Source organism: Trachemys scripta, chromosome 5, assembly GCF_013100865.1.
Source record: "Trachemys scripta elegans isolate TJP31775 chromosome 5, CAS_Tse_1.0, whole genome shotgun sequence".
NCBI lineage: Eukaryota > Metazoa > Chordata > Testudines > Emydidae > Trachemys > Trachemys scripta.
In genome coordinates, this window is record NC_048302.1 from 71,418,571 (window position 1) to 71,490,659 (window position 72,089).

Below are 72,089 nucleotides of genomic sequence, written 5' to 3' on the forward strand. Positions count from 1 at the left end.
TAATTAAATTAAGTCTTAGAGGCATGTATAATATCTAACCCATGGTGAATAGTATCTTACTATTGAATTAATCTGATGAAACAGGATTTTTCATAACATATATTTAATGCTACATGTTTACAGTATGGGAAAACAGTGTATAGAATTTGATCAAGACATTCTAATTAAAGTATACTTGCATGTATTTCAATTATTACAGATCTATTAGACATCAGTGTATTTTATTAACTATGTAATTATCTTCTGTGAAAGACAAGAACTGTTTCACTAACTGTTCTTCTAGCTGTGTGACCACTAAAGTAAAAAACAAAAGGTATGGACTAGTTTGTGTTTAAATTAGGATCTATAGCAGTGATACTCAGATCTCAGTGGTTCAGGAGCCAAATTAGCAATCAGTATTACCTAAAAGAGCCACAGTAGTGTGAAAAGCAACAGAGGGTCCTGTGGCACCTTTGAGACTAACAGAAGTATTGGGAGCATAAGCTTTCGTGGGTAAGAACCTCACTTCTTCAGATGCAAGTAATGGAAATCTCTAGAGGCAGGTATATATCAGTGTGGAGATAACGAGGTTAGTTCAATCAGGGAGGGTGAGGTGCTCTGCTAGCAGTTGAGGTGTGAACACCAAGGGAGGAGAAACTGTTTCTGTAGTTGGATAGCCATTCACAGTCTTTGTTTAATCCTGATCTGATGGTGTCAAATTTGCAAATGAACTGGAGCTCAGCAGTTTCTCTTTGGAGTCTGGTCCTGAAGTTTTTTTGCTGTAAGATGGCAACCTTTACATCTGCTATTGTGTGGCCAGGGAGGTTGAAGTGTTCTCCTACAGGTTTTTGTATATTGCCATTCCTGATATCTGACTTGTGTCCATTTATCCTCTTGCGTAGTGACTGTCCAGTTTGGCCAATGTACATAGTAGAGGGGCATTGCTGGCATATGATGGCATATATAACATTAGTGGACGTGCAGGTGAATGAGCCGGTGATGTTGTAGCTGATCTGGTTAGGTCCAGTGATGGTGTTGCTGGTGTAGATATGTGGGCAGAGTTGGCATCGAGGTTTGTTGCATGGGTTGGTTCCTGAGTTAGAGTTGTTATGGTGCGATGCGTGGTTGCTGGTGAGAATATGCTTAAGGTTGGCAGGTTGTCTGTGGGCGAGGACTGGCCTGCCTCCCAAGGTCTGTGAAAGTGAGGGATCATTGTCCAGGATGGGTTGTAGATCACTGATGATGCGTTGGAGAGGTTTAAGCTGAGGACTGTAGGTGATGGCCAGTGGAGTTCTGTTGGTTTCTCTTCTGGGCCTGTCTTGTAGCAGGAGGCTTCTGGGTACACGTCTGGCTCTGTTGATTTGTTTCTTTATTTCCTTGTGTGGGTATCGTAGTTTTGAGAATGCTTGGTGAAGATCTTGTAGGTGTTGGTCTCTGTCTGAGGGGTTGGAGCAGATGCAATTGTACCTCAGTGCTTGGCTGTAGACGATGGATCGTGTGGTGTGACCGGGGTGGAAGCTGGAGGCATGAAGGTAGGCGTAGCGGTCGGTGGGTTTTCGGTATAGGGTGGTGTTAATGTGGCCATCGCTTATTCGTACGGTGGTGTCCAGGAAGTGGACCTCCCGTGTAGATTGGTCCAGGCTGAGGTTGATGGTGGGGTGGAAGCTGTTGAAGGCATGGTGGAATTCTTCCAGGGCCTCCTTCCCATGGGTCCAGATGATGAAGATGTCATCACACAGTAGTGTGACTCCATTGTTATCCTGATTGCTTAATAACTTAGGCTGGCTAATAATTACATCACACAGTGTTTTAATATCATGTGCTGCAAAGAGCCACAGGAGCTACATTAAAAAGCTACTTGTGGCTTGTGAGTCTCAGTCTGAGTATCACTGCTCGATAGTGTGTTTTTTCAGCAAAACACCATGTTTCATACAATTATTTCGGTCACAGGTCCAGGTGTATCTCTACCCTGTTTGGCTGCAGCAGGATTTATAGAAAAGGATGAAAAGTTTATCAATGCAGCATGAAAATTGTGTATACTATATAATTCATGGAAACAGATCACTTTGCTAAAATTCATAGTAAGTGAATCAATGATCTGAAAGAGACCATATTTTCTTGAAAACAGGAGTGTGAAATCCAAGGAGAGTTTGAAGTGTGTCTGCACAACCTGTTTAAAATATTTTGTGAACATAAAATGTGAGTTTAAGTTTTCTGAAACTTTTTTCTCCATAAATGAAACCCATATTTTTAAGGAAGATGTGATTTTAAAACATTTTTCCAACAAAAAAGTTTGTGCTGTGAAAACTGATGAACAGTTACTTGGAATGGCCCAATTCATCTCTCACCTGAGTGCTCTAACTGCTGGACTATGTGATACTCAGATGTGAACCTCTCAATCTCTCCTGTTATAGGTGATCCACTGTGAATAAATACTTAGAGTCATTGGGCGAGAGAGAGAATGATTTGATAACCTGCTGATTATGGCATCTACTTGGGAGGTGGGAGACCCAGGGTCTAGTCCTCCTGCTCCAATGGCTGTTTAAGTGTTTATCCAAAGTAGAACAGCTTCAGCAAGAGAGAGAGGGAAATTTACATCAGAATATCCCAGAGCCCAGTTTTAAAACACTCTTCTTTTGGGAAAGTTTTAATTAGAATGTTCAATTCCTTTCTCCACATCAGGCAGAGGTGAGTGCTCTAACTACTGGGCTAAAAGTTATAAGGTGGGCACCTGCACTGCAGTAACTCCTGAAGTTTGAATGGGGCCTAATCTGGTAGATGTGCTCTGAGCACACCTATCAGATCAGGTCACACAGACAAGATAGGCAGAAAAAAAATTCTGCTTTCACCCCATTTGTGGATTGCACTGGGGTTTAGGCCGGAGATAGGTGTCCCAATGCCTAGAGTGAGATAGCAGTGCACACATCTTGAGGTAGAAACTTAGGTGTCTAGGAAACTATTACAATGGAAATTTAGACGCTGAGCACATTTAAGTACCTACAAGGTTAGTGGTAGCTGAGTAGGAGTTCAGAGGATCGCAATGGTATCAAAACCTGGGAGCTAGGGTCCTAAATCTGGGGATTAGGCATCCAAGTCCCTGTGTTTCCATTGCCATTCCACTATTGTTGCAAGCACTAATTACTATTAATGCTTAGGACTTCAGACCAAATTACTGAAAGGGCAGCCGCTTTTTGGGGTGCAAATTGCAGCCACAAAAGTTTGTTTCCACAATGCAATGAAAGCCACACAGGTGCAAGAAATCAGATTTGCTCCTATTATCCATTGTGCAGATGCAAGTATTGTGACTGAAAAATGTGCTCCAATATCTTTTCATATGGCAACACCTCAGTGATTACCAGGACTATCTAGAGAAGGTCATTGAGTTGGAATGCACTATACTTAATCTTGTCCATAGTTTCCTTGCGTATATTTTTGTCATTTTAATTCCATGTGGCAAAAATTGAAATATTCCAACTATCTCAGAACTAGATTAATGTTTTTGAATACAGACCTGAGGATTTCACAGTGCATTGGGTACAATGTGATGTTTTATACTGTACCATTGACTTCCTGTGAAGCCATTGTTTAGCACATAATATTAATTAAAAATAATTGTGAGTCACAATTAAGAGCCTTGTGAAATTAAAGATTTCTTGGTTAGAAGCGTTATGTGAAAAGTGTCAGCACTGCACTTGCAAGTTTTGTGCATTCAAAACTTTGCTTTTTAGCAACCATTTAAGGCACTAGTTACATTTCACCTGAAGCACCAAAACCTTTTTCATGTGAAATTTCTTCTTTAGTAAACTTTGAGCCCAAGTGGAAGAGAAGCTTGGAGAGACAGAGGGAGAAAAACTAAGAAAAATCCCCTGGAAGAGAGAAAAGGGGAAATTTCTTCCCATGTTGTTCCATGAGGGACAGTTCAAACTGTGGGGTCCTTATTCAAACTGAAATGAATCTTAAAGCCATTTGGAGTTTGGCCACCATTTATTCAGATACACTCACAGATGATTCTGAGAGGTTTACAGCCTGACTAGAGAGCCTTGTGAGTAGTGACATGGAAGCAAAACTGCTGAATTGGAGAAAGGTACATACTTAGGGGAAGGATAGTTCAGATGTTAGGGCACTTGCCTGAAATTTAGGCAACCTAAATTCAATTTGTAGTTCCACCACAGACTTCCTGTGTGACCTTGGGAATATCATCTAGGGCCAGATTTTTACAGGCAGTTAGGCACCTGTTACCTTTTCCAATCTGGCCCTTAGTCACAGTTGCCAACTTTCACGTGGTAAATAAGCACCCTGACTTTCACAATAAGCCAAAAAGCAAGCGAATCCCATTTAAAAACAAGCCAATCCCTAAGAACCCCAACACTCTATGTGACTAGATCCCCCCGGCATGCAGTCTGGGATTGTGCACCCTTGACTCTCTCCTTCCCTTACCCCTGTTTGCCACTTGTCCCTTGCCCCTGCTTGCCCCCCCCCCCCCCCCCCCCTCTCCGGGGGCCGATTTAAAAAAAAAAAAAAAAAAAAGGCAGCAACAAGCTATAACAAGCAACAAGCCAAAAACTAGCCAACAAGCAACTCACAAGCCAATTAAGTCAAAAACAAGCCCAATTTCTGCGTTTTTTTTCCATGGGTTTGGATGTCTGCCTGCCCTTTGGCATATCTGTCTATGTCTCACTTCCCCATCTGTAAACAGAAATAATTTTGGAGGACTTTCCTAACTCACAAGTAAATACATTAAATATTGTGAGATGTTCAAATGCTACAGTGATGGGGGGCATATAGGTACCTACGATAGATAAGGGTGGTTTCAGTGTTTGCAGAAGATGTAGAAGCAACACCAGATTTGGGGCAGATGCAGAAATTGTATCGCATCAGCCCCAGAATCTTCTCTCTCTAGGCAAGAAAACATGTAGATCTGGGCCTGCCCACACCTTTATGCCTGCTATTGCAAGTCTATAATCTTTAACCTCATATAATTCAGCCCCTCCCCAGAGACTAATGGCCCTACAGCTGTTTGTATTTTTGATGGTACTATTTTAGGTAGACTCTGACTCATCTGTCATCATAATATCACTCATTAACTATATGTTGACCTAGGTAATCAGCCTGCTTTTCTTTTGGCTTTGTAACTTTTGCTGGAACATAACTTACTTGTTATGACTTTTAAAATCCATGGCTAAAATATTGCAAGTAATTTTCTGCTCATCTCTAGTTGGGATTTATGCAATACCAAATAGATTTTTGCATTTTTATGGCTACTGACATTGTATAAATAGGATAAAAATACACGCCTCACCTGTCTGGTAAACTTCAGGCTAAAGTCTGTCCTCAGATGCAGACGTGTGTGGCTCCCACTGAAGTTAATGGGAGTGGTGTGTTTGCATCAGAGGGCATAACTGGTCCCTAATTGCTTATTATTGGTCATTTGATATCAAGTCATATGCAGACAGTAGGAGAATAGATACATTATATCAATTAGATGAACTAGATGATAATGTATTCTGCAGTTAACACTGACAGTTAAAAATGGATTTAACAGTGCAGTCTGCAAAAGCAATTGTTAGTCAAAAATGTAATAATTGCATGTAATTTCTTGATGATAAATTATTCAATTTCAGTGACTTCCATCCTATGTTTTTATGGGCTATGAACCAGTAATCAGGTAGCCAAAGCTTAAAAAAGCTCCTATAAAAGCTCTAAATAGCCTTAACATTTCAGATGAACACAAATTATTTGTTGCTTTGTTTTCATATATCTTCTTTTTGCTAGACTTTCTTTTTTTGGTTCTGGAATTAATGATACAAGTATTAGTATCAACACATAGCTAGTTAAAACTCTAACACACACCTTATCTATAAGAGAGCACCATGTTATAATTAACTGGAAAAGTTTTATGAGATGACTTCTGTAAAAGCTCATAGATCATTGGAGGAAAATGTCAGATAAAGGCACACTACTAAAATAAACAGAAAATGTTCTGTGCTAAATGTAGTGTAGCTAAAAGAAAATCAAAACAAAAGGACTCCATGAAATACTGCAAATGATCAATATAAACATAAGAAACACCAGGGTCAGCTCAGAAATCAGTATGTCATGAATGGTCTTAAGCTGGTAATTAAGCATGTAGAGACTTTAAAAGATAATATGAATGTGTACAAAATTTTCAAAGGTAATGCAGTAAAGGCAGATTATATAATCTCTCTAACAGAAAAGAAAGATTTCAGGGCTAAGAATAGAAAAATTCACGGCAGCATCCATGAAGGAAAATAACACCTGCATTATTCATTATCATTTAAGTTATCCAAAGGAAAAGTACAACAGGACCTAAAGCATTGAAGTAATCATGAGAAGTAATTTCTTAGCATGGGGAGGTCTGGATATCGGAATTCCAGTCAACCCTGTGAATAAAATGGGGGATTTTTCCAGCTTTTCAGAGGATAGCTTGAAGGGCAGACCTACTTTGAGTTTTTAGCTCTTACAATATCTCCACAATAGAATAGAGAAGTCTGCTTTTTCCTGTAGACTACTTTTTTGGGGGCCTGATTTACTGGGGAATATGACCAATCTGCAGTTTTTTTGTAGTGCCAGGCTCTGACCTCACTAGGGGATATCATCAGAAAGTGATCTGTGACTTTTGAGCAATACCCCTGGCATTAAAATATATAAAAGTTACCTTCTGTTCCTCTGGTATCTTCATCCACATTGCTCATACTCTCTCACACGATGTCATTCTCGACATCACTATTTTTATTATTTTGCTTTTTATTTTAATGTCCATTTTTCTCAGATTTCTGATTTTGTCCAGGGAATGGAAATATTCTCTGAACCCAGTGGTCTCACCTTCACCTCCTCCCTAGCTCATCACCAAAGTCCCACCCCTTTATGCTGGGATAGGCATGGTGGGAATGAAGTCTGCCTTGCATGCCTGTTCTGCAGCTGTTTCCTCCCTCTGCATCAGAGACATGACTCTAAGGCTAGGTCTACACTGGGGGAGGGAGGAATCGATTTAAGATACGCAAATTCAGCTACGCGAATAGTGTAGCTGAATTCGACGTATCTGAGCCGACTTACCCCGCTGTGAGGACGGTGGCAAATCGACCGCCACTGCTCCCCCGTTGATGGCACTTACTCCTACCTGGGCTGGTGGAGTACGCGCGTCGATTCGGGGATCGATTGTCGCGTCCCGACGAGACGCAATAATTCGATCCCCGAGAGATCTATTTCTACCCGCCGATCCAGGCGGGTAGTGAAGACAAGCCCTGAGTGACATGCATGTTGCATCCTCTCTTCCTCTTGATGAATTTCTGGGATTGCTTTCTTTTAAAGTGGCTGGTTGTTCAATGCCTTGTGCAGTGCCAGGTGGCAAGGAGCCTGTAAGTGTGCCTGTAAATTCCCTGATCTTTGGTCTGCCAAGCAGTGGTTTGGTCATGAGCGGTATCTTAGAGCAGACTTAGTGCCATACTGGCAGTCATAATTTACCAGATCATGCGAGAACTCTAGCCATGTTCCTCATGTTGGGGACTGCAAACTGGGGTGAGGCCGTCTATAAAAGGTAACTTTGTGCCAATGGAGGAGTCCCCTTTTGAACTATGTTTCTTAAAATAATGTATTTTTTTTTAGAACAAAATCCTAAGAGTGTTTCATTAAACTGTTTATAGACAGTTAGGCCTTGATCATGCAAACCTTTATGCATGTGAATAGTTCCACTGAGGTTAAGGGGATTGTTCAGTTGGGCAGTCAGTTAAGGCCATACAGCCTACAGAAAATTTACCATTTCCTATTAAATTCTGTCAGACTTTCCCATAAGGGAAATTCAACCATTCCAGTAGGGCCTTGCTCCCTTGAAGACAATTGGTGATGTGGCATTGATATCACTGGGAGGAGAACTGAGCTTTAAATGTGGGTCTAATCTGGAAAGGAATCTACAAATGGCCCAAAATGTAAACATTACAGGATCTGATATATATTTGCAAAATGTGCTTAGCAGAAGTCTTAAAATTGAATGTATCATCTTTGTGATAAAGAGAAGTCTAGCTTGCACAAATCAGAGTATAGCAAGGGTACTAAGTGGCCATTTTAATGTTTCTAAAGAGAAGCAGATGGTTAGCTTAGCCCATTTATTTGATTTTGAGCGTATAGAACATAAAATAATAGGGAATTGCAACTAAGGTTCAAGCTGAGTTTTTAAAGTGTTACCCAAATCTAATGACTCCTTTGTAAAAATTACTCCCAGATGCTGACCTGCATGAAAAACTATGGGATATTATAATCCGATATTTAACCAGCACCTCTAACAGGTAAGATACTTCAGAACTATAATTGAGGAATTTCTGTTGTATTTTTCTAACAAAATACTGGGAGGGGAGGGGTGGAAAGAGACAAAATAAATGCCAAAATCTTGCCCAGTCTACTCCTTTGAGTAATCCCCCAGAAGTCAATAAGAGTATTCACATATTGGGTATGTAGTCAAATGTAAACACATTTGTTTGTATCTATTAAATGCTAATCTTAATGCCACATTTTCAATTTATAACAAAAAGAAATGGCAGTAATTGAACCCTGAATGTTGCAGTTTTCTTTTGCTTCACTTTCCAGTTAATTTTGTTTGATAAACTGTGGCAGCATCACAGTTTCAAAGCACAAATCTCCTTGTGCTGAATTAATTTTGCCTGAGTTCTATTGAGTCTGAAAAAGATTATCTGCATGTAATGAAAAAAAAAATCAGAATGATTTCTTCAAAGGTCAGGAATTAGTTGTTAACACCTCACCTTTGCAGAAATATGACATGCAATTTATTTTGTACACAATGACTAATAACTGATATTGGAGAGCATGCTTGCAGTAAGACGTTTTTTTCCAGAGGCCAACAATACTAAGGATGCTAGGGGAAAAAAGCTCATTACTTTCCAGAGCGCTTATTTCTCATTTTTCACTTCTGTTTGTAATCGCTGTCATCTTTGTTTCTTATGCTTTGGCTAAAAAAGGTGATTCTCATATTTATTAGAATTGGGTTTCAACAAACATTATGCAATATGGTAGACCCAGGAATGATTTATTGATAATTTGTCACTTATATTTATGGAAGTGTAGACCCCGGAGCCCTAGAGCTGGTAAATCACGTTATACAGCTACAATTTTTTTAAATTCTTTGCTGCCAAAAGGGCACCATGTATACTGACTGCATCCCCAACCCCCCCCCCCACCCCAAGGGTCTGATAATGATGCACTTGCTAATACAAAAGGATGCGGGGGGAGTTTGGGGAGAAGACAACTAATTATAAGTTTATTTTTGTTTGAATAGGTTTGCAGTTTAAGCTAGAGTTGCATAAACAATAGATTGATAAAATATAATTAGAAGCAAGATTACAGCTTAACGAGGGGAAAGATTGGGAAAGAATGTAAATGGAGCAGTAGGCTGTGCAGAATTTTAAGTTGTTTATTTTTGTACAGCTGTACAACACTTTCACATAGTTCCCAGATGGAAGCAGCTGTTTGAACTTCTTTTTTTCTTTTATAGCAAAGGCCTTAGTTCATTTTTATTCACTTGTTCCAGATTAGTTATGTTCGATATGACACTTCACTAAGTCACAACCAGCAACCACATCCGAGGTTGTCAAGATGGGCACCCTGTGTTCATTTGCCACTTTACCACTCACTTATCTCATCTGGCAACCTCTCAAACAACAAGCTGTTCCACTCTTTGTAATATGTTTATCTCCCATAGTGATGTCAGCAGAACTCGGCAAATCTAATATTCATGCTCAAACAGATTTGTTGGTGCTCTTTGTTTATGAGAAAGGGCTGTATATCACCCTTGCAGCTGCTTCCTCTTGACCAAGCTTTGTTTTTGTATGGTGCTCTTCAGATAGCACTTGGGAGATGTACAAAGCATATGCCCATCTCACTTTACCCTATTTTTGTTTTTCATAAAAAACAACTCATATCTATTTTTCCACAGGCATGTTACGTAACCTACATTTCCCCCCAGTTTGTCAAGAGCTCCTATGCAAGAGAGAACATAAAAGTCAAAGAGAAGACTTTCTTCTTTAAAAAACAATCACTGGGAAAGAAAAAAATATGTAGACTTGCAAGAATAAATGATATAGATTTAGAAGAACATTTATCTTGCAGAATGTATGTAGTTCAGCACTATGGGCCAGGATCTCCATTGCCCTGAACCTTATGTAGGTATTTATATCAGTGCAAAGTGTGTGTAAATCATTCTCCTGCCCATTTGGATAGACACTCTGCACTGGTGTAAATGATGGTATAAGGTGCAAGGCACAATAGAATCTGGCCCTGTATTTGCAATATTTACACATTTCTAGCTTCCCATTTTAGGACACATGGGAGTTTTTCAGCTGTTTACAAAGGAGCTCTTTAAGCAGGTTTGTACCAATTGTATTTTCATGGTTATTTGTGATAAATCTCTTAGCTAAGCTGAGGGCACAGAGTTCCATTTATTTATGACAAATCCTTAGCAATATTTGTGAACACCGGCTTTAAGGCCATTAAGAGATATACTGATTTTTTTTCTATATTGATTATATTTTTGCTATTGCTATAAATTTTTTGCTGTTCACTCACACATTCAAATATGAAGGGACTTTAAGAGCCCAAGTCTGCAATTTGTTTTCCCTATGTGGTCCTAACTAGGCAGCAAGTATGGCACTCATTACCTTATCATCTTGTCTTCCTACGAACTTTTCAAACAGTCTTGTCCCAAACCTCTTTGATAAGAGCATCTTTAAAACTATTGGTTGTAATCCTGGCCCCATTAAAGTCAGTGGTACTTTTGCCACTGACTTCAGTGAGGCCTCTGCTTCACTCATGGTTTCCAAAATTCCCTCCAAAGTCATACACTTTTTTTAAAAAAATTAGAGTTTATGAAATCCCTTGAAACAGAATTTTTCTGTGTATTCCTAGAAAAGATATAGCATAAGAAACAGCAGTAAAAAAAAAATCTCAAACTTCCCTATCAATGGGCCACCCACACTCCTGGATTTGGAACCACCTCTAGGCTATGAGAGAGGCTGTTCAGTCTCCATTCCTATACAGTCGTTGGCTATTCTGCTGACAGGGATGCCAATTAGTGCCAATTATGGTGGGGAGTTTTATGATCCGGACACCTGTCTGGTTGGAGTTGGACTGAGACCACCAAGTCATTTCTCATCTATCTCACGTAGGAATCTGATGGCTAACTACAAGAAGTGCAACTCACATAGCATAAAAGCGGAGGATTTAATTTGTTATATGTGGGGTCTTATTGACAGCTCACATATGGCTGGATGGCTGCTGCGTATTTGTGAAAGTTTCATGTATTTTAATATGATCAATTGTTCATTCACAAATCTGAAGCAGAAGTGCAGGCCATTAAGCAAACAAAAGAAGGGAAGCTGTGTGGTACTGTGGAGAGGCATGAAAAGTAACCTTGACAAGGTTTTAGACCAAAATAAACTAATAAATACCCCAACAACTAGGAATCCTGCCTCATATTTATAGACACATTTTGGTCTGATTTTCTTTAAACTTACCATTGTTAAAACATTTCAAAGTACTATTACCAAGAAAGATTAAAGAAAATGTGTCTTTTTTCTAGTTTGATTACTTTGTGATAGTATTTTGTGTAGAGATATTTTCTCTGTTTCCCTTTTAATCAGTCAGTCCTTTTTCATCCTTTTGGGTGGGTGGGCGGGTGGGTGTGGTTTGTCATACAGCAGAGAGGAGACAAAAACATTTAGGGTGGATTTCTTCAGAAATGCTCAGCACTAGCCTAAATCTGACCCCATTGAGTTCAATGCTTCTGAAAATCCCACCCTTAAAATTGTGTAGGAGAATGTGACTGTAAAAACTATTAAAACTGGCAGGAGAATTCAGATATAGTTGAAGCACCTGAAATTACTTTTAAATCTTTTTTTTTTTAAATTTATAAAGTTACTGGCATCCCTTTTACACACCAACATGGATGCAGCAAAAACCCTAGGCCCCAGACAGACTCACATATTTTCCACCTGACAAAATAATATAATAATCCATTCTAAAAAAAGTGTCAACATTGGGATTATATGTTTTTTAAAATACATAAAAGCAAATTATCGGTATATTCTATATAAAGTCGGAGGACTAATTGTTCATGCCTACCTCCCAGCCAGGTCTCCTGACCCTCCTTTATGTCAGACCGAAAAGTACCATATATACAAAGATTGGATCTGATGTCATAATTTGGAACCAATCCTTCCTTGCACAAGATAACACTGAAATTTACTGTGTCCTCTTTGCTGTTGTTTTGTCATTCCTCAAAGAACATCTCTACTTCTTTTTCTGCCCTATCTGCCTGTGTTTTTCCACTTGTCTCTTTTTCCCACTCTATATCCCTTTCAGTCCCTCATGTTCGGTCATGGTGTTCCCTATTCTATTCTCTTTATTAGTGGTATAATTGCTCAGAGTGGTATGATTGCTCAGAGCTCCAGTATGAAACTGGAGAAAAGCCTGTTGAGAGTCTTTGGGTTAAGTTTAGAGGCAAGAGCAACAAGGGTGATGTCGTGGTGGTCATGTGCTATAGACCACCAGACCAGGAGGATGAGGTAGACGAGGCTTTCTTTGGACAACTAACTGAAATTTCCAGATCACAGGCCTTGGTTCTAATGGGGGATTTCTGTCACCCTGACATCTGCTGGGAGAGCAATACAGCAATGCACAGACAATCCAGGAAGTTTTTTGGAGAGTGTTGGGGACAACTTCCTGGTACAAGTGCTGGAGGAACCAACTAGGGCCCATGCTCCTCTTGACCTGCTGCTTACAAACAGGAAGAATTGGTAGGGGAAGTAGAAGTGGGTGGCAACCTAGGCAGCAGTGATCGTGAGATAGTTGAGTTCAGTTTGTCCTTCTGACAAAAGGAAGAAAGGAGAGTAGCAAAATACGGACCCTGGACTTCAGAAAAGTAGGCTTACACTCCCTTAGGGAACTGATAGGCAGGATCCCCTGGGAGGCTAATATGAGAGGCCAGGTAGTCCAGAAGAGCTGGCTGTATTTTTAAGAAGACTTATTGAGGGTACAGGAACAAACCATCCAGATGTGCAGAAAGAATAGCAAATATGGCAGACGACAAGCTTGGCTTAACAGTGAAATCTTCGGGGAGATTAAACTCAAAAAGAAAGCTTACAAGATATGGAAATTTGGAGAGATGACTAGGGAGGAGTATAAAAATATTGCTAGAGCTTGCAGGGATGTAATCTGGAAGGCCAAGGCACAATTGGAATTGCAGCTAGCCAGGGATGTGAAGGGTAACAAGAAGGGTTTCTACAGGTATGTTAGCAACAAGAAGAAGGTCAGGGAAAGTGTGGGACAAGAAGGGTTTCTACAGGTATGTTAGCAACAAGAAGAAGGTCAGGGAAAGTGTGGGACCCTTACTGAATGGGGGAGACAACAGTGACAGATGAGGTGGAAAAAGCTGAAGTACTCAATGCTTTTTTTCCATCAGTCTTCACAGACAAAGTCAGACCCCAGACTGCTGCACTGGGCAACACAGTATGGGGAGGAGGTGAGTAGCCCTCAGTGGTGAAAGAAGAGCTTAAGGACTACTTAGAAAAGCTGGACATGCACAAGTCCCTGGGTCCAGATCTAATGCATCCAAGGGTGCTGAGGGAGTTGGCTGATGTGATTGCAGATCCATTGGCTATTATCTTTTAAAATTTGTGGTGATTGGGGGGAGGTCCCGGACGATTGGAAAAAGGCAAATATAGTGCCCATATTTAAAAAAGGGAAGAAAGAGAACCCGGGGAACTACAGACCAGTCAGCCTCACTTCAGTCCCTGGCAAAATCATGGAGCAGGTCCTCAAGGAATCCATTTTGAAGCTCTTGGAGGAGAGGAAGGCGATCAGAAACAGTCAACATGGATTCACCAAGGGCAAGTCATGCCTGACCAACCTGATTGCCTTCTATGATGAGATAACTGGCTTTGTGGATATGGGGAAAGCAGTGGATGTGATATATCTTAACTTTAGCAAAGCTTTTGATATGGTCTACCACAGTATTCTTACCATCAAGTTAAAGAAATATGGATTGGATGAAGGGACTGTAAGTTGGATAGAAAGCTGGCTAGATTATCGGGCTCAACGGGTAGTGATCAACGGCTCGATGTCTAGTTGGCAGCTGGTATCAAGTGGAGCGTCCCAGGGATTGGGTCTAGGGCTGGTTTTGTTCAACATCTTTATTAATCATCTGGATGATGGGATTAATTGCACCCTCAGCAGTTTCGCAGATGACACTAAACTGGGGGAAGAGGTAGATATGCTGGAGGGTAGGGATAGGGTCCAGAGTGACCTAGACAAATTGGAGGATTGGGCCAAAAGAAATCTGATGAGGTTCAACAAGGACAAATGCAGAGTCCTGCACTTAGGAAGGAAGAATCCCATGCATCACTACAGGCTTGGGACTGACTGGCTAAGCAGCAGTTCTGCAGAAAAGGACCTGGGGATTATAGTGGATGAGAAGCTGGATATGAGTCAGCAGTGTGCCCTTGTTGCCAAGAAGGCCAACGGTATATTGGGCTGTATTAGTAGGAGCACTGCCAGCAGATTGAGGGAAGTGATTATTCCCCTGTATTTGGCACTGGTGAGGCCACACCTGGAGTATTGCATCCAGTTTTGGTCCCCCCGCTACAGAAGGGATGTGGACAAATTGGAGAGAGTCCAGCAGAGGGCAACGAAAATGATTAGGGGGCTGAGGCACATGACTTACGAGGAGAGGCGGAGGGAACTGGCTTGTTTAGTCTGAAGAAGAGAAGAGTGAGGGCGGGGGGATTTGATAGCAGCCTTCAACTACCTGAAGAGGGTTCCAAAGAGGATGGAGCTCGGCTGTTCTCAGTGGTGGCAGATGACAGAACAAGAAGCAATAGTCTCAAGCTGCAGTGGGGGAGGGTTAGGTTGGATATTAGGATACACTATTTCACTAAGAGGGTGATGAAGCACTAGAATGGGTTACCTACAGAGGTGATGGACTCTCCATCCTTAGAAGTTTTTAAGACCCGGCTTGACAAAGCGCTGGCAGGGAGGATTTAGTTGGTGTTGGTCCTGCTTTGAGCAGGGGATTGGACTAGAGGACCCCCTGAGGTCTTTTCCAATCCTAATAGCCTATGATTCTATTAAAGATCTCCTGTTTTATTTAGCATTTCTTTCTTGCCATTTATCCAGGGTACTTTCACTTCTCTTGCTCTTTCCCTCTGTTTCTTTCCCATTTTCCCTCAATCCCATCTTTTGCACTCCTGCTCCAATAATCTATCCTGTGCCTGTCCCACTACCCAAACTTCCCAAATCTAATCTCTGCCAACATTCATCCTGTTTACCCCATTCTTTCCCATGAATTCTCAGACTCTAAATAAATACAATTCCCCAGTGTCCTCTTTTCAGCCCCCAATCCAGTGGTGCGCAACCTTATTTCACAAGAGGGCCACATAAATCTAACCACAACCTTGTGTGGGGCAAACAGATTCTACATATTTTTACAAGATTTAAAGTCACCTGTATTGATTTATATTTTAAGTTCAGCTTGTTTTGAATGTATTTAGATAGGCTGTTTCTATGTACAGTATTGTCTATTTACACACTTGTGTAAACTAAAATGATGTAAACATGATGACATAACTAATGAAACAGCTGTTAGTATATTGTGTTGAAGCAGGCCGTGGGCCTTATGAAATGCTTTGGTGGGTAGTTTATGGCCTGTGGGCCTTAGGTTGGGCATCCACTCCAACAATCCATCCTGTGATGCTGACCCCATTCCCCAGCAAAGCACAGTCCTCTTCAGGCCACAAGTTGACTGTTGAAAGTTAAAACTGGTAAGGAACTATCTGAAAATATTGCTTCCAGTTAAGGCAGCAGCTAATGCACATTTTCATAGCAAGGGATGGTATTAGATGGAGACATGGATAGAGCATCAGACCAGCATGAGTCATGGGTTGTCAGTAAAGATGATCCATATTGAACGTGTGGAGCCACTGTAGCTCTGTAATCTTGGACAAGTGACTCAATTTCTCCTTGTCTTTGTTTCCCCATGTGTAAAATTTCTGGTAACTTGCATGGTGTGCTGGGCTGAGAAAATGCAGTATTTGCCCCTTTAAAATGAATGAAAGACATTATATAAATCAAATGTTTTATTACAAATAGATGGTACCCAGGTGCATCTGGGAAGGCCCCCTTCCTTTTTTTCCTCTGATATTGTCACATAAAACTGAGTTGCCAGATCATCTAGGATTCTAGTTAAAGTATTATATGAAACTTGTAATTGCTAGATTGATTTCCTCTCTTACTCATGCATGAAGAGTTGTGAGATGAAACACAGGAAATATTAAGTCTTTAGGAATTACTTTTGCTCTCAGTTACACTCTTGAAACATGGGGCTAGTTGTAGGAAGGAGGGAAAAATTTGCCCCATAACATTTCAGATTCAAGTAGAGAAAATTTGATCTCTCTCAATGGTTCTCAACCAGCGGTACACATACCCCTGGGGATAACAGAGGTCTTCCAGGGAGTACATCAACTCATCTAGATATTTGCCTATTTTTACAACAGGCTACATACAAAGCACTAGAAGAGTCAGTACAAACTAAAATTTCATACAGACAATGACTTATTCATACTGTTCTATATACTATACACATATACTATAAGTACAATATTTATATTCCAGTTGATTTATTTTATAATTATATGGTAAAAAGGAGAAAGCAAGCAATTTTTCAGTAATAGTGCACTGTGACACTTTGTATTTTTATGTCTGATTTTGTAAGCAAATAGTTTTTAAGTGAGGTGAAACTTGCGGGTACAGAAGACAAATCAGATTCCTGAAAGGGGTACAGTAGTCTGAAAAGTTGAGAGCTACTGATCTATCTAACCATGTTGCATACTCTGGTGAGGGAGTGTTGAAAGACTATAGTTTTGCTTTGTTACACTAGTGTAATACTATTGAAGTCATAGGTTCATAGATTTTAAGGCTAGAAAGGACCATTATAATAATCTAGTCTACCTTCCTGCATAACAGAGGCCCAAAAAATTAGCCCAACATTTTCTGCATTGACTCTAATTTCTGTTTGACCTACAGGATATCTTTCAGAAAGATATCCAGTCTTGAGTTAAAGATGGCCAATGATAGAGAATCCAGCATGTCCTGATGTAGTCAATAGAGTTACTCTTGATTTGACCATAAGGCAAGCTTCTAGTTTAGGTAGGTTTAATCATATGACGAGAGAGTGTGAGAAATATGTAGGTTTACAGTAAACCAGAGAGGTTTCTAAAACACTTGTTATTGCCTTTCTAAACATTTCACTAGAACCTTAGGCTTTGTGAACTTGAGCCAATACTGACAGATGATGAACATCAGCTGTAAGGCAGGGATCAGCCGGATATGCCTTTGATAAGGGAATAATAAAGGAGAAAATGGGGAAAGGATCCAGTAAAATACCTTGGAAAATAGCCTCCTTCTAAACCAGAAGTCAAGTAGGTCTTAATTCTTTTAATGTGTGAAAAACTTACATGTTAGGTTTATTTATATAAAAATATTTATATATGAAAGAATTTCAGTCTTGCACCAGCATGAGTAGAGTAGTTCACCTGTTAGTCATTTTAAATGCTTCCACACTAATAACAAACAAACAAACCTCCACCATGCAACCATATAAAAAGTCATAATGGTTTCAAAACTCACCAGAAATGAAGATTTTCTTTATGTTTTCTTCTAAAAAGCCTGAATATCTGCCACTTGGCCTCAAGGCCATTTAGAACCCTGGAGTAAGCTGATATTTACCACCTCATAAAAATGCTTGTGTACACCTGAGTAGAGGGAAAAAAGTGACATTTTCTGGGAGTTTATAGGGTGGATCAGATTACCTTTCTTAAAAGTAAGAGAAAGATCTTCATTTCTGCATCTTGGGTTGGGGGAAAAGAGTGCCTGAAACGTCTTTTTTTTTTTTTTTTAAATCGGGGAGGATGGCTGCAGAAAACAGCTTTTAAAAATAGCTTTGAACAATATAAAACAACCTTACTCACTTGTAAAATCCGCTCTTGGAAAAAAAAAGTATGTGCTTTGACTTTTATTTTCAATCAAAGGCTCTCCCGTGCATTCTTGAGAGAAGTAATAGCCACTCTATACTTCCCTTTATGCCAGTTTGGGGTTCTTTCAACTGCCATGTACTAAGAAATGTCTCAAAGATCTCTGAACACTTTGTGTAGCATGCATGCTCTCAATGTCAGATCAGGAATCTATGCGTTGTATACCGTCTCTGCTCTACTGTTTGTTTTCCTCAAATGAATTATGATTTTAAATGTAAACACAAAATTAGCACCAAATATTTAAAATATTTTATAGTTGCAGAGTTTTTCCACAGTGTCGGTTTGTTTTCCATTCCCTCCATGACATCTCACAACTCTAAGTGCTCAATGACAGCCTGTAGAGGTTTTGCCATAATCCACCTTTATCCATTAACAGACACTCAATCACTAAAGTGCTTACTAGACTAAACATATTTATCCAACCAAATCACACTTTACAATGCAAAACTGCCAATCAGACCCCAGCTATTAACGAGGAACTGCTTTAAGGGGATTTTGGTGTTTGTGCTGTGAAGAGCATGCTTACCTCCAACAAACCACTAAACCAAATTAACATAGCTGTATCCTCATAAAAGAAACCAGATATCCTGTTGTGAAAATAGAAAGCTTGGTAGGACAGGCCTCCTTTGATGGCTAACAGCGTGGCAGACGAAGGCTTCAGACTACAAATCTGGTTACCACAGGCTCATTACAAAACTCTAGCATTAAGCTTTTGCTAACTTTAAAAGCAAAATAAAAATGTATCATTTGGGTAACTCAGTAAGTCGTCAACTTACTAAGTTACTATAATAATTGCAATAAGTGCTGTAATTGTTGGATAAGGCTCCTTAATTCTAATTGCTCCTTTGTCCAAGATCATGTTGTAAAAACTCTTGCATTAGCCAAAATAAAATCCAAGAGACACAAATGTGGTAGTAATAATAATTCTTTTTATTAGCCTGGCAAAGAGGAAGAGAACAAAGCTTTAAAAAGACTTCAAAGTTCTGACCAGGGGAAAAAAAAAATCTAGAATCGGAGAAACACGCATACTCTCTGCCCTTTTATTAGTCTCATACAACCTAAGTGCCATCACCACAACTTAGAGCTTGACAGCATTTCTTTCCCAGGCAGCAGGAAAAGTTACACCATCCATGTTGCAGAGCTAATTTAAGTTCTCTGTCAAAAACTACATAAAACAGTCCTGTATATTCTCACTAAGAAGCCTTAATAGTTTTAGACTTATTGGTATTATGCCTCCTTTAAATACCAATATTTTAAAGCTGGGTTTGACATTTGCTGGGACTTGGTGTATTTCCTCCCCCCCCCCCAGCTTAACCACAGCAAAAAATAAAGTTTAACTATGAGTAAAGCGGCTGATGGAGTAAGTTGAAATTCATGTTATTTTAAAAAATAGATTTTATCCATTAAAAAAATCCTTTCCCTTTCCACTCTATTCCAAAATATTTCTGGCTTCGTGATTAAAATATGTATTTCAATCCTTTATTATTTATCAAAAATAATGAGCGCTTTTCTTTTTTTACTAGCTTTTATAAACACTTCTGGGGAAAATTTTATGAGCAGCTAGAACAAGTTTTACTTTTTGGAGCGCAAACTTCATGTTGGAATCATTTACAAAATGAGTAAGCCACAACATGCACAGATTTTCCAAAGATCCGTAGAGCATGCTTTGTAAGTTAGAGTTGAAACATATAAAGTACAAATTAAGTTGTCATGTAGCAGAAAATAACATAGTTTAGTGTGCTAGAGTTAGACAGCATACTCCAGAATAGTGACATTGGATGCATACTACTATTTCTTTAGTCTACATGTATTTTAAACAGTTAAATTTAGCTTAATATGTTAAATCTAAAATTAAATCGAAGTCCTAGTTGTATGTGGGTGAATATTAGCATATGTTTTTCAGCTGAGGAAAACTGATGCAATGTTAAAATATAATGCTATAGCATTTGCCAGAGTGTTATGTGTACATAAAGCAATGGTACAAATCTTTGAAAAATACAGGGTAAAATATTAAAAAGGGAACAAAAGAACAGATGTTTTATAAATCTAGACTCAGTGTTGTTGATATAACATATAATACATTCTGGCATACCTGTAAATACACACTTGTATTTTATATTATACATTTCGTATATATTTAGTGAAAATGTTCAATGAAAAATTCTAAATCACAGTGCTAATGTCCGTTATCCTAAAACACTGTTTTCCTAATTAAATTAACCAAGAAGGCTGCACCCATGTACACACAATGTTGCCTGTTTTGTACCACTGCTTTTGAACTCTTCATTGTTCCATGCAACAGGGACTGCTCACTGCTTATTTTTAATTAGTATTTTCTTTTTAAAGGTAACACATTTAGCAAAACACTGAAACTTTTCTATCAGCAGAAAGTGGGGGGAAATAGTGAGAAGTGATTCTGTAACATTTTGGAATGATTATTTAAATGAAAAACTACAACATGAAAACATTTTCTTCTAGTCATCAAACGAATGTGTTATGGTTAGCCACTAGAGATTTCAGTCAAGTACAGGTAAACTGTATAAAAACCCAAGGCCCAAACCAGAACCACATACACACAAAAGACCAGAATCTCCGTTGAGTTACTTGAGGCAACTCTATTCAAGTCAATGGGTTTGTGTAGGAGTAACATGAAAATCTGGCCCACAGCTCCTACTCTAAGTACCATCCCCCCAGTTTTATTTACAAGCACAGGACTATACTTTGGCTAGGTCTACACTAAGGGGGGGGGGGGGGGGGTCGACCTAAGGTACGCAACTTCAGCTACGTGAATAGCGTAGCTGAAGTTGCCTATTTTAGGTTGACTTACCTGGCTGTGAGGACAGCGGCGAGTCGACCGCTGCCGCGCCGCCGTCGACTCCACTTCCGCCTCTTGCCACGGTGGATTTCCGGAGTCGATGGCAGAGCGATCAGGGATCAATTTTATCGTGTCTTCACTAGATGCGATAAATCGATTCCCAATAGATCGATTGCTACCCGCCGATTCGGCGGGTAGTGAAGACGTGCCCTTAATCACATCTGAGTTCTGAAAAATGTCAAACTTTCCTCTTATTTTCTACTTGCTTCTTTAAATAGACATTCTTTATCCCTCAAAACAACACATCCATCCAAATTCTCTTTATTTTTCACCATACGGCAGCACCAGTTGGTTTGTCTTTTAGAAACTATATGACTTACTCTTCAGGTATAATCCACCAAAAAGTTGCTTCCAAATGCCACTTAGGCTATGTGTACACTGCTTACCTTAGAGCGGCACAGCTGTGCAGCTATAGCCGTGCTGCTGTAAGGCACTCAGTGTAGACACTCTATTCTGGCAGGAGAGAGCTCTTCTGCTGCCAATAAAACCACTCCCAATGATGGGCAGTAGCTTTATCGGCAGGAGAACATCTCGCACTGACAAAGCGCTGTCCACACTGGTGCTTTTTGTTGTTAAAACTTTTGTCAGTCGGGGTGTGCTTTTTCACACCCCTGACCAACAAAAGTTTTAATGACAAAGTGCAGTGTAGACATAACATCAGTGTTAGTATGGTTTGAAAGGGATGCAAGTTAGCAAATATGTAATTTTTTTCACTGACTTTAAGCACCTTAGATTGACCTTTAACAGAAAGCATCCACTAGCTATAAAGTATCATCCACATTAAGCAATTTTAAAACTCCACATCATTTAGGAATCTGGCTAATTTGCCACAAATTATGTTACTCTAAAGGAAAATGAACCAGCTCTGTTCCCTCTTAAATTCTTTACAGTGATAATTAGCCAAAACAGGTTTTGTAATCATTTATCTGAAGTGGGGTTCTAGAAGGCAATGACTATTATTGAGAGGTAATGTCTGTCCTATCATAAGCAGATATTTTACACAGGAATTAAAAACTTCAAACTTTCCTTTTTCTGTGCTGAAATTGGGAGAATATGTAAAAACAGAATAAACAAACATCTAGAGAGAAACTTAATATTGCCCCTGTTCCTTCTAAGTTTTCTACTGGATCTAAAGGAGGTATGCAAACTTCCCCCAACAGTTCGATAGCAATCTGAATTGGAAGTAAACAGTATTTTACATCAGTAGGATGTTCTATCCTTACAAAGATAGAGTTTTGTCCCTCCACTCTTTCTTCTAGCTAAACTTTCTAGGAAACCAATTGAAGGAGAAATTCAATTGCTAAAATGAAATCTTTGTGCTAGACTATGTGCAGATATTTTTTGTGGATATTTGATTAGACATGTGAGAACATGTAAAACATGTTCATTTGTTCTGTGCTCAAGATAATTCAGTGTGATGCTGAAAGGATACAAATTGGAATCCACAAATACATTACCTAAAATGGTCTAGTTTTAATTCAGTAACTATATTTTGTTTACTAAAATGATACGGGTTGCATTTTTTCCTCATATAAACAAGTGTGAAAAGCTTTAGAGTCAAATTTCAAATGTATTCTGAGTTGTAAGCAGAGTTGTTGTAGCCATGTCAGTCCCAGGATATTAGAGACTCAAGGTGGGTGAGGTAAAGTTTGTCTCTCTCACCAATAGAAGTTGCTCCAATAAAAGATATTACCTCACCCACTTCCTCAACCATTTTGGCTAGATACAATAAAATAGGGCAAGTCATGGTATATTTTCTGTACTCCTTATTGACTGGGCCTAGTCCATGTGATCAGGAGGATCAACAGAAGCTATATCAACTGTTTTTTCAGAGGGGCTGTGTTTAAGTCTAGGTCCTGATCCAGACAGAAGAGTCTTTGCCCCTCAAAATTAAAAAAAAAAAAATCCTAATCTGTGTCTGACTCTAGCAAGCAATGCTCTAGGTTAGCACATTATTATTCTTAATTCCATTATTTTTCAGAAACTTGTTCTTTAACCTTATATGAAATATGTAACATGACTTTGCATGAGAAGAATTTCCTGATTCAGAATCCTTCCTCACCAAGGCACCCGCAACTGTTTGAACAGAAGTATCAGAGGGGTAGCCGTGTTAGTCTGAATCTGTAAAAAGCAACAGAGGGTCCTGTGGCACCTTTAAGACTAACAGAAGTATTGGGAGCATAAGGTTTCGTGGGTAAGAACCTCACTTCTTCAGATGCAAGACTTGCATCTGAAGAAGTGAGGTTCTTACCCACGAAACCTTATGCTCCCAATACTTCTGTTAGTCTTAAAGGTGCCACAGGACCCTCTGTTGTTTGGACACAATCTTCATTCAGCCCCAACAACTTTGTCTGTGCAGCAGGTGTCTTCACAAAAACCACATACTTGTTCATAACAAAAACATTAATGTCAGGAGAACCCTGCACCTCAAACACCCATTTATAGCACTGTCACATAGCTATTTTCCTTATTTGCTTCCACGGACCATAATAGTTCACATCTTTGTGGCAGTGATTGTATTAAATGTACACTTGGTATACCCTGGACACTGGACATGACTTGTACCTACATATGTTATTGCATATCCCTCCTTCCTCCATAATCTTTCCCTGTTCTCCACAGGTTTTCTCTTCATCTACTTCACACTTCTCTTCTCCATATTTATTTTAGAAAGTGACAGGATTTTTTTTATATGTTCTCTTCCATCTTCAAAAGATGGTCCCCTCTGTCCCTTCACAAAGTCAAAAGTCACTCAGTTCCTGTGTGAAACCATACTACCTGAAATTTGTGTACTGGTTCAAGCAATGCAAACATGGACTTTTCTGAACATGTGCTGACGCGTGTGACCTGGTTTTTACTCTGTTTATTTGTTCATACAAAGTTTTATCTAGTTGATTGTTTCAAAATCCTCTACTGAAAGGTCAAAAGATGGAAAAAATCTGGCACCTGAATGTAACAGCCAACCACATCAAATTCTCACAGTGTCCTCCCACTATATGCAGTATTTGTCTGACACTGATTACACATATCAATATATATATATATATATATATATATATAGTACATTTCTTACTGAAACATCATGGGTAATGAATCACAATGACTAAGAGGAATAGGATTACCTTTTAAAATAAATTTGCAGTAATCTCTCTTTTATAAAACCTCATGGGTAATAATTCATTTGTTTGCTGCACACAGAGCTCTGAAACAAACCCATTTATGAATGCAGGGTGAGTCATTATTACCCTGATTAAGAGAGGGGAGGATTACTTTTTCATACATTTATCATGCTCTTCATCTGTTGTGCATTTATTTTGGAACCCAATTCCACCTACCATACAGGATCTGTGGTTGCAGATACCAATGGAAATATACTACAATTTATACAATACTTCAGGAGGAAGGAGGGGAGGGAAAGGAGGAAGAAGTCAGGCTATCAAGAAAAAGGTAGGGTTTAAGATGGGATTTAAAGAAAAATGTTTCAGGAGCCTAGAAATTTCAGATAGATGAGGCAGTGCAAATGAAAGGATGGGTCCTCAAAATCCCAAATGGGGAAGGTCATAGAGGAGTAATATAGAAGTTGTCAAGATTGGAGAAGCTGATTCAGCTGGCAGGATATGGGATTAGTTCTCTGCTTCATTTCCTAGTGAAGACATCCTAAATTCTGTATATTTTCAAATTTTACCTTTTGGTAATTATTGTTGCCCCTATTTGACAGGCAGGGAAACTGAAATGGGTACAGAGGAACATGATACTAAATAAGGTGTTTTCACAGAGCTGATTCCCGACTCCACCAGCGAGTGAGGAAGCAAGTTAGGAACCATTCTCCCATCTCCTGCATAACACCACATTTCTTTGTCACCAAATTGTCACTCTGCCTCAGAAAATGATATTCAGAAAAATTCTAGTAGTTAATATAATGCCTAAAACTTTTTTTTCTACAAGTCAAAAGCCTTTGGGAAATCCTGGACTATTTATTTAAGGCAAATACAATTTTACAGTAGGAAATAAATGACGCACATGAGCCTCTCACCTTTCAGTGCAAACATTTGATACTGCAGCAGCTCCTTTTTGATTTTATGAATGGTTATTAGTATAAAGTTATAATTTAACACATGGTTAAACAGGAAGAGAATTAGCAGGGCCGACAGTGGATTTGTTAATAGACTAGCGAGATCTCTCATTTGTTATTATTACAGCCCCAAATGCTTATCAGTGTAACAAAAATTGGCTCAAGTGCTAGGCAAACTAACTTATGTGAGAAAAGCTCAAATGTACGAAATAAGTATAAGATGGCCAGACAGTACTAAGGGAGTATGTGGTAACTGTGTACAAGTATTTGCAGGGTGTAAATACCAAGTAAAAAGGAATTACATTGGTTGGCACATAAGGGTATAGCTAGAATTATGGAGATAAAAGTAATCAAAGGAATATTTAGGTGAAATGCCAAAGACATTTCCTAACAGTGAAGATATTAGAATAGACTCCCACAGGAAGTAAAAGCCCTACCTCTCAAATCATAGGCAGAAGGGGAAAAAAAACACAACAGAAGTTAAGAATGCTTACCAGCTGGAAGTGAGGGATATGCAGCAGACTGTTACAAAATGATCACACTAGGTTACAGCTGCTTGGCGATGCCAAATTTAAAGGGACAGCCTCCAGAAAAGCATACTGGGAAATTATGGGACTACTTCGACCTAATAGTGGATCTGAGCAAAGAATTAACCTGAAAAAGTTTATTTTGAAAAAATATTTCTAATTTGAAGAGTTCAGAACTTTCTCTACTATCTAGCCATTTGGGAAAAGATGCAAGATGGAGTTTGTGTATCCCCTTGATAAGAAGAGCATGGTCTAATTTAGTTAACTGAGTATACATATAGAGACACTTTTTCACTTCAAATTGAAAATTCACAAGTGTAAATTTTCAAGCAGAACCATTTCCCCCCCAATTGTTTACCTGCTTCTATTTTCAGTCTCCTAAGATTTTGTGAAAAAAAAAAAAAAAAATTGAACCTTCAAAATGCAAAATCATGGCAAAGGAACCAGTGAAAAATTCTGCACCAGTTTTCATTAACTAATAGTATCTTTCCCCATTTCTAATTTTGATTTCAATGTTGCTTAATGTTGGGGGGAGGGATAGCTCAGTGGTTTGAGCATTGGCCTACTAAACCCAGGGTTATGAATTCAATCCTTGAGGGGGGCCACTTAGGGATCTGGGGCAAAATCAGTACTTGGTCCTGCTAGTGAAGGCAGGGGGCTAGACTCAATAACCTTTCAAGGTTCCTTCCAGTTCTAGGAGATGGGATATCTCCATAATTTTAAATTTTTAACCACAATGCTGACTTTTTAATATCAAACAAAGTATTTGGACCATCTCCTGAAAAATTTACATCCTATGTAACATCAAAATTTTGTTTACACTTTGTGGAAGCAATGCTTTTCCTCTGGACTTTTTTTTGAAAGACACATAGAATTTATTTACACAGATTAATGCATGTATAACAGGGCAATTGGCCACACAATCAGCGAAAGTGTAAGAGTAAAACACCCAACATGAAGCAAAGAATGACCATTCATGGATATAAAAGTTGGAACATCTTCTAAAAAAGTGAAAGCTGCCTCATTACAGTTTTAAATTATACCAAACTAACCACATTTATTTAGCATATAATCTGTAAAATTACTAACCTTGGCAGCCTTATGGGTGACACATTATTTAAGAATAGCATTTTGTCAAATTCTCCACTGTATTAGGCACAGATTTCTGCCATTCTTTCTCTGAATACAGGCATTTTGATAACTTCTCATTCCATTACTATTTTCCATTTCATGTAAATAATACAAAGAAATCATTCATTTTTCATTTTACTTTGAATTCCTCCATTTTACTTTGAATTCCTCTCTGCCTCTAATAAGTCTCACTTGAACCAAATTCGATTTCAAAGGCAGAGAATCTTGTAATGTTTAGGAACTTACTGTTTGCACTTCCAGTGTCCTCCCTTATGCACTAAATTTCCCTTATTTATTCTTGGAAAGGGAAGGTTCCTTCAAATACCCATTGAGTTAGTGGGTGCATGGACTCAGCACCTGAGGTGTTGTAGTGCAGCAGAATTATCAAATGTCTGTTCATATTTTTCATGGGAAAAGAAATAATTTCCTGACCAGTTAGTTCTGTTTTTAAATAATTGCATTGTGCAAAGATACCCAGCAGAAAAACATCACACAATGTGAAAGTAAATCTACATGTCTCTTCTGTGTTTTAACACAAATAAGTTCTAAAGTATAGCTGCCTTCGGTTTCATTAGCTGACATGTTTAGTATTTGGAATGGAGAGTCATGAAGTTAAATACAGTAGTCACAGGACTGTGGGACTTTTCATTCCTTCTTAACATTATTCATAAAGCAGGATTACTTTCTTCCAAATGCTTAATGGTTTTATGACATCCACATAGGGCCAAACCCTCTACCCAGGGCTTGATCCAAAATCCACTGGGGTCAATGGGAGTAATTCTGTTGACTTCAAGGAGATGCAGATTTAGATTTTAGTGTGCATATTGACAGACCAGCTGTGGGACTTCATGGGCTTGGGTTAAACCTCCTGCTCTTTCCCAACATGTCCTCAACTTCCCTGCATGAAAGGGTGGAGGGAAAACCTGTAGAGAGCCGAATATGGCACTTCAGTACAGGAAACCCAACTCCTGCATCCCTTTCTACAGCACAGCAACAAAAATTTTAATGGGTAAGACCCATCCATGGGCATGGACAAGATCTGGACTTTATTTAGTAAAGAAACAATTAAACAATTCCTTTCATTTTTTTTTCAGTGTTTAAACTCAATTATTCAATCACATTTCTTTAAAAGTTCTTTAAGGCAGTAAAACAACTGCTTATTGCATGGGCCCAATTAAAACCAGGTCCAATTATTGCAAACCTTAAATAAATCCAAAACACATTTAGAGCTGGAGAACATGTACTATCAACAAGAACTGCAAAAATTACAGTTAAATGTTTTTGATTATATTAGCTTAGTATTTTTGCTGAAAGTCACTCACTGGATAAGTCTACATACGGCATTTCCTTTTAGGAAGTTAACAGATTCTGTTTCTAATACAAATCGGAAGGCTTCCAGCCTATGCTTTCATACGGTGACTCCTGCCATCAGAGTGAGAGTTGTGGGTGCATATCTTTGTGACATATATTGTGCCACATTATGTCAGAGACATTTTTATAGCAGTGGCATAACAACAGTTCATGTCTAGGCCCTCAGTCCCACAAGCTGTTTTCTGGGGATGGACCCCTGCATCTGCACAAAGATCCAGAGGGACGATTTGTTCCCTATATAGGAAAACATCACAAAATAGACAGGTTTCAGAGTAGCAGGCGTGTTAGTCTGTATCAGCAAAAAGAACAGGAGTACTTGTGGCACCTTAGAGACGTCTCTAAGGTGCCACAAGTACTCCTGTTCTTTTTACAAAATAGACAGGGAACTCTGAGAGTTCCGATTCAGAGCCAGAACCACACACTCTGGTACTTTGTGATTCAGAGTTAACTAACCTCAAGGAATTAGGAATTTGAGACAGACAGGTAGGAAGCAGGGGTGCAATCCACAAAGGTACTGAAGTGCCTAAGTCCTGTTTTTAGGCACTACTATGATCCACAAAACTTCCACTCAGTTGCTGCCTAACTTTGTAGGCACCTAAACTCACTCAGTGCCTAAGTTTTTGCCTCTGGCTATGTGCACTGCAGCCTCACTCCAGACACCTGGGTGCCTCTCTCCTACCTAAGCATGTGCACTGATTATAGATGTCTCATGAGAGGTGTCTAAATGCCAATTTCCAACCTATGCCCCAGTGTGATTACCAGGAATGATAGACATTGGAGGGTCTGATCCATTAGGCTTGCTCAGGGGCCACCTAGCAGGTAGGGTTCCTCTGGTGAGTTCACACAAAACAGCTGGGGAAAAAAGCTGTCTTACCTTATAAACTTTTGGCTAGGATATAGGAGTCCCCCCTTCTCTTCACGGGGAGAAAAGATTTGAAGAGTGAACTGTTATCTCTCAGGTGAGTGCTTGAATCCCATGGCTGTAGAGTCATTCTAACTCTCTCTCTAGGCCTATTAATATTTATCCAATTATTTAATTAAAGAGGAATGTCTTTAATAAGAGAGATTAAAGTAACCCACATCAGAATATTTCATAGCCTGGTGGCTAGGGCACTCACCTAAGAGCTGGCTGAGCCCTGGTCAAATCCTCTCTCCTTTCTTGGGATGGGGGGAGGGAGGATTTTAACGGGGGGCTTTAACATTCTGGGTGAGTACCCTGCCCACTTGGTTGAAATTTATAAGGGATGTCCTCTTTCTCCCCCTGCCTGCAGTCATTTTGTTTCAGGCCCCACATGCAACGTAGGCAGCCAAAACACCTATCTTCCCCCAGTTTATGGATCGCAAGCAGAGATGGATGCAACTCTTCAGCCCAGACTTTGGCACTTATCTCCGTGAGAGGAGTGGGGGTTAGTACTCACCCCTCTGATTAGCATCTCCCATTGGCTAGCTTAGGTGGCCCCTTGCCTAGTGTGCTGGCATTCTAGACTGCTTTGTAAGGCATCTATCCCCCTTCATTAGCCTAGGTGCCTAATTCAGGCTTTGGGGATTGCATTCGTGTTCCTGTGATCTTCTAGGTGCCTAAAAGTTAGGTGTCACAACCCAAGTCACTAGTCCATCCTCTGTCTCCTCTTGTCAAAGGCTGGAATTGTCAACATATCCCCATTCTAACGCCTAGCCTCTCCATGCCATGAGAGATCCATCTGTGCTCTCATTCCTCTCAGCCCAGTTAATAAAGGGAATCACCTGGGTGTTCCTTAGCTTACTCCTTGGAGACACCAGTATAGTTCTTTTAACTATCCATGAACGGGTTATCTCCCACTCATACATCCAAATATAGTCAGTTTCTTTGCTTGGTCTAAATCACATATGCTGAGTCTTTCCTAGAGAAGCAAATGTATATGTTTAACCCTTAAAAAGATAAGGTAGGGGAGGTAATATCTTTTATGGTACCAACTTCCGCTGGTGAGAGAGACAAGCTTTTGAACTTACACACAGCTCTTTGATTTGGAATAAAACCAAATTTCAAAATACTCCATGAAACAGATTTAGTTTTTCCACCCAGTTCTTCAGTTGTATACAAAACACACATTCCAAAATCATAGCTACAGTGGCTGAAAATGTTTTCTGTTTTCTGTATCCAGTCCAGTTGATGCACCACACCCAGCCAAATGGAACAGTTCTGAAGGAACACTAGAGAACGGGGTCTTTCTTTTATGTTATTTATTATCTATCTTGGCTCTTCTTCAATAGTTTCATCATCTTCACAAGGATTGTATTTCCCTTCAGTGTTTTCCACCATCCGTAGGGACCATTAAACATTTATGCCTGCACTCAACAGGAGAAATTAAAGATATTGTACGTGACCCTGAAGCTGATTTCTAAAGTCATGGATTACTGAGGAAGTCATGAAGTTTTGGCAGGTTTGCATATTTTACTTCTAAGGGGAGCTATGACATTACTAAAAAACATGTACTCATGCTCATATGTATCCACATCAACCAACGGACTGAATCAAATCTCTCTGTATATATAGTATATTAGGTATGTATCTAATAAATTGTACAATTATTTATATAGCACCACTGATGTGCATGGAATTTTACTGATTGTTAGCGTACAGCATACATGAAGAAGTTATGGCCTGAGGGCTTATTGCATAGTGGCCACTTTTCTTGACCCTTACCTCACATTGGTCAAAACTTTCAAAAGTGACTTGTGATATCTGGGGAGGGAGCAAACAGACATCTGAGAGAGGCCTAATTTCCAAAAGGCAGGTGATCAGTACTTTCTAAATATTAGGCCCCTTTAAGGTGTCACAAGTTGGCACCCCAAAATCATCAGTCACATCTGAAAATCTTGGCCACTGCGTAGTACCTTATTCCACTAATGGTCCCATTGAAGTCAGATCAATGCAAGCACTTTTTCATTAATGAATGACTTTTTCCAAAAGGAACAGGAGCTTTAGTTAATAAGCAAATTTCACAAGTGACAGTCCCAGGTAAATCCTACACTATATTTCTTCCCTGATGCCCTGGTAATAGATCCCAATTATCTGATTTTTATATCCCAGTTCCTAAAGAAAATGTGTCCCCTGTCATTATCAACACTAAGCTCCAGACTGCAATTTTTTCCTTACCTACTGCAGGGTAGTTGCTCTTTCATGTAAAGTACTTGAAGATAAAAATGGGTCTGATAACATTTTCTTGTCAATTAAATGACAAATTTAGTAGCAGAGCAGCCTCTCTTACATCATGTAAAACATGCATTTACACATGCAAATCAAGTAATTGAAAATGCAGTTGCCCATTTAAAACATGCAATAATCTGTTTGTGTAAGTGCATACATGTATTTTGCTGCATCCTAGTGTGAGTGATCACACTATCTAAACACATCAAAATATTTATCCATAAAACTCTTTCCTGTGTATTTATGTCAGATGATTAAGTAAAAGCATTTTGCTTTGTGCAGCATGGGAAGAGTGGATGTCCACTATGTTTTGCTTAATTTAATTCTGTTCTATCTGTCCTATTGTTTTTCAGAAACATTCTAAACATGGTGGAAAATCTTGTTAGTGCTAATGAATTTCCATTAGGTCAGGGCAGCTTCACTCACAGAATGGAGGTCCACATTCCATAAGTTTAAAGGCCACTGACAGAAAAATGAAAGATATTGGCTGTAGTGCAACAGCAACTAACATGTCTACATAAGGAATGTGCCATGTCTGAGCCGGGCAATATATTAGCAATACCCTAGAAAATACGCTGGCCATTATGAAAACATCTTGACTTTTTATTTTAACTCCCAAACAACTCACACAAATGCACATTTGTCTCCCGTAAATAAACAATACTTAGCTATAATGATCTATGCAGATATGGATTATTATGCTCTTTCATTATGGAGAGGTAGGATAAATGACAAGGAGTCTATCTGCAAACCTCTCATTTGACTTCCACACCCACCATCTGTGTGGGTGTGAAGTGTTGATTCTGTACTTAACAGTATACTTCCATCAAAAGATGTTGGCCCAGTTTCTCAGCCTCTGCATCAGTGTTGCAAAAGGGATGTAATCTGGCCCTTGATGTGACAAAGCTGAATTCTTAACTGGCTTCAAGCCTGTGGAGCCAGCTCCTGCCCTGACCTCCCTACTTTCCACAACATAAAACGCATGTTAGGGGAATGGGCATGGGGAAAGAGGGTGGAGTGGAAAGGAACTCTCCTACAGCAATTATCACTGGGGTTTGGTCTCTGAGGGACCATATCCAGATTTCATAAATTACAGCACCCAAGAGATAGTTCCAACTTATTTCAGGTTTGGGGCAGTTTGATCATTGGAGAGCCATAGCTGGCTTTCCCTCTTTTTTCTCTTGCGCTGAGCACATCTTGGCTCAGGAGAGACTCTGGCCTTATGTATTTAAGAAGCAAAACATCTAAGCATTTTAGTCCCAATACTTTGTATTTAATGGAAGTCCTTCAATTAATTTCAATGAGTTTGGATCAGGACCTTAAAGTGAGAAAACAAGTCATTAGCTTCTGCGTAAAGTGTTATATGTTCCCATGTCCTCTGAGGTGAATTATTTTATAATAATGATACAATTAATGAGAATTAAATCTCAACAAGTCACTCTGGCTCATAGAATTTAGAACTGCAAATCTGATGCAATTTGAATGATTCCAGCTATTCATCAGAATCTCCATCCCAGAAATAGTATTATTTCCTCTCATGTCAACCCTCAATTTACCTGAGAAAAGAAGCCCAGATTCAGCTCTTGACTGCATAAAAGGTTGAAATTTTCAAAAGAGCTTTAGTACTTTATAAGTCAGTAGGACTTGTGCTCCTAAGTCATTTAGGTACTTTTGAAATTCTGACTGAAAGCTTTTTTATTGTTACAAATACATATAGCTTGGCTTGAATTCCTGGACTTAGTGTGGAAAAAAATATTCTAAACAATGCATAAGATCTATCTTTCAAGACTTGGCTGCTGGTAAAATACATTCTATGTTTTGTATTTCTGTAACAGATAATAGTTCTCAAAACATTAGTCGCAGCTGATACAGGTGGGTGGTTAGTAATAAAATAAGTTGGCTCCTCATATTTATTATTATTAATGTTTATTAAGCTAGTGCTAATGGTCAAACAAAAATGGTGCTCCATTGTGCTAGGCACTCAACAAACACTAAATAGGAGACAAACTGGATCTTTTAAGGGGTCTAAATTAAGAATCCATGGAGCTAATTTCTCTAAGAAGCTTGAAATTTCTTCTGCTCCTTTGGTCATTTGCAACATCCTTATAAATATTTGTATAAACTCTGTGTACTAGAGTCTATTTTATTCAACATGGCTTTAGTCTCCTTCATTGTAGCCATTAATATTTTAATTAAGTAACCAGTCTTTTTATCCTGAGGTTTTGTCACAGCTTCCGTTGATGGAGTTTATTTTTAAATCTGTTTCCTCAAGTTTGGACTCTAGCCTGCTCTCTCTGGAGACACTATTATTTACATTTTGGCCAGTACTGTCAATTTATTTCTTTTACAATGCCTGGAAAGGATATGCATAATCTGATGTTTTATTGGCTTTACTTATTGTAAGTCATATGAAGTGCTCAAACAAAATGGCAGTTGTATAGCTGTTGCCTTCTGACTCAGTGTTTGAGGATTAAAAAAGTCATTGTATGAGTTCTTTTGTTGCCTGGCATTTTATGGTCATGAGGCCAGTATTCTTCTATGGATGAATCTTTTGTCCCAAAGAATTAATTTGGGGGCACATTTCTGAGGATTAAAGCTGGAGGTAATCTCAGCCACATTTGGTCTCCTTGCAAACTAGCTCTTCCTTCACCCATTAAAACACTTTACTTGAAAACCTATACCTTTTACAGAAGAGAATTTAGGAAAGACAGGGTAAACAAACTCCTGTATTCATTATTCATGATGAGGTAAACATTCTAAGTATATTGCTAAACTCCTGCTTACTACATTCACATCTCTACTACATACAAACAAGAAGACTATAGTTTTCCACAGACTTGTCTCATTACAGAAACAACACACTACTACAATAAACTGTATTTTGTGATAAGATAAAGACTTTTTCCTGAAGGTTTTTTCTGGGGGGCGGGGGGGAGAGAGGGGGAATATCTTGTGATAACTCACTGAGAGCCTTTCTATTGTTTTCCTTCATCACTACCCGGCTGCAGAGAACTATTTAGATTTATTGTGGAACCTAATTAACTTTCAATTTCTTTGAAATCAGAAACTTGTGCTCATGTTCATATCAGTTTCACCAGCAAAACATAGGAAACTAGAACTTTTCCTGCTTTTAGCCTATGAACTGCATTTTACAAGCCAATGGACATTTGACATAGAGAAGAGAGACAGGGTTACTGTGATTATTTTCAAAACTGCTAATCCCATGTGCAAAGAGTAAGGCAGGTTTGTGATCTATATTGGTATTTCTCTCACCACACAAGAAACAAGGAGCAAAATCCTAATGTACCATTTGCCTCATATAAAATACATCTCTTCCCACTTAACATCTGTTAGCAGAGCTTTAAAAAGAGTAAAAATTTCCATTTGTAGGAAGGAAAGTAAAAAAGGCCTCCTTTTGTAGGCAGTGTTTTTAACATGATTTGATTAGTTCTCTGAAATATTTACACATACAGACCAGAATCTCTATCTTCATGACAATCATCTCAGAAGTAATTCCTATAATTTCCACTATTGTGAAGACTCAACTTAAAAAAAAAAAAATCTCTCTCAGAAAGGAGAGATCTGTGCCTTCTCATATAACCACGAAGCAGAACAATTAAATGTAGATGATATATGCTATTATTTACTTTTCTCTTATGATACAGTATGAACTGGACATGTTTTCCTAGCCTGAAAAATTAGGAGAAAAGTCTAACTTGTTATTTTAAAAACAGACCGCAAAGCTGCTTGAACAGGCTTAGCTTTGACTCCTTTCCAATTAAAATAGAATAGAAATAGTTTGAAAGTCCTTAAATATTTTAAACACCATAGTAAAGGCACTGTTAAAAATCATTTAATCTGGCTGTAACTTCAGCTTTTAAAACTGTCTGGTTTTAATTTTTCTCCATATACCATTGGTAAAGGATGAAGCTTTCTCCGCAGGGACAGATGAAAAGACAACATAACAGGAAATAGGAAGAGCTTTTAGATCGCTCCTATCCCAACTCTTTTCACGCCTTCCTCCTCGCCTGCCATACCTACTTTATTCACCCTATTTGTTCACCTGGTTATTTGTCTTTTCACACTCCTGCTTTCATGCTCCAAGTTCTTCCTCAAAATACTGGGCTTAACCATTGTTTTATAATAAAAAAACCCAAACAAATGACACCACAATGTAACTCTTTTTAAATTGCATGCTTCACTCACCTAAGTGACCATATGATCTTGCTGTTGCTGCATAATCCTTTTGCCTCTCAATCCCTACCTTTGGGGCAGGAACTATCTTTTTTGTTTGATGTTAAGACAGAGCCTAGCACAGTGGGGCCCTGGTCGATGACTGGGAGTCCTGGGTGCTATAGCAATACTACTAATTATAATTAATAATATTTGCCATCTTCTCCCATTCTTGCCTTAATTTAGGCTTGGATTCTCCAGTCTGAATAACTCTGGCAGACATTTGCACTTGTACAGAGACAGTGGGGCTCTGCATAGGGGCTTGCCTGGGCAGATCAGAGCTCTTCTGGGCTGGGACTCCATCTTTATTTCGTGAAGCACCACGCACATTTATGGAGCTATACAAATAATAGTAACTTTTTATCAGACAGTCCTCTCCCCAGAATATGCTGGAGCACTTTCACTGCTCTCAAGGGCCATACTAAAACTAAAATTTTAGGAGAATCCAGGATTCTGAAACTAGCAACAGAAAACAGAGCTGGCTTTGTTTTTTGATTTAAGACTTTCAAAATTTGGACTCCATATTGTTCCTGGAAAAATGCACTTGCACCACTTATTCCTAAACTTGTGCCAAAAGCTCAGATGAGGCAGCAGCCATGATGGTCTTCCCCTAGTGCAGCCCATGAAGCAGTCATGCTCCTCTCATTCTCATATGCGGCCTTGTGCTGGTCCTGCATGCCAATGTGCTCTTATGAGATATCAATTGATCCTACCCTCCCCCAAGACTCAGCTAGTCCATGTATGTGTTGGGGTTGGAAAAGAAGCAGCAGCTTTGCCCCCATTTTTGACATAATGAGAGGTAGATGGCAATACGAATGATGGAAGGAAGATGTCACAGTTAAAATATCTGCCCACCATAAAGTGGGCTTAGCTTCAACAAACTAAACTATCTCCGTGTTATAGCTAAGTAAATAATGGCGTTCCTATTTATTGTTTATCATCACATTAATAGGAAACAAGCCTAAGTTGCTCTGTTACACAAAGAACATCACTTAAAATGTCAAGCCACACTATTTTGCATGTGCCTGGTTTTTGATAAGTACAGACATTTGGTGTTTATTATAGCTATTTGTTAGCTATTATGGGCAAATTCTTCCACTGGATGTGCGTGCATAGCTCATATTGGTGCCAACAGTAGCGAAACACACACATCTGAGGATGGAATTTGGTCCTTTATTTATAAACACACGGTAGCTGTTGACCTTAGCCACTAAAGCATGCAGGTTTTGCCAAATGGGAGTGGGAAATAAACTGGCAACAAAATGTTTGAATATGGTTTTTATTAGATTTACAGATGAATAATCAATTTCATTAATAGCTGGGTCTGGTTTTGCAGTGGCTGAACTCTGTTCTTTTTGTTATTCTTGTTGAGTTGTCATTATTCAGGGCCAAGTTCCTCCTCATTCTTGTTCACATCAGAGATATTGGCAATTGTTTTCTAATTATTATGCTGTTTGGCTAACAAGAACATTGCATAGCAGTGCTTTGCTTAAGGACACAATTCCTCACTGTTGAACGGCAGGAAGCACAAACAAGCACATTTAAGTGGATCCAGTCCATTTTTTGTCATCTGTAGGGTTCAAAAGCAGAAGATATTTACTGCAAAATGTGTGAATATTACATCAGGAAGGAAAGTACAACGTAATTCATATTTACATAAATTTAGTCTAAATCAGGTGGGTTTTTTTTTTTTCATTTACAAGTTTCCAAAATGTGACTCAGACTTTTGGCACTTTAAAAATTGCATAATATTATTTCTCCATACCCCTCCACCCCAATCAGGATCCTGGCCAGTTGCAGTCTTGTACCCAATGATAACAAGATGACTGCATTGTCTAATGGGCAGAAGAGTGTATGTTTTTACAGAAGTTTTATAGTGCTGAGGTTGAAGGAAGAACAGCACATCGTCAACCACAAATGAGGTTGGAAGATGCAATTTTGAAGGATTTAAGAAGCCTAATTCCTCCTGTATTGACTCTTGCCAAAGGAAAAAGGCTTGCAAGGAATGGTTCAAGATGGAAGTCCATTCTATGTGCCATCATGGCTACAGCATAGCCCTCTGAATCTGTTGCTGCTACTTCCAATTAGTGCTTCAGTTACCAATATTTTATTAAGCTAAAAAGAAAATCCTAATTGGGCTGTTTTTCACTGAATGAGATTTATTATGATATAAAACTGTTTTATTATGATATAAAACTGGTCTGAAATGAAAATATTTTACTTTTTGAATTTTTGGCACTTTTGTACTCTGTTTCTGTCTTTCACACACACAATCTACACACTGGTGCATTTAAAATATACAGCAAAATTTTCACTGTCAATATGTGCATAGACAACTTATTTCATCAGAAAGTACACAGTAGCTGTGTAACACCACAAGTTTAAGGTGTAAGGAAAAACTAAAAAAAGCATGGTGGCATTTAAACAATAGGTTTCAGTTCACAAATTAAATAAATTTAAACATTTCAATAACCTGCTAAAACAGGTGTCTGATTTTGTTCTAATTTAGTGATTTTGTCCTTGATTTATAAACACACTGTAGCTGGGGACAAAGATTAGGACCCTGATATAACAATTATGTTCCCAATATTATGTTTTTCTAATTACAGTTGCTTGAAATCAAAGTGTGGGTGCAGTTTTCAATGTGAATGTCATAACAGACCTGCATTTGGATGCACAAGTGAGAATTAACGTATATAAATACCTCTTTTGCCTGCCTAATTGTGGCTTTTTATATTAGATTTAAACATCTTTTTTATGTGCTCAGGTTTGTATATTGAGTTTTTGAATTGTCAGCAATTTACACACATTTTATTTTGTAAAAGCAAATAGCTAAGAAGATGAATAAAACATTAGGATGCAGAAGAACAGAACAATATTTTTGGACCAAATCCTTCTTTTGAAGAAAAAAGTGTTAATGAACTTCTGGAGTATCTTTCTCCTTTAAAAATTATAGTGAGTTCATATTATATTGTTTTAAATTGTTGTGGCAGAACTTCTTGTCTATGCATGTGGTCCTTTCTCCATTGTAACCAGGTTGTATCTGAGCCATTGTCACACTTTGCTGCTGCCTCAATTTCCCCTTCTTGACATCGTCAAACTGCATTCAGACTTTTGTAAGTCAAATGAAACTTCCTCCTGGGATCTGACACAGACCAAGTATCACTTTACATCAAAACGAGTCTTTTCCTTACTCTACAGTTTCTTCAGTCCCTTGGTAGACTCAACAGCAATTTCCCAAAAACCAAGTTTTACTGCCTGGTATTTCTTCATATTTCTTTCTCTTAAAGAGAACTACCTGCCTACCTCTAACTGAGGTTGCTTTTTAGCCTTTCATCCAAAGAACAAATGACCTACAAATTATCACCTGATCCCAGGCATCAAACCTATTATCTGGGAGGTAGCTAATTAGCCACAAGTGAGGTTAAGCCCAGCGCCTTTTGTGGGCCATCCCATCCTATGCCACCGTGATGCAGAGGGAACATTGGCAACAGCCATGGGCATTCTGTGTTATCTGTTATGGTCAGCATCACAGTTCATGGTAACTACATCTGAATTTCCCCTTAGTGGTTCATCAAGGTCACCCCCGCACCCTCAGGTCTCCAGCTCCCCAGTTTTACCTCTCTTGGATGGAAACACATGTTTCTCTCTCTCCTGATGGGGGTATATCCAAACTGAACAGTTCCATGCCTTCACTGTGTTATTCCCAGCAAAAAACAATCTGTCTAAGTGGGCCTACTTGTTTTCTCTTCAGAGACAAACAGCATAATTGCCTACAGTTCTAAGTTACCACACAGTTCTTTCTAATCAAGCCTGTTTTATTGTTTTTAATGTTTTCTCTGTACTGATTTTACAGTAAGAATAAAAGAATCTACAGACATTCCAATAAGCTTACCAGTGGCCTTTGGCAGGAGCTGTCCTTCAAAGCCCCACCCAAGGGTTTTCCTGTGGTTTCAAGTTCATCATACCCTTTGCTCAGAAAAAGAGCATAGTCTTATGGGGCCTTAGTAAGCCAAAGTCCTTCCAACTCTTTCGTGTGGACTGGGGCCATCCACAGAGGTCTCATCCATTTGTTGAATCAGAACAAAAGCCCTGAGTCACTTTACCACCAGATTATTTATCCCAACATCCATTCATTGTCTTCTGGTCTTTTGAGAATCCAGTTGAACCTTGGAAGAGACCATGAATAGGTAATCAGCCATACTGCTGGTCCTCTCCATGGGGCAAAGCTTCAAAGGGCAGATAACTGGAGGAATTACTTTAGCATAATTCCTCCTCTTAGAGAAGTTACATGCTATCTCACAATAACACATAAACAATTGCATTTTAATACAATAGAACCCAAAGGTATTAAACTTAATTCAATAAGGTTTATCCAGCATAGTGAGTATCTGTGACAGTCATCTTTGCTTTTCAGAATGTTCTGGTTTTGATCTTTGAGTTTTTGAAATTAATTTGTTAAAACTTGGAATAGGGGCCCTTTTCTATTCACTTGTAGGGAACCTTGTTTAGATTATCGGTGCCCTTATAATTTAATGGTTGTATGAATACCAATAAAATAAATCAAACCCTTCATCTGGGAAACAGCTAATTAATCACAGGTTGGGCTAAGACCAATAAAGAGCCATCCTACACTATGACACCCTTTTATTCCCCTCCCACACCCTGTATTAGGTATTTAGAATACAAATTCCTTGCATAAGGGTCCTGGTCTCCTTGTTTGTAAGGCCTTTAGCACACTTTAGGCATGGTGCAAATAAATAGTAAATAATTCCTTATTACAATCTTCCAGAGATGACCTGTGCCTGCTAATAGTGGGAGGGGTGGGTGGAAGTGCGGGCAGCCAGCTTCAGAAGTGTTACTGAGCATGCTCAGTTCATGTGAGACTGCTTAGTACAAGCTGAACAGCAAATCGAGAGAGGCACATGATCCCACATGTCTCTCTCCCCTCTCCCCATGTGTTGCCTCTGCATTCTTCCTTTCACATACTGGACAGTAATCTCTCTCATTGGCCATATGAATCAATTCTGTTAGCTCAAAATTGTAATGTCCCCCTGAGATTGCTCACTGTTACTCCAGTTATTCATGCATAACTGTCTGTAGGACTAAGACCTTAGGTTGTATACTCTGCAAGGCAGGAATTCTCTTTATTTCATCTTGTATAGGACTAAACATATTATTAGACTTATTACATAAAAATATGCTGGCAATAGCATTATCTGAAGCACAATTATGTTTCTGCAGAAGTACCAGGCTTCCTAATCAATGAAACATTGTTATTCCATCGTGGATCACCCCTGGGCATGTATATCAAGAGGTTACATATTGCAATAAAGCCAACTATTATGTAACTCGTATGTCTTCTCTTCATGACATTCATGCTTACTGGCAAGAAGAGGGTAGTTTTGAAAAGAAAACAATAAGGTTTTTAGCATTTAGTAGCATACATGTTAGTGAAATGTACAGCATTGGCATATTGTACAACTACATGACGCCACATGATATCCCTTTCACTTTTGCAGAGTTTGTCATATACCTGTAATTCTCTCTCACAGTTCACACAGTCAATTTCCATTCAAATGTATTCTCTCATACACAGTACCCTGAGTTAAATACCATGAATAATAGTTGTATGTTAATATGCTTGGATTATCTATATGACCATATTTGGAATCTCAATAGTATCAGTCACCATAGCATCTGAGTCCTTTACAGGTAAATTAGATCTGCATAGCAAAGTCCCTAATGGACTTCAGAATGTTCATATCCCTTCTCTGATTATGGGAAGCTCTATATGGGAATGGAATATACATTTTCCCCCTTTTCTTTTTTTACTTCCTTCCTCTCCCCGCCCACTTCCTGCTGGTTAGGATGGTTGTGCTCTGATTTATTGGGAACGTTTTATCAAGCAGGAGGCTTTTGCAGCAAGCCATAGGTTGATCAGATTGTATCATTCCAATCTTCCCTGGAAGCTCTTTCCACAGATGACCCCTTAGACTGAGAATGTTTTCTCTTTGTGTCTCTCATGTCCTTGGCTCTCCCACCCCACTAACTCCTGATTTCCCTCCTCTGGGTTTTATTCCCAGGTCTTTCCCCCCAGTTTCACCTTTACCTCAGATTAATGTTGCATAAGAATATTAAGTAGCACATTGTTTTCTCTTCCCATCCTGAGTTATGGAGCAGCGGCAGCAGTAGAAAACTCCTCTTCCATCCCAGGACTCTGACTATATGTTCACCTGCTGTGTTTCACTTACTGGGGAAGGATCCAACAGGAGAGGAATGAGAGAGAAGGAGGAGAGAAAACTATTTGCTACAGCTCTGCCCTTTGGGGAATGAGATAAAAAAATTTAGAGAAGAAAACTTCCTCAAACTCATCCCTCTTCCTGGCAGGAAGCATGGTACATGGAACCCATCAGCAACTTGTTTTCCTCTCCTGTTCCCACCTCCTGGAGAAGTCCTCTGGTGGTTCACTTGTCTAACTCTGACCCTTGTATCCTGAACAGGAAGCTGGAAACCCCAGTACCAGCTTCTTGTTCTCACACACTTGCTCCAATTCCTTGCCTTGGCAGGGAGTGAGGATACTCAGTTTGAGGGCTTGACTAAAGTATTGGGAGTCAAACAGAAAAAGAACAGCAGTGTAAGGTTCCTAAACATACAACAATGTGCTTTCACTGTCTCCTTCTCTCTTTTTGCTTCAAGCCTGAGCCTCTGCTTCACACAAAATTCTTGTTGCAATTCCCCACCTACTTACAACTCTACTGTTATATTTTTTTCTTCTCCTCTTCCCACTCCATTTGTTCTACATAAGCCTCCTGTTTAACTGCTCCTTTTGGGCCCTGTTCATTGTTACCATGCACCTTACGTAGTCACAGTATAATATGCTATCAATTTGGAATGGTAGAATTTGGATCAGTTATACCCTCACTTGGCACTGGTGGAAGTGGCTATACAAGATGGAGAGCAACAATGAATTGGGCTCATTGTATCTTTCTCCACTCATGTTTCTGTGGTTCTTCCATGCTGCCCCCCAAAGTGTGGAGCCATCTTCCATCTCTTGTGCACCATTCTGTCTTAATTGTAATCACTCCTTAAAAAGCACTTCATCCATGAAGCCGTTATTATTTATTTGTTAAATGATGACGGTGTGGCCAACACATACAAATTAAAGCCCTGATGATCTTGCAACCTAAAAGACAGGGACAGAGCTGACAAAACACACTGGAAGTCTCACAGCAAAGTGGCCTGAAGAGTTTGGAAAGCCCTCACCTAAGAAAACATGCTTGATAACAGCTTTATGGGTACACTCCACAAAGCAACTTAGGTGTCTCAACTCCAGAGTTAGGCAAGTAAATCCTTATGTGTGGTACCATTGCAAACCATGAAACTCTCACTTGGCTGCCACCTAACTCTCTAGGTGCCTACACTGATCCAGTGCCTACATTTTCACTGTAAAAGTTCCCTACCTGCCTAAAGTTTAGATTCTGGAACATGCACGCTTCTGCTTCCCTCCTGGTGCCTATCTCCTGCCTCAGACCTAGAACAATTCACAAACCAGGGAAAGATAGGCATTCAGCTGCATAAGTCTCATGTGGGGCCTGATCCAGTATGCATGCTCAGAAACTGTCTACTACATTGGGTCTCATTCAAATTCTACCCAGAGGAGAAGCCACACACCTCATAACTTTTAGCCTTCTGGGTAGAGCACTCATCAGGGATGTGAGAGACCCAGGTTCAAGTCCCCCTTACTACTAGAGGGAGAAAAGATCTGAACATAAGAGTATCCTGCTGTGAATACACAACCAACAAAAATCTAGTTTAAGGATTCAGTAAGACAGCAACCAGAAGGTCTCTTAGCAACAAAACTCCATAACTAATGTGAAGCAGCTGTGGCAATTTTAGCAAATGGTTCAAACTGTTGAAAAGCCATTAGGAGGCTGATATATAGAGAATAAAAAGGTCCATTCAACTTTAAAAAGATTTCCCAATATGGAGTGTTATGTTATTTTATAACCAAATCTTAGTCACACTAAGTTTACATGCTACAGAATGCTATTTATGACCTTGTGGCTGGACTTTCTGTGGAGTAGCTGGAATTCCACCACATACCTGAAATTCCTTCTGAAAAGAAATTGCCACAATCCTTGGCAAAGTATATGTTTCTACAGTGACCTGTGCAATTGCAAAACTTCACTGAAGCTAATGCCGTTTACGATATGATTTACTACATGCACTAGGTACAAGACCCTAAATAAATTAGAATCCACTTCTTTAATCCTAAAATTTACAGACCCTGTTGGAAATAACACAAGCCATTTGCTTTTCCAGGCTTTTCATATGGTTGATTATCAAACATTTGCTAATGGTTCCCTAATTGCTAATTTGACTAATTTTGAAACTGGAGATTCCTAATTGTCCGACGAATGTCATGAAAGTCACTAATACATCCTTTGAAAATAGTGATTGGGATAGGCAATCAGAAGCTGCATGAACACCACCAGTTTGGCAGCTTTACACTGTGTGTGACTGAAAGGTGATTGATGGCTTAGAAGTGATTATTGTTACTACTCGGTATTTTTTTACAGCTCCAAAAACAGCCTAAGAACCCTGGCATACTGATATTGGCCCCAGTTCAGAAAAGAACATAAGCACGTGCATAACATTAAAGCCTAATGGCTTCAATGAGGCTTAAGTGCTTTGCTGAATCAAGGCCATAATAAATATTATTCATTTTATCAACTAAGGGTCTTGATTAGACAGGCAACATTGTTCATTATGAAATTGGTATTCTGTTCCACAGTAGGGAAAGATACTGATCAGTACCTTTCACAGTACTGTAATGTGAGTCACTGAGGGCCTGATTCAACTCTGTTTGAAGTCAATGAAAAGATTCCCATTAGCTTCAACTGACTTTGGATCATCCCTAAGTACAGCAAAGGTGTTCTTTAGTATCATCTGTGGAACTGTAATGATTCTTTTGTCAGTGCCCGTGAACACTAATTCAATGCATTAAACTTAGGACTGATGTGATTAAGGCTCAAAGCTACTCAAGAGACTGCTGGCAACCTCTACTTATCAAGCAAAATCTGTCTGGTAGACAGTTGAGAAGAGCAGCTGAAGGGGCAATCTCTGGAAATGCTGGTTCACAGGAGACTGAGGCAAGACATCTGTTGTGGCATAAATGCTCACAATTACTATGCAAGCAAAGATCTAGTCTGCCTTTCACGAAAATAAAGTTATGAGCTTGAAAGTTCAGTTACAGAGTAATAGCATGATTGAAGGATGACCAAAGTAGAAAAGTGATGTAAACATAGCTTTCAACTCTGACAGAAAAAGAAATTCGGAGGCACAGCATATAAAAACCAAGATGACCAAAAATTAAGGTCAGTTCTTGAACAATGGGCCCTTGAAAACTCAATATATTGTTTTTAGTAGCTTCAAATAAAGGATTAAAAGAAAATCTGCACCATTTCAATACTGTACTGATATTTACTGCTGTATTTTTAGATCCTGATTTTTGATGACCTTCATTAAAATGAGGTTGTAATATCCGATGCAAAAATAAAGATAAAATATGAAAGCGAGAAGACCATATCAGATTTTAAAATGTATTTTGATCTGTTTTTTAACTTGAGTGACTCATACTCTCTGTTTAGCTTAGATAATAAATTTAAGAACATGAAAAAATGAATCTGTACTACTGAACAAATGTAGGCAGATTTGTGGGTTTGTTTGGAAATCATGTGAAATTCAGTGGTTTTGACTCAAAGCCAGGTAAAAGTTGGTCATTTTGGCTGAGTTTCACTTTGAGGTGCTGGGTTAATTGAGACCCCCCTCAAAGGAAATCAAGTAAACAAAACAAAAGGTTTCCATAAATCTCAGTGAAATAACATCTCCAAAATTCACACATCTTGAATTTCACAGAGCTCCATGATCCCAAATCCATCACTACCCTCCTGCAGAAGTAAATTAGAAGTAAAGTAGAAGTAAATAAATCCCATTATATATATTTTGCTTCAATCACCTTCATCAACAATGTATCAGTTAAAAAAAAAATAAAAAAAAAACCCAAGAACAACTTTTCTTTCACAATCAACAAAGAAGGCCAAAATCTGCTCTTGGTTATATGCAGGGCCATCTCCAGGCACCAGTGCAGGAAGCAGGTGCTTGGGGCGGCCAATGGAAAGGGGCAGCACATCCGGGTCTTCAGAGGCGGGTCCCTCAGTCCCACCATTATAGTTGAGAACACAATTTTGTTTGCCTTTTAAAACTGTAGAGCTACATAATCCAATAAATTAAATAATGGGTGGGAGCAGTAGGAAGAAAAACAGGGGCATTATCCTCTTTCAGCTGTTCATTTTTTATAGTAGCCTTGTCAGATTAATTTTTCTAGACATGTCCTCGGTTGACTCCTCTGGCACCTCAGGATAATCTAAGCCACTTTTCCTTATCCTGCATGTCTGCTACAAATTTAATAAGTCAACTGAATGGCAGTGACTTATCATAATATCCATGGAAGTGGTTAGCAGTTTGTTCAGAATCCTTCTTGTTCTGTTCGCTCAGGAGATCATTCACTGTCCGGTATCAAAGCCAGAGGAGAAATTTTGCTGACAAAAACCTTCCTTGACAGTAGCAGGAGGCCTCCAGCAGTATAAATCCTCTCTTACCATTTTACCCCACATTAGGCCCTCTTACCTTTTAACACATTTTTAGTCTGTCCACCTGCCCCTCTTTCTTTTACCCTATTCTCTCTAGCTCCCCCAATCTTTCTCCCCTCAGCATCCTCTCTGTTATACCCCATTAACACCCACATACAGTTTAAAACCTACAAAAGGGACCTATTTAGATTTAGTCTTAGTTTTCAGAGAAGGTTCATGTCACTTCTTAGCTTTTCTGAACTGGTTCATTCATCTTTTTTCTTGCCAATATAAATAATAATAAACAAGCTACAAAAAGAGAGTGCACATCTGGCAAGTTAAGCCAAGATCCACTGTTTTGGGAGCACCACAGGAATTTTGTGGATCACCTTGGAGCCAAAACTGGGACTTAGGTTCCTAATTCTTGATTCTAGGTGCCTAAGTACCTTTGTGTATCAGGGTCGATGCTCTTTGGAAGTTGTTCAGCAACACACTGCAGTTCTCAGGAAGGTAATTTGAAAGTTCCTTGAAGCCCACTTCTGTTGTACACAATATAGCACAGCAACTAGTACTAAAAGTTATATCCTGCCACAGACCTGAAATCACTAGAGGAAGAAACTTGTCATACTTGGCTGCTAATTAACTGATTAACTTTTGGAGTAGTGCAATTTCAGTGAAATAAAAGAATGAGAGGCCTTTTTTGGTATTCCTGGACAAGTGATATAGTGCTTATGAGTTGTATTTCTAGTCCTTTCATGCTTTGAAAACATATTCACAACTGTCCCATGGAAAACCCATAAATACAATCAATGAATTATTATTTATTTATGCTGCAGTAGCCCCTAGGAGCTCCAGTCATGTACCAAGACCATCATAATTTTATGAATACAAACATCATGGGCCTTCACCCTACCAGACTCCTGCTGGTGGAAGGGGCATTTGATCCTCCTAGTGAAGTTTCATGGAGCTCTATAATGTGCTCATCTATGCTGCCCTAGCATTTCATTAATCCTCTCTCCTGGATCTTGTGTCTATATTTTGCCACCATGCATCCAAGTTTCTGGCATAAATCCTCAGAAAAGCTGAAGAGGATTTAAAATAATCTTCAATTAGTTTTTGGTGTATCCTCTTAACTACTAAATTAATTCATCACTTCTGGTTTTTCAGCTGATGAGGCTTACACAAATAAATATGTCTTTGGCAGAAACCTGCAAAACATACCACAATAAGGAGTGTTTGAATGAATTTAACCAATTGACTTTCAGCTCTAGTTTAATATGCTACTGCCATGTCTTCCTTTGTAGACAGAGAAAATATGATACCTATAAGTCAAACAGGAGAGAGGAGAAGCACTCCAAACTGCCAATTTGATTAATATGAATTAAGACAAACCTAGTTTAGTACTTCATTAGTTCATGTCAGCAATGATATGATAATGATACTAGTATTAACGAGGATGACATTGAAATGCCAAACTTTTAAAATTATCACTGGCATTTTCTTATACATGGTTGCACAGCCCTCAGCCTGCCAAGGCCCAGATATTGGAAGCTATGTGAGAACAAGGCTGAACAATAAAGTCAGGAAAAGCAATAGGGAAGGAAGACTATTTATGGTGGCAAATAGATTTCTTTCACCTAAATAACATATTCTGCAACTCCAGTGTTACTGTTTTGCATTTTGTAATGCAAATTTACAGCACCACAGGTGAGAGAACACCAAATGTGTGTGCTAGAGAGATGCATTTGGGTCTTACAGTAAGAGCTACAACTCTCAGAATGAGGTACAGTTAAGAGCTATGGAAATACTATTGAAGAGTTGAAAGAAAATATTTGATACATGAACTGAAGCTTGCAATCCTTATAAAAGCAAAATTATCACTATCAGGTGCTGATTAAACCTAGGCAGCAAGAGCTGACTTGCTCTGCTCAATTGTACTCAGGAGGAAGAGACATAGAAGGAGGGGCACTCATTCAAGTCTCATTATCTGAGCTGAGTTTTAATCCGCTGAGTCTCATCCAAATATAAATGTTGGCTAGACGATAGGATAGCTGAGAGACAGCTCACAATGAGTCAAATGAACAGGAAAAAGAAAACTGCATATTATCAGCATATGGATGGTACGATAGTCCTCTAGTAACCTCATGGGACAGAACTGAATCCTATGGTATGCCATGGGTGGAACCCCACAGTTGAAGGCAAGCAAGTACACACAATCACTTGCAAAGTCCTTTCTTCTAGTAGCACCTCATCCCTCCCCAGTAGTGACTACAGACTCATCACCAACACCTGAGGGTCAGTGGTATCACAGATCTAACAGCAGTGCTAGTCCTGCAAATGGTTTCAGACAAGCAAACCCCTGTATGCATCTGTTGACTTCAGTAGGATACCATGAGGACACAGGGGTCTCCCCATGCACAGCCAGTTACAGGGTCATGATCAGCAAGGACAGGTTTATTTTTTAAAAATTATCCATTGCTGGAAGGAGACTTTCAATCACATTAACCAGGCCTGTTCCAATACCATGAGAGGACTTAAAGTTTGAATATATAGTTTACACTTACCAGTTTAGGAGTTCAGATTAATATATTTATATTTATAGCCCCAGGCTTTATGATTTACTCTGACATTGTTTTGGAGCATATTAAAATGTTAAAAATAAACTGAATATAAGAGCTGAACAGTTGAAATAAAGAACACAATCCCACCAGCCTTACATAGACATAACTCCTTGATTTCAGTGGAACTAGAGCAGGACAAAAAAATTCAGTTGATGTTTTTACAGTTGAAACTGAAATGTTGGGAGGAAACATCAGTTTTGACCAAAATTGTCAGAAAGATTTCCCCTGAGTAGCTTGGCTGTTAGGACACTTGCCTGATGTGGAAGACCTGAGTTTAAGATGCTGCATCAAATCAGCTACATCCTAGGTAAATACCCAACCACCAGGCTATAGAATCAATCTCTTGCTGGCCCCAGTGAATACTTGATTATTGATCAAAGTGAAATAACTCCAACTGGGGAGATTGAGAGTAAAAACAATTGTGTGCTCAGTGGTTAATACATTCACATGAGATGTGACAGGTTTAAGTACTTGATCTGAATCAGGCAAAGTAGGGATTTGCCATGGAGCCTTCCACATCCCAGGTGAGTGCTTTAGCTATTGGTTATTGAGGGGTGGTTCTCTTCGTTGTGTTTTTTGTGCAAAATTTCAAAATGTCTTGTCCCTATTCTGAAGGGGAACAAAAACGATTTTGAAACCTCAAGGTAAAACGGAAACGTTTTCTGCCCAGCCTTAAACAGGATCACAGACTCCATAGTGGGGATTCCAAACCTTTGCAGGTCTACAAGGCTACAAGCTACTCCTTGTGGAAGGTTTCAGAGTAACAGCCGTGTTAGTCTGTATCCGCAAAAAGAAGAACAGGAGTACTTGTGGCACCTTAGCTTATGCTCTAATAAATTTGTTAGTCTCTAAGGTGCCACAAGTACTCCTGTTCTTCTTTTTCCTTGTGGAAGGTGTATTCAGCAGAAAGTCTGAAAAGCTGAACTTGTAGAGTTTTCTGTAGACTTTTCCCTATCTTGGAGGTTTATTTTCTGAGTGGGATGTTTTCATTTTCAACAAAACTTTTCCCCTAATAATGATAACTCCTTAGACACTGCTTTGCTAACTATTTAAAGTAAATCCACCTCATATTTGGAGCAACATTAGAGGTTTACTTTTATCAGGGAATTGTTATATTTATATGGTGTAACTAAAGTAAAATCAAGGTTTTTCTTCAAGGACCCAACTTCAGTACATGTAGAGAAATAAAAAGGGTTAGCCTTGTGTATTTATGATGTAGAGGTAAAAATTAATAGCTATGTGCCTTGTTATACTTTGCCTAGAAAGGCTCATTTAATTTTATAGCATGGGGTTTGCATCTGTTTTCTTTTTTCCAATGATATTTTATAAAGGTTTAGGCAACAGTTTTCAAAGTCATTTTTATATAATGAAAAAGACTTAAAAAATGTGTAAAGAGTCTTTGTGGAAAGAAAATAATCAGTTTCCTGGTGTTCTACAGTAAGCATCCTGTATGTGATTGGGAGATCCTTTATCATAGAGGGTGGTCCAGTAGTAACGTACAAAAAAGGATAGTGTACAAAAATTAAATTATTATTTGACCCCACATCATTATATGCCACATAACTAATTAAAGCACACTATAACAATGTAGCCTTAATGTGCCGTCTGTTACTTGCATGACTCACTCATCTTTCAAAAAGAATAAGTGATTTGTATTAGACAAGAGTTGTTAAGGATGTTTTTGCGGCTAGCAATTGCTGTCACTGCTATGTTAAATCACAGGCCCAAGCCTGGGATAGAAAGAGACAGGCTTATCATGAGCCAGGAAAACAGCAGCTCAGGACTGATAGCTCTGACTTAGGGCCTTGTTTAAAAAGTTATGACTCAGTGCAAGCAGCCAAGGTTCCTTAGCCTTCCTCAGTTCAATCCAAACCAGCCACTAAGAGCCCTAATGTTCAGGTTGCGTGCCTCACTCTGATTATTTTTGGGAAATGGATCACAGCAAGTTTCTTTCCTTATGCATTCATCTTCATTTAGTGGATAAAGGGACTTCTCAGTGAAAGCTCTACACATTGGGCTGGATAATGGGCATTTCAGCCAAGCAGTGCAACTGTTTGGATTCATAGACTGAGATATTTTAAAAAGTTATAAGTGCACACATCATAATAGCTACACAGTGTTACACTGATGCCACCCTCCCACCCCCTGCAATTCATTTTGATGTGAAAATTCATGGTGATGTGAAACTGGACAGAGGTCATTTTGCTGGTAATTTCAAATGAGCACCAATACAATTATGATTTCACACTATCATGTATTTTGTATATGTCTCATAGTGTACAGAAATCCAACTGTAGGAACAACTTCAGGAGATTTCTTTTGTTCTGTTTTCCATATTTCTTCATTCCTACCAACAAACTGCTTTAGCATTGTGAGTTCAATCTGAAAAGGCTCATAAGGAGACTATTACAATTAATTAAAACATCTCTAAAAATGTCAATATTTTAAAGTCCAATATCTTGGGACATTCAAGGGCAAAAAGCAAGTGTTATTCCTTTGAAATCTAGGAATGTACTTTTTCCTATGATATAAAGCTTTAATTTCTAGTACTGCAGCATCATGCGTCATCTGACTTTTAAAAGAGCCACTAGCCTCGGACTGAATGTTTTTTTTCTGGGCCTCAGGCCAGCATAATTTTTGGAGGGGAATGGGGGTGGGTGCAGAGAAGTAGAATTTCACTTTTGGTGGGAGAAAAAAGCAAATTCTTTAAAGCTGCTCAGAGGGCAAGTCCCAGTAAGCAAAATGCAGGGGAAATGGTCAAAGATTTATGATCAATGTAGTGTATGTTTTCTATTTATCACATAGCTATCATCATCACATGTGATGAATGTGTGTGTATATATACAGAATATTTGTATGTATGTGGGAGTGCACATATATTCAAACACAAAAACTATTTTAATAGGACTTGAAAAAGCTTACAGAGTTAAGGACTCAACATTCAGGGAACGCCAAAGGTAAGATTCCACATGCAACCTTAACTTTTCCACTTGAGTGTATGAATTATAATATAGTCCTTACATGATTATATACTATTTCTTATATTATAGGAGTATAATGTACAATTTTTACTATGAAAAAACAGTGCTATCCCGGCTCTGACCAAGACTTGCTTCCTAACACTTATGCCTATGGAGAAAAAGTTTCTGTAAAAGATGCCAGCATTCCTAACTCCCTTACAACATACCAGGGTATTATTGCAATCCAGTGCCCAAAAGCAATAGCTGAGACATCACAAATCTGCCAGCCTAATTTTCAAAGATTATTATAATTTAGGAGCACCACTGAAGAATCACAGGTCTCATTACCTTTATAATTTAAAATCCATTTTGCGGTTAATGAGTCATGAACACATACTTTTTATTGAAAGGGGGAAGTAAGAAATTTTTCAGGGAAAGTACAGCAAGTACGGAAATTGTTTTATAAGGAAATGTATTTAATATTAATTCTCGAAATTCTGAAAGTTTGTTAGAGCTTGTTGAAAAATGGAAAAAAAATTTGCAAAAAAGTCTCGTGTGAAAGTAATTTTCATCCCACAGGTTTTGAAAATGAATGATTTTTTGATTATTCAAATTTTCTTGAACCTTTTAATTGAAAATTTCACTTTTTTCAGTTTCATGTTTTTTCTTTTTTTCCTTTCTCTCCTGCTCTACCCTTCCCCAACTCTTTTGTTTTTTCTCTTCTGTTCTACCACAGAAAATGGGGTAGAAGGAAAGAGTGAAAAGGGGGGAGAAAGGGTTTGAAAAAGGAAAAACTGATTTAAAACCCCTATAAAATTTGCATTTTCCAGTTTTCTTGAAAATATGGAAAACTTTTTTAAAAAACAGCTCTGGCCCTGTATCTCCACCACCCATTGCTTATAGACCAGCCTATTATCTTGCCTATACCATCCAATTCATATTTCCAATATGAGCTACCACAGCTGTCCTCATCTGGGATTAACAATATTTACTGAGTGGTGAACCACTTACTCATCTTCCAGTCAAGCAGCTGCTGACCTAAAGTGGCCATTTTGTGACTAGCTTCTGCTTGCTGGAGTTCCCTCTTCCTTAGCTGATGAAATTTATTGACTCCTGGTTTGCAAATACACATCTCCCCGCTTAAATTGCTTTTTTATTGCTATGGAGATGATGCATATCCATACCAACTATATTATGATCTGCTCTGACACACTCCCAATAACAGTAAAAGAAGCATCCATATTTGTGACTTAAGTTGGAATAGTGTCTGCAGGTTCTATCCTCATACAACTGAAGACCATATTGTTGGATTTCAGACTTACCAGGCAGAGTTAAGTATTGTGTACAAACTCTTGTGGAGAGGATGTGTCTTTAACCCCAATAGATGAAAGTTGGGTGAATATATAAAGGATATATGGAATTCCCTGGATTTTTAGTTTTTAGTGTATTCTAATGGTGAGAGAGAGAAAATGACCTACTGTATGATATACAGTGCATATAAGAGATGTTTAATTGCATCTGGGAAAACATTCATTAGGGACATCATTCACACCACATGTTTACCTGTTCCTGTGGTGTACACCAGCATGTCAGTAGTGCACATGGTGGTAATGTGAGAAACTCCCAATACCAGCCTTTTAAAATTTACTATATCCCCTTTTTAAATGTGTTTAACTGGATGCAGAAACAAAGAAACACACCTAAGTAAACAAAGGGACATAGGGAATGTGAGTAACTCTAGACTGCCAGAAAGAGCTGGTAGAAATATGAGTTTAAGAGGCCATTGAGCCCTGTGAAATATTTTGGTATGCCACAATTGCTAAAACACCTGGGCCAAATAAACTTGGACAGATCCATCAGGACAGTTTTTTACAATGTACACTGGCCCTTAGGATTGCTGACCTCAGACCTGTAGTGCAGTATTAAATCATCTTAGGCTGCAAAGGGGAGCCAGCCAATTCTGGTGGCTGTTGTGATAGGCCTGGACATCATGGTATGATGTGGCATTGCAGCATTTTGTGATGCAGCACAGTAGGGGCAGAGAATGGGGACAAGAGCAGGAATGTGCCAGAAAGGAGTTCATGTCTGCAAGCAGGGCCACTGCCAGATAATCATGAGCATGTATGTGTGGGTGACCTAAATGTGGAGCTCTATAGGTGCACATCTTCTTTGAGTCCCTCCCCTATTTCAGCCAGGACGGAGACTCTCTCTATTGATGTAAAAACAAATAAAAATTGGGGCTGAGTGCAGGGACTGATGCCTGGAAATTATTTAAATTTCCTCAATCTTCAAAGACCTTTCTATAGAGCCATTTTGTATAATATCTATCTGTCATGTATAATGGAGTTGTCATTTCCTCAAAAGGGAGAGGTGGATGCAGGGTTCCCATTTGGGACACCATTCTTTGTCCTCTGAGGTGGGGCTACTACTAGCATCTATGCTGGAAGCCTGAAACTCTCTAGCCAGGTGCCAGCTCTTGATGATGCTCCCACTTCACATTCCTCTGTCTGAAGAGTTTTTGTTTTGCTAGCCATGGAAGAGGGCTATCCCTTGAGGAACAGAGATCCCCTGAGCCCTGGGAACAGGAATTGTTCAGTAGTAGAAGAGTACTCTTCTATGCTGCTTACTACTTTGAAGGGGCTGCAGAACACATGGTCCTAGACCTCCAAAAGGCCTCCTCACTTTGTCTGCAAGGTATGACTGTGACTTTTGACTTATCATTGGTCAGTCTTGTTTAAATACATTTTAAATCTGAGCAAAATAGCATTAAAATCACTTATATAGTTCTATAAAGTACATGGCGCTTTACAAACATAGATTAAGCCACATTCCCTGCCTCTAATAATATACAATTTAATTTGTAAATTAGGTTTAGAGAGAGTTTTTTTTTTAACTATAATGGTAAAGAGCACTGAAAAGATGGAAAACATTAGTCAACTTGTTACCACATCATTCTGTTTCCAAACTACCCCAAACTTAGAACAACCATGTGTAGTTGTATGGAAGGAGTATCCATGGAAGGGTGGAGGTGGAAACCCTTGCAGGGTCCTAGAGCCCGAGCCAGAATGTCTACACCACAATTAAACAGCTCCTTAGCCCAAGCCCTGCAAGACCAAGACAGCTGGCATGGGCCTGCTGTGGGTTTTTAATTGCAGTGTAGACATCCACTATGAGGCATTCCTCCCTAAGGAAGACAGAGTTTGTCTGTAAGTAGGACTGTAAATGTGTCATTGTACAAACAGTACACTTTGCATGTCTTGGCCAGGATATTATAGTAATAAAGCCAAATCCTAGCTCCAACTCCTTGTGTGTATCCCTCAGACACATTGCAGTAGTTAGCCATAAACCAGTTACATGGAATTTAATGCCCTGAATTATTAGTTGAGGCTGAGAATTGCTTTTCCTCAAACCCTTATATTTCCAAGTTCTTCCTTAGGGCCTGTTATTTGACCTTTGTTCTTTATCTCAGGATTTGGTTCAGTAAATTTATCTGGGATATAATTTGTATACATCTCATGCTGCTTATTTAAAGAAAACACGTGGCTATTTTCTGGTTTAGAACTTGGTAAAAAAATATCCCAAACCAATTCTGAATCACATGTTTGAAAGTCTAGAAATAAGAACATCTTAAGGAGTTTAAACCATTTTTACTGGTTAATTAGTGCAAAGAAATGTGCATTTGGGCAAACAATTTGAAAACCAACTAAGCACAAAAGGTTTTGACGTGGATGATGTATTATACGCTGTACATAGAAATTTATGATGGAAATTCCAGCTCCATCTTATTTATTAGTTTAGCTATCAAAACAGTGTGTGTTTTCAAGCAATTTTCAAAGGTAGTCCTTGGGTTGCGCCACAAGGAAGGGGAGTACTCAGTTATGGACACTCTTAAAATAAAGGCAACTTTAAGATTTCAACTAGGTGGGTAGTCCAGAAGTTATGGAATGTTGTGCCAGCTCAGGCTGCCCCAGCAATCCTGGAATTCTGAAATTAGCTGAGTGTTCAGCATCAGAGATTTCCAGCAGGCAGATTTCACATGCAGTTGTGGTACCTGGCAACTGGTGGGATCAACAGTTGCTAATCTGACTGTTCCTGTGCTGTTCTTGGCCCACAGTACTCCCTAGAGGTGCAAATTGCTATGTACAAACCTGCTGATGCATTCAATATATGAAGTAGTGATGGTACATTCAGAGAACTTTATTCAACATTCCACCATCCACAAGAAATCAACTCTATATACCATGTGCAATAAATCACCAACCACAGGTAACCAGGAGATTTTTAAAAGGATGGTCCCAGCCCATGCAATTGCAGAATTTAAGTAAAGCACTGGCTTCAGGCAGGCAGAGAAGGACGGTTCTGCCTGATGCATTGAAGGGTCAGCTGGCCTGGCTATACCAGCAATGTATGTTCCTAAGCAGGCAGGACTGAGCTAAAATCTGAAATTTTTGTGACACTAGACTCTATTCTACCAGATAGGCACATTAGTGTACATCAGTCACTGGCAGACATAGACGTGAGCACAGGTCAGGAGGCTCTGTGCTGAAGATGCTCAGAAAAACTCATACTGCTCACTTAGAAAAGCAATTATCAGTAAAATAAAGGTTTTAAAAAATCCGTTCAATTATGTGGCAGATATTTCTGATGGGGAGTTAGCAGAGCAGCTGCAGACATTTTTCAAGGGCAGAGAGTAGCGTAACCATTGGTTAGGGGAAGGGGAGTGACTAATGAGATTTAAAAAAAAGTCTCTCTCATTGGCTATATGCAAATCAGCCAACATTATGGGGGGGAATAATAGATTTGGCAACCAGAGAATAAACACAATATTTGACGTCCTATTACAGAATACATGGAGGGACGTGGTTTTTTTACCAATAGAGAGCCAAAAATGTCTGCTTGGAACTTATTTTAACACCCTATTGTTCATCCACTCTCTGCCCTAGAACACAGTAAGCAGATATACTGACAGCCATGTAAGATGGTACTTTCTTTGCTGAATGGCATGCAATAGCCTTGTCAAACATCTGCATAAAGCTACTTTGAGGGCCCAGAATGTGTTAAACCTCATTTAGAGCATGCCAGCTCTGGTACATCTAAGGAAATTAATCAAAGAACATAAATTCAACCCTTTTTAATAATTATGCCAGCATTCAAAACAAAGAACCTTTTTTTAAAAAAAGTTCCTCCTTTTACAAGCTTTCTCCTCCCTTCTCCTTCTTGGCAGCAGTTCTTCTGCTTCTGAGAACAGATCATCTAAAATTTATTAGCATAATCTGCATGGAGAGATTTCCTAATACCACAAATAAGTTAAACTGTACTACTTCTAGGACCTCGATGAACAGCAGTTGAAATGAAAGAAAGAGAAGAATGTTCCATGGGAAATAGCATTAGAGGGCTTATTGCCATTAGTCAAAATAAAGCAACATCCAATAGTATGTGGTATTATCTATGAAACTGGCAATCTTATCTTAGTAAAAATATAGTCTAAAAAAACAACAAATGTAACAGGGTGGTCTGTTCCTTTTAAGGGTGGTAAGTCCTGGGCCCAGCCATCCCCTGTCCCAAGGCATGGCCCTTTAAGAATAGATGTTCCATGGGAGGACCAGCAGTCAAGCTAGGAACCAGATGCTTTAGTGAGGTGGCCATAATGCTCAGCCAATAAAAGATGGTGAAACTCAGTGAGGTGAAACTTAGAGACTGGAGAAAGCTTCCCTAGCTCACCTTCATCAAGGAGCCTAATGAGGACCACAGGCCAAGGAAGGAGGGCTGTAGAGTCCTATCCAAAGTGGAAGAATTTTGAGCCCTGTATCAGGGCAAAGGAAAGGACTGGAGGGAGAAGACACTTCCGAGAAGGCAGGCTGGTACATAGGAAGAGGTTCTGAGACGGGAAGAGCGAGTTTGGGTCTGAGCTATAGGATTGGTAGCCCAATTATTTTGGGTTCCCAGGGCTGGTAGAGGATGCAGTGACCTCTGCTATTAAGAGGGAGGAAGAAGGGATTAACCAGAGCCCCAAAGGCTGGAAGCTGACCCCAGAAAGAGGAGAACTGAAGACTGTTGTGTGCTTGGCATAAGTCTGTGATGGAAGATTGGGGTCTGTCTTTTGGATTTTGATTATGATGGAAGAGGTGGGCTTTTGTGATTTAGCAAGAGGGCTAAATCGCATTGGCAACTGAACTGCTCTGGAGGCTGAGAGAATTCCTGGAAAACCCAGGAGCTAAACTGAAGCTGGATTACTTCAGTGCTGGCATCTCTTGAGGGGGCATGTGTGCACGGACTGCTACAATGAATAATGTAAAGTACTGCATCCGGAAATGCCTTTTGGGAAACTGTTTTCTGTTTCAGGTATTAAACAACAGCTTGAACACTTAAGCTTTTATACATATTTGAAATATATTCATATTAGAGCAACAAATTCAGCATTGATTTACACCCAGTGCCTCCCAGTTAAATCAACCTGTGATAGTGATGGGTGTAAATCAATGCAGAATGTCTCATTGCATTCAGCTGGACAATCAAATTACATGATAAAGAAGTCATGCATTAATTACATATTTTGCGCTTTATATTGCAGCCTTGAGTTTACCAGCCCTATCACAAAATCTCTTACAATACATACTTTAATCCTTTAATTAGGATATTGATGATGTCATCCTTGACACTTTTAAAAAAAATTGCTCAATGTGCCTCTGATTCTAATTCCAGGTCCAATCTTGGCATTTTCTAGATCCACTTTGGAGGTGGCTTAAATGGCAGAAGTCTTGCAACTTCTGAAGGCATAATTTAGACCTAAAGATTGAAATGTGCATAATTAAGGGGGCAGCTCAAACTATAACTACATTTTCAAATGCTTTCTGGATCCTAGTCCTGCTCCCCTTAGGTTTGGGCTCTGCATAGAAATATTTCTTTGTAATTTATTCTGCACTGACATTTTACTTCTTGAGAGAGAAATCAGTGCATATTTTTTGCCTTATGCAAATCTTATGTATATTATTTCCAGACCTGTAGGGATGACCGAACCTAATATGGAGTCAAACTAAAATTCTCATGAAGTGGACTCATTTAATCCAAATGAGTTTCACAGCAGAATGCTCCTCTGTTGACCCCAGACATTGGGCAAAATGTTCCAGGAATAAAACTCCTACAGGAAAATATATTTGCATAAACCTGAGTAGAGAGCACAAACATACCACTCATCTTTTGCATAGTTTCTGTGCGATTGCTACTGTTAATAGCTTTCCTTTTAGGGATTGAATTTAATGAGAAAAGGACATTCTCACTTACATTACTCCAAAAAAGTGCTGTTTTCTATGAGTGCTGATGTTAGTATATAACAACCATCACCCTCTAATCAGAAATATTTCTGCTCTCTCAGCTCAGAACACACATTATTTACTAAGCCTGAACTATGCTAAGTTCATTCTTTGTCACCTTCGTTAATAAAGTTCCACCCCAAAATTTGTCCACATCTTAATTATTTTAAGTAAGGAATTTGAGTTTCTAAACTATTTTAAAATGTTCACCATCTAGAGCCATTTTTGTAGCATAACATCTTAATACAGTTAATGTGTGACAATCTCAGTAATAGCTTGTCCCCTGATCTTAATACCCCCAACTGAGAGAGTATTCATGTTGGATGTGAACTGAAACACCAAAAAAGGACATGGGTTGCAAGATGACAAAGTGGAACAGAGGCCTACAAAGGGAAGTTTGGACTGGAGATTTGCAGCACTGTCTCAAGTGGGTCTGATATTAGAGATATCTTGCAGACACACAGGGCCAGATCGTCAGCTGCTGTTAATTGATGTAGGTTCTTTGACTTCAATAAAACTTTCACTGAAGTTATGCTGATGTACAGCAGCTGAGGGTTTGGCCCAGAATTTGCATCTCTGTAGTGATAGTAAGATACTAACTCAGTGGGAATTCTGTTTCATTTTTTTTAATTCACCAGATTCTGTACACTACCTTTGTTTTCCATCTGATAGCATGTATGGGTAAGACAGTTAATTGCATCCCAATCTTGGTTCAGTGCCCTGCCCTCTCTGATTGCACCGTCTTCTTCCATATTATTGTGGCAATATTGAAAACAGTTGCTGTTCCCCCATCAGGTCTGGAGACATTGAGTGAAAGTAAACATGCACAAGAAATTACAGCTGACAGGAGGGTACAAGAAGTTAAGCCAGGTCAGTGAGCTACACGGGGGGGGGGGGGGGGGAGAGAATCGATTTAAGATACGCAAATAGCATAGCTGAATTCGACATATCCTATTCGACTTACCCCTCTGTGAGGACGGCGGAAAATCGACCTGACGCTTACTCCTCCTGATGAGGTGGGAGTATGCGTGTCGATTCGGGGATTGATTTATCCGTCTAGATGAGACACGATAAATCGATCCCCGAGGATCGATTTCTACCCGCCAATCCAGGCGGGTAGTGTAGACTAGCCCTGAGACTGTGCCTGATCTGAGTGTATTATATCCTCGGCATAACTAAGCAGTCTTCCCAAGTGGAGGTCATCCCAGCCCATTAAAAAAAAATAAAAAACAGTCGTCAGTGGTTAGGAACCCATCTGCAGCTCCGATTATATCAAAAAGATTGAAAAGGAGATGGGGTGAAGAAGATGCCAAGCCTATCAGAGTGAGGAAAGCAGGAATTACTGAGCCTGGAAAACTTGTGGTGGCTCAGTCCACCTATGTGAACTGGTTCACTGGCAGCCTTCCTTTCCCACCAGGAGGGATAGTGGTGTGAAGGACAAATAGGTCTATTCCACAGCACGTCCGCCCACAACAGGAATGAAAAGAAAATGGCAGTGTGGAGAGAACACACTGGGCCCACTCCCTAGAAGTCAAGATATTCAGACTCATTTTGGATTGTCACCTAGTTTGATGCTCTCATCCAGCATGCCTCCTTACTTTAAAAGGGCTATTCTCATACTGGTAAAATTAAATTAATCTGTCTTTATTAACATCTGTTTCAAGTTGTTTTTGTAGTAAGTTTGAAAGTATTCATGCCATTTAAAGAGACCATATATTAATCTGCATATGTGTTATATTTTGTGAATATTTTATATACCAGCTGTGTATAGTTTGTGCGCATATTAGGACTGGTCAAAAAATTTCCATCTAAAGTGACAGAAAATGACTTTTGACTAAACAAAACTTTTTAGAGAAATTGTATTTTTCTGTGGAAATTTTGATTGTTTTAATCAGAAAACCAAATGCCTAAAAACAAGAATATTTCAATTCAGATGTCCTACCATGGTGCCTTTGGGAAGCTGTAGTTCAGTTTCCTCATGTCCCCATTTTCTCTATGGGCTGACCTCCCCAGACAGACTATACCGCCCATAATGCACCATGGCTAGGGACTCCAATTATGCAACTGACTCTTCTTACCAGGAGGGGATAGCATTGTGCATAATGGGAGATATAATCCACCCAGGAGGTCGGTTTATAGAGGAGAAAGGAAGTATGAGGCACGTGAACTACAACATCATTGAGATACCACAGCAGTGGTTCCGAATTGAAATATGTAGAAATGTGGCCCAAAATATTTGTTTTCAAGTTTTTGCCAAATCGGCCTTTTCATGGAAAATGTTGATGGTCTAATCTTTTTCATTCAGACTAATTTCTTTGCACAAAAAAACCTATTTTATGATCAGGTTATGTGTACATAATTTCTTAAAGTTTTGAATGTTGAGTTTGATATTTGCCAAGGTTACTCTTTAAGTCCAACTAAGGATTTATCAGATCTCTAAGCAATAACCTCAAAAATGTATCCCGCTACATTCTCATTTTAACTTACAGAGTATACAATGAGTAAAGTGAAGTGGAATGTTGGACCATATTAGTTAGGTCACCTTTGTACTTATTAATGAATGTCTACCAGAGTCCTGCACCTTGCACTTCCTGAACCCAGGTATGGAGTGGTAACAGTCATATTGTAACTAGTGGTACCTACAGGGGTTCAACATTGGTCTTAAAACCTTTCAATACCAGCTGAAGAAAATGCGTACCTCACCCTCTTAAAGGGTGCATGAACTCCTCCTCCATATGCCCCATTAAAGCATATAGCCTCCTTCACTCTCCTGTAGACACAATAGACAGAGTTGTTGGCTCTGATACTGTGCTTCTTTATTCACCCACATTGCTTGAGTGGCACCAACAGTGCAAAAACAGAGTCACATTTTAACCTCAGATACGCACACAGCTCCCAGTTACTTGAGTGACTTCTATAAGAACTGCATAGCTGTACATCAGGGAAGTAGTGAATTGTTAAATTCTTAATTTTTAATATCTTTTTGTGCAATCACTTTTTTTTTTTCCAAACAATCTGGGACAATTAAACCAAATCATAATGTTGATTCAGAAAGACAGGCAGTAAAACTTTAACAAATAATGCCTCTGTAAACCTTAAGTGGCAGTTGTACTGCCTTCAGGCATATGATAAAAGATTCCAGTGTTCTTGGTTATACTGTGTCAAGCAGATGCATGTTCATCAATCAAACTCCATAACAGACAAAACTGGGAAATGGGGTATTGGGAGTAAACAGTTCTAAAAAGAGGTGAAACTTTGTGACAGGAAGCCTTAACAGACCAATCTTGTTTCTAAATATAGAAGTAATTTTAAGGCCTCTCTTGAGGCAGAAGAGACAATTATTGCCTAAACAAATAAACTAGTGTTTCTGTACCCCAGGCATACACTAAAGTTAGCTTCGGACTTGAGACTTGAATATCATTGACCCTGCACTGAGACTTGAATAGCAAAGTGTCAGACACTGTATATTAGCCCATTAGCTTTCATTGAACTCCTAGATGAATGTCCTTTTAGTTGATGGATTAGTTAACCTGGAATAGAACAGTGAAACTAGAGGTGTGCTATGGTTTTAGCACCAATTCTGCTGTCAGCAAAAATGTTCTCATATCAGCTAGGGAGGGAGGAACAAATGTCAGATCCTGAATTTCAAACCATGTAAATGCTGAACTTTCAAAGTTCTTAAATTGAATAAAGCTCCTGAAATTCAGTTTGTTTGGAGTCTGTCCTTCTAAATCTGTCTGTCTGGCTGAGTAGAAACTTGGCTGATAAAATTCAAGGCCCAACAAGGTTCTCCAAGCCACTTAAGCTCCATGGTGGGGCTGTGTACAGAGGGGCCTCAGAACACTCTGTTCACAATAGGGCGGGTCTAACATCAGCCCCATATAGGTCAGTATAGAGAGGGCAGGCTAGGAGAAGAGGCCACAGGATCTATCTTTGTATGTATTCAGTGGTCCCAACTCCCCAGAGCAGACATATGGAGGAGCTGTGGCCACTATTCAGGCCTCTCCCCCGAACCCCTCCCCATGGATTTCATTGCACAATCATGGTTATTCAGAAGAGACTAAGGAACCTAAGTCCCTTTAGAAGTCAATGGGACTTAAGCAATTTAGATGCCTCTGAAAAGTTTACCCTCCATACTTTGTGGGGTGGGGTTGAATTTCACTCTACATCATCTCCCAAATTTAGTTGATTAGAATTTTATGTAAGGGTTAGTAGATGAGCAGAACTCCACCAAACTGTGCTACTGGAAGAAATATAAATTGGTAGCAAATCATAGTAGCACTTCAAGCGGCATGATTTTCATCTAGCGTCAGAGCTAGACTGATGATATATGGGGATGCTGCATTACCGTCTTGTGATTCATCATCAAATACTGATGAAAAGTCACAACAATGCTACATCATCATTATCAGTTATGATAGCATCACGACTCAAATTGTGTTTGTGATGCAATGTCACAATGGCATAAGTGGTGGCTCTCTGCATTTGAAGATAATGAGGATCCATTTGAGGATAATGCAGCTTTCTAGCTGTTAAAAGTTAGCATGTCTGTGCTACTGCAGAGTATCTTCTTTGCTGTCAAAGGAATTTTAAATATGCAATATCTCAAAGTTTCTGTATCTGACTCTCTACTGCCTTTGTAATGCTTTACACCTGTGCCAAGCCGGTATAACTGCTACTAGCTTAGAATGGTAGTAATTTACATACACTTTGCACTCAGTTTGCACAAGGGTGCCTGGCCATGCAAGGGGCATAGCATTGGAAGATCAGGTTCACAACTTCTTTCAGAATTGTGGGTGGGTTGCTTCTGGGTCCTGGAATTTTTGTCAGTCTTTAATTTTCTATTTTTTTTTTTTTTTATCACAAATAGTAGTATGATCTTGATCTCTTTCAGTATCTCTTCCTTCCTTCCTTGGGAAATTTATGTCTGTTTCTGGCCTTAGTCCCATATCCTCCTTAGTTAATTCAATTTTTTAGCAATATCTACAGTGCCTCTCCTTCCATTGTGTAGAGATCCTCCTGTCTCTTTCACTGACCTCTTGTCCCTTATGTAATTGTAATGCTTACTATAATTTTTCTTAACCCCTTGTGAAGGTAAACAGAGAAATTAAGTTTGCACTTTATTATTTTCTCAATTCTGTTTTATAATTTTTCCAGAATCTGACAATTTATACCCATCAGATGCCTCCTGCTTGCTTTTCCTGTATATCAAACTTTCTTTCTTGTTTTTGGCAGCATGTAACATATTAATGTGACACAATTTTTATGAGGCTACATTATTCATAGGAATTAGCGCACACTCTATATGCACTGATTCTGGAATGTATTCAGTAACCCCACCTACAATTTTTAAAAGCCTAATACCCAAATGCAGCAATTGCTACTTGCTTCACTAATAAGGAAAGTTAGCCCTGCATGAAAACCTGAAGTAGTCACAATGCATTAGAAGCTAGCAAACAATACAGTGCTCCATAGAACAGCAAACAATAGAACTTCAGTCAAAAACCTTAGGCCTTAAGAAACTCTGCTAGATCTTGGAAAATTCAGTTTTTCATAAAAAATATTGTGCACTTTTCTTCACATTTTTGATTAAATTACTAATTTTGCATCAAAAACGTAAGTGTGAAAATCCTGTAATGGAGTTTGGTTGTATGTGTAGAAAAAACAAATCAAAACACTTCTCTGTAAGATGGTTCCCCTGTATACTGCAAGGACCCTGTTTTACTAATTTACACTTACAGATTTTCTAATACACATTATTTAATTAACAAAGTACACAATTTCTTAAGTTTGGTTGGCTCTGTTTGAGTATAGTCAGGAGATTCCTAAAAGGCTTATTTTCACCTTTGCTAAAAAAGTCTGGTTGGAAAGTGGTTTTAATTGGGTTGGAATCATTTCATGAATTGATTTTCACATTGTGTTTTGATGGTTGCTTCCAGGTAAAACCAGAAAGTACAGAGGCATGTAACAATTTAAAAGAAAAAATAGTTCACATGTAACTTCACAAAAGGCAGAAGACATCAGAGAACAGTTCAGATCATGTCTAATTTTATTCATAAAGTTTTCCATCCTCGGCATTATTTACTTCATTGTGACTCAGAGAGGTTTTATGGAACTGCATGAATAAATGGTATGACTGTATCCCTCTCCCACAACTTGTTTGTCCGGAGTGTGGGACTGTCTTTGCTTGTGTATGGACAGTGCTTAGTACTGTATCATCCTTGTTCTGTGTAGTACCACTACAGCATTGTAAAAAGTTTTTATTACTGAGAAGGACATAGCTAAAGAAGGCAGTAGGTGATTATGAATTTAGTAGTTAGTCTTGGTACAAGTACAAGTGGGGCTGACTTTTCCAATTAACTGCTCAATTGACCTGGTGCGAGGAAGGTTAAAGTCCCACCTAATACATGATCATTAAAGCTTTTCATGTAGCTCTGCAGACAAGGCAATCTGGGAAAACCCTGAGACAACACCATCTTTGGTGCCAGACTGATAGAGCATTTAGCATTTGTCAGTTACGGGAGGGAGACTGGATAATAGTATATAAATCAAACAAAATACTTCAGTTTGAAAATACTTGAAGGGATTATGTTACTTTTTCCCCCCCTAAAAATGGTGTCAGATAACACAATTAAGAGAGAATTTTGACAATGATTTAGTAGAAAAAACTGGTGCATTACCTCAAGGCATTGTAATGTCTTTTTAATAAATGTAATTAATGAAGCATGGATCAGAATTTGGACTATGTAAAGTGCTTATTTTGCTGTGATTTAATCCTGTATCATTTCTCTTGCAGACATACTTTGAGTAATCCTGTAATGGCCACTAACAGGGACTATTGTAAATGATGCACTTTTATAGAAATGTACTTCTCTACAGTTGCATCATGCACACCTTTTTCCAACCTACTAAACTTCCATTCTGGGAAACCTCTCAAAACAAACTATAAGGAACTCTAGTACAACAGTCTCAGCTGAAGTCTATCAGAGAGGTCAATTCTTTCTTGCCCAGATCTATTGGTGCTTGCTATTTAATGAACTGTTCATCCACAAGTCTTTCATTATGAGAATCCATGAACAATAAGCAATGAATGATTGATTGTTTATTTCCGTGGGGAGCAGATAAACAGCTCACAAGGCTGTGAAAAAGGTTAACATGTAACCCAGGACCCAGTTGAAATCTGGGTGCTTTATGCCTTTGTGTTCTATTCTGTCTGCAAACTTCAGCTCTGGTACTAGCAAACTTGTACAAAGTCCTCGCTGGTTTTGGGGTACAGGAGCTATCTCTTCTTCAGGATCCCCTCCTTATATTACATTATTGTGTGTCAAGGGAGAGCCTGTGATCTCTCCCCTCTTAATCACTACTAAGCAAGATAGCCTTCTGTAAATTTGCATCTTCATGAGGTGCCAGATAGCTGCTTCTCCACCCAGCACCTTCCCTGATGTGGCCGTTACCTCCCCATGTCCATATAGCAGTCGTCTCTGTCGGAGTGAGTGGGCAGACAGAGAGTTGGTGCACCTACCACTCTATAGGGCAGTGAAAATGGGAAAATACTTCTGCTCCTATTGCCAGCCAACTCTCAGCCACTCTGAAAGAGATGCATAATGAAAGAAGCTCCATAACCCCTAATATTCTATGTAGTTGCTAAGAAACTCAAGTGGGTTCCTTAGTACATTTCTAGAGATTATGAGGTTCTCTATTCCACTCTGATAGTGGAGGAACCCCAGGGCACTGTTCTACGGATTATGAGGTATCTGAGTCACTTCAGTACAGAGCTGATGGACAGCAGGAGTGTTTCCAAGACCCTTGAATTAATTAGGGGAGCTAGTGGCTACATCAGTTGGTCCCTGAAGAAGGTCCTGGAGGCGAGTGGTGCTGAAAAACCTCTGCTCTGTGAGCAGAGCAAATCCAAAGAGTTTGGGACAGGCTACTGAGTGCCGCCTGAAGACTTCAGATTGTAAATCAGAGGAGAAAGCAACAGCATATGGAATTGGGAATGTCCATTGGTAGAAGTTTCTTTGGAATCTTGGATACCTATTGAAACCAAATCTCCAGGTGACCCTACAAATCACCTAGGACAGACCCTGTAGGACTTAAATAAGCCTACTAATAACCACAGCCAGTTTTAGGTGAAATGAACATAAACATTTATAATGACCTGAAGCTCCAGCAGATACTCTGAACTATTTCTGATAGGCCTGTTCACAAATTTTAAAACCGTAATTGTCCTATTGCTTTAAGACTCAGTGAAAAGAGGAGTACAACATATTACTATAAAGTGATGGAAATAGACATATTACATTAGGTTTCTTTCAGTTAATTTCTGAAGGAGTTGTGAATGTTTTCATTATTTGCAGATTCCTGTAAAGAATCTCAGTTATTGGGATAGCATTACATGCTCTGCTTTGGAAATGATTTGGGATAATTTTTCAGTGAACATTAGCAGAACTGGATGTCTTTTTTAAAAGGTACTCCACTTCAACCACACATTATTGAACTTGATGCAAGTATTACTGGATAAACCTTTATGGCCTATATTGGATGAGACATATTAGATTATCACAATGGTCCCTTATGGGCCTTGAAATCGATAGATTTCATCAGATGAAGTATTTGGTGGCAGAGGTTGGGCTATTCTCCATGGCATAGAGATTTCTTTGTGGAAGAAATCAAAAGAAGACCAAACTAACTGTTTTGAGGTATGACAGATAGGGGACTTTCTCACAAAACATTTCCAAAATGGTTATTGAAGTACAAATACACCGCGACCTGATATAACACGAATTTGGATATAACGCAGTAAAGTAGTGCTCCGGAGGGGCGGGGCTGCACACTCGGTGGATCAAAGCAAGTTCATTATAACGTGTTTTCACCTATAACACGGTAAGATTTTTTTTTGGCTCCCGAGGACAGTGTTATATCGAGGTAGAGATGTATTAATAGAAATAAAATTAAAAAATCTAAGAAATATCACAGCTGAACTCTGGAGTGATATACATACATGACTGCATGGTGGATGTGAATTTTTAATGTGTGTTTTGTGGTGATGCATTAGAAATACTGTACATACTGATCACATAAGTTAGATACCTTTATTGTGTTTTTACATGCTTTTGTTATATTTTCTTCTCTGGGGACATGCACACACATACTGGTAAATGATGACAGTGCATACCAAATTGGGAGCTAATCAATATTCTTTTTCATTCTCCATATATAATTTACTGCACACCATCCAGTCCCTGCACTGCATGCAGAATTAATTTCCCTATAGGCTTTGCTAGTATGGGCTTCACCATAGTACAGGATTTTAGTGCTTTACAAACATCAGTGAATTTATCTTCACAACACCCTTGGGAGGTGGTGTCATCCCCATGTTACAAATGGGATTCTGAGGCAGAAAGATCAATCAAAAGTGTCAACTAATTTTAGGTGCCCAAGTAGAGAAGCCTCTAGTACTTCATTTTTCAGAGTGCAATACTTAGCACTTTACATTTTCAGAGTAGAGCTCCCATAGACTTCAGTTGTAGCTCAGGTCCTCTGCAAATCAGATCTCCAGGATCTCAAGTGAGGAACCTGGAAAATGAGGAATACATATTGGCATGATATGAAAATTTTGGTTTGTGACCTGCCTAGCATTCCATAGAAACTCTGTGGTAGAGGCAGGGAAAGAATCCAGTTCTCCAGTGTGGCATTCACCTGCCTTAATCACCAGGCCATCCCTTCTGTTTTTGCAAGTCTTTGCCTCATTCACTACACATGTTCCAACTTCTGCAACAAAGGAGGTCTGGGTCATACAGGCAAAAGCTTTCTATGCTACACAACCCTGATTCAATCCCAGAGCATGGTCCATCCTGTGGTCTGAATGATGCTGGGGTCCTGTGGAAAAAATAGTATGTGATCATGTAACTGAAAACTGTATCGTGGGGACAAAGGGGCTGAATTAAGGTTGCACGGGAAACTTGAATTTTGGCAGTTCCTAACTTTTGTTTATTTGACTTTGCAACTTTAATTTTCTTTTAATGTGTTTTTATGGGATGTAATTTATTAAGATTTTAAAAAGCAAACTGAAAAAACAGAAATTTCATCATGTGAAATCAACTAGAACCCTACATGGCTCATGTGCAGGGTTGGGATTTTTAGATCTATAGTGCAGTCATCTACCACTTGAACTGACTAACCAGTGGTAGTAGAAAGCTGTTATCTTCTGTGTAAACCTGCCACTAAAGAAGGTTGAGATGCAGAGTTTGCCAGTGGGTCTCAAAGCTATTTGTTGTTTGAGATGATCAGGAATTTTCTAACTACATTTTTTTTTATCAGAAAATGCATATTCCTCCAAACTGAAATTTTTTGCAGAAGTGTATCAGTTTTGTCCGGAAGTTTTCTTAGGTCCAGTTGGAATTTTTGATCTGATAGACACCTCCCAGAATAGCCAGTAGCACAGCAGTTAGGATGCTCTCCAGGGATGTTGGAGACCCAGATTCAAGTCCCTACTCCAACTCAGGTGGATGAGTGCCCTGGCTGTTGTTGTTGTTTGTTTGTGTGATTTCTGTTGTGTTTCATGAACATTTTGGAAGTCTTGGCTTCATCCCAATGTGGAATGGGTAACTTTTTTTTTTAATCTCAACATTTTTTGTGGGATGAGAAAACTGTCCTGCCCAGCTCTGTTTGTTACACAGCAGAGGAATATTGAGTGTCTGGAATCCTGGGGTCAGTTCCAGATTTTGTTGAGGAGAATTCTCTAGTGCTTATAGGCCTCTCTGTTGCTGTCCCCCTGTCTCCTGTCCTTTGGCTATCCCTCGCTGGTTCCTGCCCCCATGCCTTTTCTTCTGCTCTTGCCCCCGTCTTCAGCTTCTGCCCATGTTGCCCCCAGGTTCCTTCCCCATCACCATACTCTGCATTTGTCTCCCTTACCTCACCCATTTTCCCCCTATCTACATTACCTTCAGACTCTCTGCTCCTTCTCTTCCTCCATGATGCCTGTGTGCAAGGAGGGGAGGGGCAGGGAAGCATAGAGAGCAGGGGAGAGACCATTTCCTTGCTCTGAGATTTTGTGCCTGGTGCTACAGCCTCATTCACTGGTGACCTTTGGGAGTAATTGCAAGGGAAATACTGCTCAGTCCCATCATGGAGCATGTTCAGTTGCTCTGTGGGGATGGTGTATGTATAGTCTGGTGGGCAGGAAGGTGTTCTGTGCCGATGGAATCTTTGGAGAATTTAGTTGCCAACCTCTAACAAGTCTCTTCTAATTATGTGTGAATTGCAATTTTTCAGGCTGCTGGGGAGCCTTGCCATGCAGGCTGTCTCAGGACCCCAGGCTTGCATGGTCGGGGTGAGCAGCCATACCCGTAACAGGATTTCCAGGGTTGATGTTTCCCTGGTGTTATCTGGACTGGTGATCTGCTAGGTCACTCCAATCCTTGACTCTGGGAGCCAGCCTTACTCTGCTCTGCTGTGAGAACCCCCACTCCTGGGCTGTTCATGCACAGCCTCTGGCATGTAAGCTGCTCCTTGGATTGTGCAACCGAATTACACTAGCCAATATCTTCAGTCCCAGACACAAACCTAGGAATCTCCATTTTGCAGTATCCAGTTATACCTGCTGGATGCTGCAAGCTTATATGAGTTCATCAATTTAACAAAGAAATTGATATGTACCAGGCCTGTTATCCCAAGAGGAGTTTCTGACACACTTCAAACCAGACACACTGCTTCAGGTAGAATAAACAAACAGATTTATTAACTTCAAACATAGATGTTAAGTGATTTTAAGTCAAAGCACAAGAAGTCAGATTTTGTCAAATGAAATAAAAGCAAAACACATTCTAAGCTGCTCTTAACACTTTCAATGCCCTTACAAACTTAGATGCTTCTTACCACAGACTGGCTGGTTGCCTTCAGCCAGGCTCTCCCCTTTGACCAGCGCTTCGGTCGCTTGGTGGTGATAACTGTAGATGTAGGTGAAAGAGAGAGGAAGAGCATGGCAAACGTCTCTCACTTTTATCATGTTCTTTCTTCCCTCTTGGCTTTGCCCCCCCCCTTCAGAGTCAGGTAAGCATTACCTCATCGCAGTCCCAAACTGACCAAGGGAAGGGGGGTGACTCCCTCAAGAGTCCAACAGGTCCTTTGTTGTTGCCTAGGCCAGTGTCCTTTGTTTCTGGAAAGCTCTGCTGGGTTTGTCCCATACATGCCCTTATGAGGTGTGAACTGCCCCTCTGCTCTTGGAGAGTTTTTGCCTGGGCTTACTTTAAGCCATGAGGACACATTCTCAGCCTCATAATTATATACATGAAATCAATGCCTATAACATTACTATAACAACAATGCTCAGTGCATCATGAGCCTTCTGAAGATGCCTGACATGACGAACTTTGCATTAGATACCACGCAGTCATATTATAGGGATGAACATGTGGGTGCTGGGTGTTCCCCCAAGGTACAGAACATCACACAGGGTCCTAGCATTGGAGCCAGGAATTTGGCAATCCTAGGAGACCTGATTTGAAGCTGGGCTCTTGGGACTTCCAGGCTCTATGGTAGGCAGCTTTGGAGCCCTGACACTAACCGGGACTCCGCTTCTGGTTCTGCAACAAGGAAACTTGAAATCCCTGAGGGTTGTGGAAGTCCTGGGACAGTCTTCCCAGGTCTGCAGCTCCCTGGAAGTCCTGCCATATGGACTGCCCTGGGCCAGAGACCACAGGGTTTCCAGACTCCTAGCCAGCTGGGCCAGGAGTCTGAGTAAAATTGAGATTCCATCAATAGTAGAGATTAAACTCATAATGTCAATTTCATTCAACAGCTGCCAGTTCTGAAGAGCAAATTTTATTTCTGAAACTATTTTTTTTTAATTTCCAGCATGAGAAATTTTTTTAAAGATTTGGTTTCATTATGATTCAAAATGAAGACATTGCTCATGAACTGAAAATCCTAGATTTTGGCCAGCTCTATTTACTACGTTAACTTCCAACTTCTGTGAATAAGGCAGCAGTTTAATTGACAACACAACCTTGTAATGAGTCAGGAATCATGTGAAAACATTAATATGTGATCATGATGCCTACACAAAAGGAGGCAGAATTAAG